General features: G+C 48.7%; 1 protein-coding gene across 1 annotated transcript; it reads left to right on the plus strand.

The window, feature by feature from the left end:
• The first annotated feature begins 12,842 nt into the window (after nt 1-12,842).
• Nucleotides 12,843-55,813, plus strand: CD82 (CD82 molecule). Its single transcript, XM_074149504.1, has 9 exons — nt 12,843-12,878; nt 33,596-33,677; nt 37,610-37,682; nt 41,145-41,269; nt 42,989-43,063; nt 50,112-50,219; nt 52,585-52,776; nt 53,046-53,129; nt 53,641-55,813. The coding sequence occupies exons 2-9, from the start codon at nt 33,615-33,617 to the stop codon at nt 53,716-53,718; spliced, it is 798 nt and encodes a 265-aa protein (XP_074005605.1). The 5' UTR covers nt 12,843-12,878; nt 33,596-33,614; the 3' UTR covers nt 53,719-55,813.
• The last annotated feature ends 14,633 nt before the right edge of the window (nt 55,814-70,446 follow it).

Raw genomic sequence — 70,446 nt, forward strand, 5'->3', positions numbered from 1 at the left:
AAAGAGAACAGAATTTGGCTCATTGCTCTCAGAGCACTCAGTGGGTCCACGTGCTGCTGTGCATTCAAAGAACAGATGCATCTAAATACTGGGACAGGTAAATTTTATTCAGCAATGAACCTGATTGCAGAAATCTCTGACTTACAATTTCATCACCCATCTTTGAGCACTCAATTGGCATCTTTCATTCTCTTTCCTCTTCCTGGCAGTTTCTGTCTTGAGATCTCAAGTTGGAAAAGTCTAGCTATCAGCAGACCCGATTGTCCTTTCTTCACCAGCTCCTCCAGACAGCTGCACATCCTTCCCCCTTTGTTCTGTATTTCCTGTTACATCTTTGGAATCTGCCTTTTCCCGGCTCTTCATGATGTTGGGCTCCTTGATTTCTGGTGCATTTGAGCACCTTGAAACCCTTCCAGTATATTCCCTTCCCTTCCAGTATATTCCCTTCCTTGGGTCTCTCTGAAACCTGTTCGATTGACTAACTGTATGTCCCGTTATTGACAGTAATGGCCAAACTTTGATTTCATTCATTTTAATGTTTTCTGTGTTACATTATCCAGGACACAGCAACACAAACCAGCTCTGTACCTTCAGTGGTCCCTGGATGGTTGATGCATGGCCAAAGTGTCTTACTATGGTTTGTGGTAACAATGAAACATAGAACCATAGAATGGTTCGGGTTGGAAGGGACCTTAAAGATCATCGAGTTCCAACCCCCTGCCCTGGGCAGGGACACCTCCCACCAGACCAGGTTGCTCAAAGCTGGCCTTGAACACCTCCAGGGATGGGGCAGCCACAGCTTCTCTGGGAAATCTGGGCCAGTGTCTCACCACCTTCAGGGTAAAGAATTTCTTCCTAGTATCTCACCTAAATCCCCCCTCTTTCAGTTTAAAACCATAAACCTATGTCCTATGGCTGCACTCCCTATAAAGAGTCCCTCCCCAACATGTAAAGGCACATCTTGCAAGGGACCAAAACTCCGCACTTCATTTCCAGAGATTTTCTGAATCTCTGCTGGCTCTTTTGGGCTTTCCAGTCTCTGGCTTCCTCTTGACTGACAACAGAACCTAAAACCATAAAGGTTATCAATTTCTAAGTCCCTCTCTAGCCTGGCAGATCCATAAGCTCTCTGAAGGAAAACAAACAAGCCAGCAGAGCAGCCTTCATTTTCATTCCTCCAAGGAGGACCAGGAAAACCAACAGCCTTTGGTCCTCTGAAGCTTTCTAGAGCACCTCAGAGAAGCAAAAGAGATTTACCTACCACAGAGTACTCTCCCTTTTGCTTTGTATCTCTAATCCGACCCAGCGGCTGGGTCAGGCGTGTGGGATGGGTGAATCCCTACCTTATGGTATCTGTGGTAGAGTGCCAAAACTGCCTCGGTGCCCAAGACCAGCACACTGACCCCCAAAGAAATGCAGAGATTTCTAGCAATGTGACACAAGTGTTCAAAATCAGGCCTCGAGCATCATCCATCCAGTCTCCAGCACAGACCAAACTATGTGAGAGACTTCGTGACACAGTGGCAGCTGAGCTGGACTTACCAGGGCTCTTTTGGCTGCCACCAGAAATCCAGCTCTTGGCCAACAGTCTGCGACAGATGGCTGGGTGCTATGGGATCGTTCTCCGAGCTCTCAGACAATGAAAGGACTGTTTTTTTCCCAGGCCTCCTCACTGACTGCCACATTTAATGAAGATACATACTGGGACAGTCAGCACCTTAGGTGGTGAGACCATCAGTTGTCTTCTGCAATGAAAGGGGCTCTTTTTTCACCCTTCTAGTTACTGAAGCTTATTGAGCGAGACTGCAAGAGATGAATTATCCCAGCTGAAAAGTCTGGGCCTGTTAAATCTCGTAGGGTGGCTAGCTGGGCAGCCCTATTGCAACATGAAGATGACTCAACCACATAGCATCTTTGTTGGCATCCCATTAGCTGCTGCGGAGACGATTATTTCTTTATTGCTAAACAGAGTCTGTCAGTGGCTTGGGGCACTTCTGTGAAAAATGTAACAGAGGCGGAATAATAATTCAAAACATGCCAGACCAGAAAGCCATGGCTCATCATATCAGACTACTTCTGCCTGCAAATCAACCAGTCCAAACCGTTCAGGGTGAGGGAACCGATGCCACAGATGCTTGTGACTTCACCAGAAGCAGTGCATCCTTCCAGGAAAGCAGGATCCCCTTCTCATACAAATGGCCTTACAAATACAGAAGCAGAAGGGAGCGAATAATTCTCCAAATGGAAGCTACATTTCTCAGAAGAGAAATTTGCTTTCAAAGTTTTCTATGAGGCATCAGCTGCTCTTGGGTGAAGCGCTGCTAGCAGGCAGCATCCCAGTTACTTTCCCACTGTGGGAACTGAACCCTTTTGAAACTGTTTTGACTGTAACCAAGGAATTAGAGAGATGGATGAAGCCAGCCGAAAGTGTGACAATCTCCTAAAGGCGCACAGATGGTGAGCAGACCCTGGAAACTGATTCACTTTGAGCGATCACTTTCCTGAAGCACATTTTGGACAGTTTTCAGCCTCTCAGAGGACCTGAGGAAACCTGTAACTTCTCCAAGGCAAAATGAGGGGCAGCAGGGAAGAAGGAGAAAAAGTATGTTTTTTTCCTTGAAACGTGAATTCACACAAAGTTATTTATTTATTTGCCCTTTGACATCGAGAGAAGCTCATCTCTCAGAGAACGATCACCCGTGGCTCAGCCCAGATGGAGGTGGGATACAAATTTCATTGCCAGTGCTAACCATGAAAAGATTTCCCCATTTCACCAGAAACCACAATCTCCCAGAGTTCCCAGACTGCTCAAGTGATGTATAGCTTCGTAATTGTCCTGAAAGATAAGGGAAAGCCTCCTCTGCGGTTGCATTTGATATTGGCCTGATGTATGGGATGGCTCAGTGCCGGCTCGGTGGAGGGTGTCTAGAGACAGCGTGGAGTATGCCTCTCTGCCTTCTTCTCACTGGAGAAACTCTGCTGGTGGCAAGCAGGATCCTGAGGGCTGCAAATTGCTTTCCCACATCTAACATCCTTTTCATAGCAGCCTTAGTCAGTTTTTGGCATGAGGAGGAGAGTTAAAGAGTTGTTTATAGCTGCTCCGGAGCCTCCTCTGCCGTGCTGCCACCCCTGCACCAGGGACTGAAAGGAGCCGCTGAGGGCATCCCAAAGGGGTAGGAGTGGGGCATGGGGGGAAAGTCTCACAAGTAGGAGAGGGAGAAAAGCTTGGGGAAAGGGAAGCCTTCATCCATGGCAAGCAGCAGAAGCCACTTTTCTTGGGCCAGTGCAAGTGACACTGGACAAACCCCCAATCGATTGATCGAAACACCGGTTTGTGGCAAATCCTGCTATAGAGACATTCTAGCTTGGTGCCATATAGAACAGATGGACAACTTAAGATTTTCAGATATGACTCCACGTTGCTTTATTTTCCACTTTCCAGAGAGAAATGAGGACCCTGTTAAGAATCTGGGATAAGATTGTCCAAGCAATCGGGATGAGCGGCCGCTAGATGGCACATCCATCCCTCATCCAAACCCGCTATCCCACAGCCACGAAAGTCCAGGATGTCCCGCTCATCCTTGAGCAAAAAAGGATGAAATGTTATCTCAGCATCTGCTCAAAGAAAACGCTGGCGCACTTTGCAGTTGTTTTGCGGCGGGGATCTGCAATCTGATGAACATTCCTCTGCGATTTTGAAAGGGTTTAAAAATAAGCCGCACGCAGATTTTGCTAAACTTGCTCTCCCTGGTTTCAGTGGAGATGCACGAGGACTGCAAAGAGCATTTATGTGCAAAACAGCTCGTAAAAGGAAATATACAATGCTTTGTTCTCCCACAGGAGGGCTAGTGAATTATTTGGGTAGAACCCACATGAAGTAAGAAGTTATTGGTAGATACTATTTTCCAGATTCTCGGCTGCTGTTATGTGGTATACTTCCCTCATTTATACTAGCTGAGAGTCTAGTCTCTAGGTCTCCGGATCAGAATTAAGCAAGACACCAAGAGGTCTTTGGAGAAAGGAGCTTTTATTTGAGGGGACTGCCAAACACATTCGATTTGGACCACTTTCTCTCAGAGATTTAATCTCTGAGGAACTGGCAAAACAGAAAAGGCCCAGAAACAGGAGTGAATCAAGCAATTAAGGCGTTTGTGCTGTAAAGCCACAGTGTTTTCCATGTGTAGCAGCAAATGTCTGAATTTGTTCGAAGCAGAGAGTTTCAGTGTAGCTTTTGTCACTGAAAAACTGGCCTGCACTACGCAGAAATCAAAAAGGAAGCCAAGCTTGTGGATTTCCCTATCAAGTCAGTCTTATGTACCAAAAAGAAGTTGGGTTCTGGTGCAAAAAGGCTTAAATCACCTCTCCCCCCCCCTCCAAAAAAAAAAAAAAAAAAAAAATTGCACTACAATATGAAGAAGGTAAAGAATTATTGTACAAGGCTTTTAAAATTCTCCCTCGTCTTCTCTGTTTGTGCACCAGGGTAAAGACTGTTCTTTTATTTGCTGTTGTTTTGAAATTATCCTTTTAAAAAATGTTAATTTGTAAAGTCAGTAAAGTAACACTTTATGTTTCGCTTGTGTGCCTGTAAACTTCTCCACCGCTTGTTAGAGGGTGACTCAAACCAGCCATAGCTCTTTGTAACACGAATTGGATCAAGTTTGGCAACAAATATGTTACTTTCATTAAAAAAAAAAACAAAAAACCAAACAAACAAAAAAAACAAAACAAAAAAAAAGCAACCAAAATTAAATATTTGAATTTAAATGAACATATTTAAAACTGAAGCAAAGCTGTACAGCTGGGAAGGGGGGGAAAGGAATCCCACAGTTCTCTACGTTGTTGATCTCTGGGGAGTTGTGGTGCCCCACTGAAGCTTTGGGGTACTTCTATGATGCAAATAACAAATAATCATCCTTACGAGACCACTACTGGAGCTCCAGCCCCAGATTTGAGACTAAAGAGAGACACCAAGTGGAAGAAAGGCACATGACCAGTTGCAAGTCAGCGGACCTCAAGGATTTAATTCCTACATGTGGTTCACTGCAGCTTTACCTGCATAGATAGGTGATGTGGAGGCGCATTTGGGCACCTTCACTGCCCATGTGGGCATCAAAACATGCATCTGGGTGAGAAAGAGCAGGGACGCAAAGGTGGAAAAGAGACTTCTTTCAACACAAGGTTTAAAATCGGCTCTACGTAGCAAGGAGGCACTTGGATGCCTTCATAAATAAAATTGAAGGGGATTAAGTCTCTAAACGCTTTTGTGGATCTGAGCTTATGTAAGAAGCATTAGTGTCATAGGACTGTTTGTTCCACTCGCCTTGCTCCTTCACGTAAATCGTACCAGTGTTGCACACTTTTCCCCAAGAAAATATCCTGCCTGCCAGTGCCAGCTCCCGAGCACTTTTGTTTACTTTGGCAGACCTTGGACTGGGCTCTCCTGAAGTTTGGAGAGGAGTTTTCTATAGCTTTTCTAGAGTGTTTATATTAACTGGACTAAAAGGGGTGACTTCGCACCGGTCTCCGGGGCTGTGGGTTGTGGAATTAATACTGCTTAAGCAACAGCATCTGCCCCGGAACACCCGTAACGCAGATCGACAGAGAAGCGTCCCCCATTGCTGGGTAAATGTTCATTCCTCTCAATCCAAGGTAACAGAGAGTTAAAAGAACTTTCAAGAAACACATGAGTGTTTAAACACACTTATTCAGTCTTGTGTCGCAGACAGAGCTGGTCCAGGACAACAGGGATGCCAGGAGTGAATCACGTATGAGATCTGCCCAGATGTGCCCGTGTTTCTCTGCAGCCAATTCTGTTCTTCCTTTTTGAAAGACAAGGGCAGATCCATGCCACTTTGCATTCAAGTTATGATCTTAGCAGGAAAAAAGTCTTATTATCTGCGCTCTGGCTCCTTCTTCCTGCTACGCAGAAAAATGCATATACTCCTCCAGGCAGCCTAACCTCAGAAATGCTGTTATGGAAAGATTATGCAAAATAGCTCAAATCTTGTGGAAGGGGAGGGATCTCATGATGCTTTGGCATTTAATAACTTGCCAGTGCAAAGCTGGACAAAAATCCAGAAGATCACTTCAATCTCTAAGTACTAGATCAAAAGAAGGTTGTAAATGGAACCTATTGTAGGCTGCCTTTAGAAACAAGCCCCTACTTGGCTCCTGGAGAAATGGTGGATATTCTTGTTGTCCTCTGAACGGGAGGTTGTGATTCAGGGTAAGGCCTCTCCCGCAAAAGGCACAAACAAGATGGCTTGTATCTCCACAGAGAGAGAGCACACTGGAAGAAGCAGAATGCTTCTGTGTAAGAAGAAGAAAGATTTTGGGGTCTAGTATGGAAGCTTCATGAGTAAGGTCAAGTTCTTTAGGTGTTCATCCATATCTACACATGTTTAAAAGGACTGAGCCTCTTTGGAATTAGTTTCTGGTTGCCAAAGGTGACTGCAAAAGGCCCAAAGAGGATTGTAAAACTGAGTTAAGTCCTATCTCCACCAAGTTCCACAAAGTGACACTATGGATGTTGATAGCCCAGGCATGCCCAGGTACTGAACAGAGCTCAGCAGCACAAGCAAGAGCTCCTTAGTGACTGGGATGCTTCTTTGAAAGTCATTTGGCATTTTCTGCCTTATCTGCCTCAAATGAGGAAGCCCATGGCAACAGTCATGGTCTCCTCTCAATCCAGAGATGTCTGTGACCTGCTTGCACTCTGTGGAAGACCTTTGGAGATTCGTTTCTATGAAGATTTTTAAAAAGGGAGAAATTCTGGAAAACACAGGGTGATAAATCTTGATGATTTGTTCCAGCAAATTTCCCATCCCGAAGGTCAGATAGGCATCTAGCTCATGAGGACACACGCTCCCACAGCAGCTAATGCCCAACAGATCACAAAAGCTTGGAGTTCAGAAGTGCCAAAGTTGATGCCTAGGAAGACACGCCCCTGTGTGCCGCATTTTCCAGCACCCATTGAGGGTGGGAGCAATCTTTTCTTGCAAAATACCGAGTTTGGGAGTGCAGTCACCTCTGTAATAGTCAGCTGAGAGGGACTCCTACCAGGCGCAAAACAACCAAGCTACAGAGGAATCGCTTCCCAGTTACGTGGTGCCTCTGGCAGAACAGTTTCCCTTTGGCTTGTCCAAGTCTAACTTCTGCTGGAAAATTTCAATTGCCTGCATTTCTAACTTCAACCAGGGGAGGGCAACGGGTCATCAAGTCACTAAAGCGGACTTACTTCGAAGTTGTAACACTCAGAATTCGTAAAAATAATTAGTCCTGAAAAAAAACAGACTACTTTAAAAACATGCCTTTTAATAAACACTTTTTTTCCCCTAATGTAAGTTAAAACAGTCTCCTCTTGCCCCACAAGCCCCAGCAACCACTGCACTTTCATTGCTGTTCACTTTAACCATTAGGCTTTGGATATGATTAATCTGCTTTTGGCAAATAAAAGAGGACTCCACTTACAGTGCTATGAAAGCACTTCTGTCAAATTAGACTTGAAAATATCTGCAATTTTAAATAATGCTTTGTGTTCTATCTATTTTATACTGTGTTATTAAACAGACACTAACTGTGAGTTGTAAGTTGTTTGATCATGTGTTTTGGGGGTTTTTTGTTTTGGTTTGGTTTTTTTTTTTTCTTTTTAGCTGGGAATTTAAACAGCAAAAAAATACAGCTATTCTTTGCTCTACTTTTGAAGTCTTTCCTCCTTATCAAAGCAATTTTGAAAGAATATTTTCTTCAAAGTTAGGCATTTCATATTGATAACTCCAGCACTCATCACTGTATCACTTGAACCTCTCAATGTTTTGGCCCTGTCGGCACATAAAACCTTCCCCTCTTAGAGTCACAGTAATGGCTAATTCAAAGACATTTTAAGGGAAAGAAATATGCAAACATTATAAATCCACGTGTCTTCCTCTTTCTCTGTTCTTCCTAATGCCAAGGACTAATTTCCTGTTTCTGAGGTAGCAAGCTGTGCCAGCTGAACCTTGGACCCCTTCTTCTCAGAGATCCTCTGAGACTAGAGAAAAGCAGTTTGGTCCTTTCCACTCTGCAACTTGCTGCGGAACAACCCGGAGACCTTCTGTCCCTGCTTCACAGAGAGAAGCAAAGCACTGCCTGAACACAAAATGGTGGGAACTTGCTTGCTTGCATCCCACTGGGCATGGTTTTACCAACAGAGAATGAGGGGGTATCCTGGTTTGAGGTAAAATGGAACCAACTTTCTGTTTGGTAATTTTGCTTCTCAGCTAAGCCTCTTCCAACTCTCTGAAATTAACTGCATATTGGGCAGAAAACTGTTTGTTCTCATTCTAAACTCATAAATCTCTTTATCTCTCCTCCTCCTCTCCTTGGAGTGAGAGGTGGGGGGAGAGCATCTGTTGCCAGTCATTGGCCAGGGTGGCCTAAACCATGACAGGGGGCAGTAGTTGGCTCCATCATTAGCAGCCACCCATAATCAGTAGCCACACGTGCAGTACCTGTGTTTTTCATTGCAAAGCGGGGCAGAGGGGGCTGCTCTGAGGACTGTGCACCTTCTGGCAACCCAGAGCCAGGCTGCAGGCGGCCGTAGGAGGCTGCATCCCAGGGGCTGGGGGTCCTGCGCAGGGTTCCCGTGTTTATCCACAGGATAGGCTGTGACTTGATTGGGTAAAAAGATTAATTCCATCTAAAAGGAAAGTATTCATTTGACGGGGAATGGTTGTTGTGTTTGAAACGAAGATGGCCCGAGGCAAAAATTGCTTGGCTGAATGACTTGTTGGCTGGTCTCTGGCTGCCTTTGGAATGGTATTCGCTCTTCGGCCTCACACGCCACATAATGGTGGGTTTCTCCAGCCTGCATGTTTTCTTACAAGGACTTTTGTCTAATCACTAGCTGAGAATCCAGCCTACTGTGTACGTTGTAAAAGAAGCTGTTTATACTTGGGCTTTTAGTTCACCATCTGTGCACAGCTCGGCTGCAACATCTCTGCAGATCTGTTTCCCCTCTGTTGCCAAGTCCCTGTTGCAAGCCCTCAGAAAAACATGATTCACGTCGGACTTTCTAACAAAATTCAGGCTCTTTGCAAGCTCTCTTTAAAAAAAAAAACCTATCCCCCGTTCTCAGGAAATGCGGTGGTATAGGCTTTATGCTTTTCTACAGACTCACTGATTCATACCCAAGTGGCACTGAAGCATAACCAGTTATACATGCAATCACTGATGCATATATACCTCCACGCTGCCCTTGCTAACGTGTATCCCGTTCTCCGAGCCTTTGACACAAATTCATTCAGGCACCAGAGCTGCTGCCAAACACACAACCCATTTGCACCGCACCTTGTAATCACTTTTTATTTTAAAACCCATTTTCTTTAAGGAACAGCCGTTGCAGTAATCCTCAGGGGGAACATTTTGAGCCCAGGCTTCTTTCCTCAAAGTAGGACACTTTTTGTGAGAATCAGAAACAAGCTACACGCTCGGTAACCTGTAGGTTTGGGTCCTCTGACGGTGCACAGATGAGGAAGACTGAAGATAAGAAGAGACAGTCACTACTTCTCCTGCCCCACAGAGCCTCGCATCTTTACAGGTAAGCGTTCTGGCATGCAGAGTATGGGCATAAGCCCGACCAGGTGTTCAAATTAAAGACGAAGCCTATTTCAGAGAGAGAAAGGGCAAAGAAAAAAGTACTTTCAATTTTCTCTTTGAGAACAGGAGTGTTTTTACTGAAGGTTAATTCTGCTTGAAAAGAGATGCTGGAGTGCTACTGAGAGACACATAGTCCCCACGACTGGATGTAAATGAGTTTTCAGATGCTGCCCCAAATAATTCTGATGCAAAATTTGTCCTCATCTTAGACACTAACAATTGACCTTACCTCTCTTTTGGTAAGAGAGAGGAATCTGAGCAAAGTTAGGTTTATTAGGCAGTTTGCAGGCCACGAACAGCCTGGTATTACTGTGGGGAGCTGCAGAAATAGGGGTGGCCGAGACCACACCTACAAAAGCCCCTGCGCAGAGCGAGTCATTCCACTTCCACCTCATCGTCCCCGTTCTGCTTCAGCACCTGCGTTTCAACCACCTCTCCCCAGCTGAGCCCAGCGGCCAGCTGCAGCTGAGGAGCCTGCAGTCAGCTTGCCCGGTGGCACGGAGGAGGACACACAGCCCAGGACGTGTGGTACCCAGTGAGCGGCACCCCCTCTCCCACCGCCCCTCCTATCTCACGTTATCCAAGACCCATGAAGGAGGACTTGCCGCGGGGACGGTGCTCGCCCATGACACGACCACACGCCCGTCCTGCCAACACTTTGAGATGCCTTCAGGACAACAGACAGGCTGGTGGGGAGGCTGCTGAGCACCTCTGCTGCCAAAGGGGAGAAGGACGTGCACCTGGGCACCGCAGGAAGAGAATGGGAGCCTCCGGGAAAGGTTTGAACTGGGTGGGGCTCTGAATGCAAGAATTAAAACCCAGTGCATGCAACAAATAAAGCACGGCGTAGGAGAGGACCTCTAGAAATCCTTTCTTCAAAGTCTGGTGGCATAGTGAGGAATCACCCTGCAGGCACAGAAAGAGGACTGAGAGGAATCGTGCAGGGACAGAATAAGGTGGCCATTGTAGACCTGTACCAGTACAAAGGCCAAGCTGGTTTTTGCTGCCCCCAGGAACGAGGACTGGGAACTTGAGCCGCATGAACTTGCTGTTCCTCTTCCTGCCAGGACAGCGGAAACCATGAAAGCGAGGCATGCTGCTCCCCAGAAGGGTGAGGGACCACCTGACCGTCCCTCACTTTAGGATTGGCTTGCCTGATTTGGTTTTGGCAACTTTGAAATGAGGATTTAAAAAGGATCACGTTATTGTTACTATTAGATTGCCTTATCACGGAATCACGGAATTGTTGGAGTTGGAAGGGACCTTCTAGAGATCATCTAGTCCAACTCCCCTGCTAAAGAAGGATTTCCTATAGCACATTACTCAGGACTGCATCCAGGCGGGTCTTGAAGATCTCCAGAGAAGGGGACTCCACGACCTCCCTGGGCAGCCTGTTCCAGTGCTCTGTCACCCTCACCGGAAAGAAGTTTCTCCTCATATTTGACTGGAACTTCCCACGTACCAGCTTGGACCCGTTGCCCCTCGTCCTGTCACTGGGAACCACTGAAAAGAGTCCGGCTCCTTCCTCCTTCAACCCACCCTTTAGATACTTATAAGCATTCATAAGGTCTCCCCTCAGCCTTCTCTTCTCCAGGCTAAAGAGTCCCAGCTCTCTCAGCCTTTCGGGTTATCACTATTATTTTTATTGCTGTTCTGCTGGGAGAGAGGAGGCAGGATCCCATGGGGCTGGTTACACCACGCTCCAAGAACAAAAAGGCATCACGAAACGGGGAAGCCCCAGGAAACAATGCAACGGCACCAGTCAGCAGAGCAAACGGCAGCCACAGCACCTCACCATCCCCGCGGTGCTGTAATCACCGGGAGAAACGGAGAGCTTCACGGGTTTGGATGGGGAAACAATGGCGGTCCCGCTGATGTTTACAGAGCTCACAAGGGCAGCAAAATTGCCCATTGGAAAAAAAATAAATGTTTGAGCGGGTCATCAGGCTTGCTTTCACCGGGCAGGGGGACAGAGCACACCTCGCAGGAGCAGACAAGCTGCCAGCAGCCTTAAATATTAAGGTGTGTACGTACCTATTTGATAGGCCACAGAGGGAGACCTTCACGTGGGGTGGGTGACACAGCAGATACAATACACCCTAGAGCAGTACCTGGGGCTACCTGTGTGACCAGAGTAAGATGAACTGATCACTGCTGGAGACGATGAGGAAGCGGCCATGGCCTAACACATGAGAGGGGCCAAGAGGAGCTTAGCTCCAACGGGGAGTGGAAAATCATAGAATCATAGTTTGGGTTGGAAGGGACCTTAAAGATCATCCAGTTCCAACACCCTGCCATGGGCAGGGACACCTCACACCAGACCAGGTTGCTTCAAGCCCCATCCAGCCTGGCCTTGAACCCCTCCAGGGATGGGGCAGCCACAGCTTCTCTGGGCAACCTGGGCCAGGGTCTCACCACCCTTACAGCAAAGAATTGCTTCCTGAGATCTAAATCTCCCCTCTTACAGTTTAAAACCGTTCCCCCTCGTCCTATGGCTCCCCTCCCTGATCAAATGTCCCTCCCCATCTCTCCTGGAGCCCCTTTAGGAACTGGAAAGGGCTCTAAGGTCTCCTCGGAGCCTTCTCTTCTCCAGGCTGAACACCCCCAACTCTCTCAGCCTGTCCTCACAGCAGAGGTGCTCCAGCCCTCGGAGCATCTTTGTGGCCTCCTCTGGCCCTGCTCCAACAGGTCCATGTCCTTCTCATGTTGGTGGCCCCAGAGCTGGACACAGTGCTCCAGGTGGGGTCTCACCAGAGCGGAGCAGAGGGGCAGAATCCCCCCCTCATCCTGCTGGCCACGCTGCTGGGGATACAGCCCAGGACGCGGTTGGCTTTCTGGGCTGCCAGGGCACGTTGCCGGCTCACGTTGAGCTTCTCGTCCACCAACACCCCCAAGTCCTTCTCCTCAGGGCTGCTCTCCAGCCATTCTCCGCCCAACCTGTGTTTGTGCCTGGGATTGCCCCGGTGTGTTACTCGTTTTGAGGAGTGGGTACAAAGGGGATGTGGCAGCCGCGCGACAGCCTGGTCCCCTAGCCGGGCAGCAGGCGCTGAGCGGGGCTCCCGGGGGCAGGCCCCGGCCAGGCCCCGGCTCTCGGCGGCCTCCCCCCTGAGAGGGGCCGGGCGGGGGCGGCCCGCCCCGGGGCTGGCTCAGCGCAGCCGCCGGCTCCGCCCCGCGGGGCCAGGGGCAGAGCCAGGGCCACATCGGCGGAGGCAGCGGAGCGACGAGCCGAGCACGACCAGCAGGTAGGCGCCGTGGGGCCGGGGAGCGGGGTCGACCCGGCCCGGGGGAGAGGGCCAGGGCCGGGAGTCCCTCCGGCGGCCCCGTTCCCCTCGGCCGGGGGGTCTCGGCGGGGCGGGGGGGCCGGGGCCGGTCCCGGTGGGGATCTCAGCGGCGGGGATTTCCCGGGGGGGGGGTTTCCGCGGGGCGCTGGCGGCTGGCAGCGCCTCCCCGCCGCGGTTAGCGCAGCCCTTTTCGGAGTAGGGGGGCTCGGCGGGCTTTCCCTTACCACCCCCCACCCCCCCCCGCGCCCCGGGTAGCCCCCGGGCGGGTGGTCGCTGCGAGGGCCGGGGGGCGAGTCCCCCTTGCTCCCACGCCTGTGCCCCTTCAAACTTAAATGGGGGGGGGGAGGGTCCTCTCGCGTCGCCGGTGTGCGGTGCCCTGAATGAAACAAGTCATCCTCAGGTGGGGGGGGAACGAGCCCCCGGGGGGGGGTCCGTGGCTACTGCAGAGCCGTTTCGGCGAGGCGGGATGTGGCTCCGCCGGGTACCGGTGGGAGCGGGCGATGCCGCGGGGTTCGATTCCTAAGGTGTGGATTTGGTGCCTCTGTTAGCAATCCAGCCCCTATAACGACTGCAGAAATCTGGTGCTGGCCCAGCCTGCTGTGCCCCCCCCCCCCCCCCCTTCCCTTTTAAGATCCAAGAGAAGAGTTCAGAGTGGTGCTTGCATTTCAACAGCTGGGGAGATGTTGGTTGTGAGCCCTCTTGCAGCGTGACTGACTCCTAACAAATCTGTTGATATGGGGATAAGGGTTTCTTACAGCCCAGGTAATGCTGTTTCTGCCCCAGAGCATAAAAGCCCTGCTGTGGATGCTTTAACATAAAATGGAGCACTCACTACAAAAAAAAAAAAAAAAAAAGAAAAAAAAAAAAGGGGGGGGGAGGAATCCTTCAAACATCCTGGAATCTAAATGTTGGCTTCATTAAACTGTACAGTTAGCTCAGGATGAAGTGTTCCTATGTCTTGGACCAGCTCTAGCGTTTCCATCGTGTGCATGAGCTGAGAGCTTGAAACTTTACTAGCGGTGCGAGGGAGGGACGGAGTGTCCTGCTGCAGTCCTGGAGGAGGTGGTGGCTGGCGAGAAGAGCAGCTCTTGGAGATGTTTCCGCTGCTGCTGACAGTAGAGCTTCGCCCATCCCGGCACTCGTGAGGCCTCTGAATGTGTAGCTTCTGAAAAGCACCATGTGCTTCTCTGCAGGCGAGGGTGTGCAGCTGGAGAGTGCTGTCTCGAAATCTGACATCAGTGGTAATTCCCATCCATGGAAGGCTTCTTTATCTTTCTCAGGCACCTTGGGCTTGAGAAAAATCCTCTTCAAAGCCCGAGGGGTGAGTCTGCTGCTGTGAAGCTTGCTTGCTGCATGAGAACCGGCGAGCAGAAGCGTGTGGCTAAGGTCCTTCTGGTGGACCACAGGGTAGAAACACTGCTCTGAAAATCTAGGGGGGAGAGGTCTGAGTGATAGGAGCTGCTCTATGCTGGTATCAAGATAAGCGTATGACAAACAAGCTGTAAAATGACAAATTACTCACATCTTACGCAATACTTGACGAGCACTAAGGGGGAAGAAAGTGCTAACGGGAGAGAAGGGCACTGGTGGAGCAGTCAGTGACCTGCCCTGCAGTGTCACTGCAGGGGCAGTGGCAGTCCTGCCGGCGTCCCATCACAGGACGCCTTTGTGGTTGCTACAGTGGGGTGGTCTTTAACGTGCACGCTTGTTTCTGGGCCCTTGGATGGAGCAAGAACTCCCACACCTACAGGTGTGCTTCTTTAAAAAAAAAATTGTATCCATGGTGCTTCCTCATGTTGGGCTGCCACATGGGTGGTGAAAAGGACCTTTGCCAACTGCTCCGCAAGCCAGTGTGTGGATTTGGAGTGTCTCAGGGAAGTGAGTAGCCTCTCCTCATGTCCTTTCATTTAACACCTCTCTCCTAGAAGGATCTTGCTTCCAAAACAGCTTCTCTCCATGGAGCCTCTCTGGGCCTGAACCCTTCTTGGCCTGGGCTTCTCCATACTTTGCTGAGGGCTCTGGGGACAGCTGGGACAGCATCCTTGTCCCTGTGCTGTGTGGCAGAGGTGGCTGGGTGAAGCCTTGCAGCGTTTGCTCAGCTTCTTACCTGCGTGTGACAGAAATAGAGCAAGACACGAGCTGGGTGCCTGGAGAAAGCTCTCCCTGCGGGCAATCTCTGTCCTGCTGCGTGGAAGCTCCTCCCTTAAGAGGATTTAGCAGCTTTAATAATGCGGCTCATCTGGACTCTCTTCATTCCTGTTATTGTCTCTTCTTTTAGTTTTCTGGGGACAGGCAGGTGTAGTGTGACCTACAACTGTAAGCTGGTGTGGGAGATGCTGTAACATGGAGCTTCAGACAGCTCCAGGGAGGTTTCCTGCCCCAAGCCGCTCTCTGCTTCAGGCTCCCTGAAATGCAGGGAGGGGTTTTTGTGAAATTCCTCATCTGACTGGAGCCGAGAAAAGGTTTTATCCCTCTCCTGTGATGCTGGGTCTTTGTGTCACAGCTGTAAGGCGGCAGGGGACCATCCAGGACTGCGGGCATTCAGCCAGTAGGTGTTTAAACCAGAGAGGTGCAGGTGGGAGTTTTGCAGACCTCTGGAAAGCCCCTTGGGGCATGCAGTTACCAACTCAAATGATGGCGGTGGTTCTTGGTGCCCGCTGGCACTGTTACAGCGGGAAGCACGCAGCAGAGGCAAAAGGTGCTGCCGCAAGGACCTTGGGCACAGGACCTGTTACAAGAAAACCAGGCTGATGCTGGGAGATGGACCATGTCCCCTGCTATCTGAAGTGGTAAATATTGCTCCAGTGTAATGACGCCCGTGGCACGGCAGCCACTTTCTTCCTGGTCTCCTTTCAGTTTCTGCTGGTTGGTGAGCGGGAGATGCTGGTGTGGGTCTAGCAGGGCTCGGGCTACAGTTGTGTGGCTTGGAAGGCTGGAAGAGGTACCCATGCTTCCAGTCGGTCTGTGCAACAAGGGATGATCAGAGCCTCAGTTCTTGCGCTTCTTCCTGAGTTTCCTCTTTAGAAAAACCTGTGTGCATCAAAATTAGCTTCTCACTACCAGGAGCTCTGGCCTTCACCCTAGAGTGCCTTAGCTTCACCCCTGTAAAATAGGAGGACCAGGTCCGCATCCCGTCCTTCTCTTTCCCTGCCTTCATCTCTGAACATGGAGCATGACATCCTGGGATCTGGAGTCCACAGGCACAGCAAGGGCGAGTTGGGCCCAGTAGCCTTGCGAGCCACAGTTGTCAGCTTTGATGGGCTAAGAAATAAACCACGCTTTTGCACTAACGCTGTGGGATTGGAGCTTTCCATGGGCAAATGATTAACGACACGTGCGTGAAGGGATGGCTGTGTGAGCCACCTTCTCTTTAGGAGCTGTGTAATGAGCTGCAACTGTTACTTAACCACCTCCGTCTCTTCCTGGCTCAACCGTGTTCTTGAAGAGGGAATGAGGGAATGAAATGGAGGAAAAGCTAAAAAGCACAGACTTTCTCTTGGCGTGGTAAAAGGAATAATACGGGAGGCGCAGCCAGCACCAGCAGTTCCTTGATGACTGTGGCAGAGCCTGTTTGCTGCCAGCTCTCTGGGCTACCAGGGCTCAGAGACGCTGGAGCAGTTAATGGCTGACTTGAACCTAGACGGGGCAATAAATGAAGCACAAGGAACTGCCTGCTGGAGATGGCTTAAATCACCGCTTGTGTGCGCTGACAGATTCAGAACGAGCTAATTTTCTGGAAGAAAGATGAGGCGTTACAGCGGGTGGCTCTGTGAAAGGGACTGCCTAGTAGGTGACAGCAGAAAAAGGGAATAAACCAGTAGCCTGTTGGGATGGGGAGGGAATTGGGGACTGCCGGCAGGGAAGCTGGGTGGTTCAGGGCTCATCCGAAGTAAATACAGGGGAGAAAGGGCAGGAGCCTGCCTTCAGCTTAGTCTTTCTCCTGTGGGAAGAGGCACACGCACGGGCTGTCTGGATGACTGCTCTAGTTCTTTTATCTCCTTGATGGAGCTTCGGAACTGGGACACCACCATTTAAAAGGAAGACAAATCAAGGTGCGGTGTTTGTACTTAATTTCTGAAACTTGCTGCTGAGGTAAGTGGCCTGTTTGTCTTTAAGGAGCTCAGGGGCTGGAAAGGGCCAGCTCTCCTGTGCCACCTTTCACGTGGACAAAGGACTGGTGGCATTTGTTAAGGAAGCTGCTGGTGCAGTTTCTCTGCAGCGTGGCCTGGAGCAAACAGGTTGCACCATGAAAGCACTTTACCCTTTACTGCGAAACTGCTGCTGGGCTGTAAGCAGATCGCTGATCTCTTCCAGTGTGATGATAATCCCATGGCCATGTGTACTAGAGAAATGCTGATCGGGGACGAGCTATATACACGTTGGGATATCTAGCAGCCTGGAGATTTGGGCTTTAGATAATGGAGAGTTCCCCTTGTAGGCAAAAATAATTCTGCTTCAGTCAGAGGGAGGTCTCTTGTACATGCAAGCAAAGGGTGCACCTTGAGCTGACCTCCCCCAGCTGGAATGACTTTGGTCCCTTCTGCTGGGGCTCTCCATCCATGGCCATCGAGGCAGTTTGGGAGAGGACATAGCTCACAGGGATTTGCATAGCGGGGCCTGAACTCACTGTAAAGTAGTTTTACCTGTTGGGAACGAAGGAGGCTGTTTCCCAGAGTTGCCCTGGAAAGGGGTTATGGTCACTGGATATGGCTGTGTCCTCCTCCGGCACCTTCTTTTGGCGACTGCCTCTGCCATCTGGGAGATTTCTGTGCCCTCACCAGGATGGGGTTGAGGGACCATATGGGAGCTTGATGCCCTCAACTCCTGCCTCTACAGGAGAAGCTTCATGCAGCAAATTGTCTGTCTAGTTTCAAAAGCAACGCCCTCCAGGACCCTAAATTTTCCTTGGGCTGACGTACCAGACTGGCACAGGTTCCAGTGAGTTGCCTTTAGGTGTCTTCATAGAATCATATGAATCATAGAATGGTTCGGGTTGGAAGGGACCTTAAAGATCATCCAGTTCCAACCCCCTGCCCTGGGCAGGGACACCTCCCACCAGACCAGGTTGCTCAAAGCCCCATCCAGCCTGGCCTTGAACCCCTCCAGGGATGGGGCAGCCACAGCTTCTCTGGGCAACCTGGGCCAGGGTCTCACCATCCTCACAGCAAAGAATTGCCTCCTGAGATCTCATCTAAATCTTCCCTCTTTCAGTTTAAAACTGTTCCCCTAATCCCATTGCTCCCCTCCCTAATCAAGAGTCCCTCCCCATCTCTCCTGGAGCCCCTTTAGGGACTGGAAGGGGCTCTAAGGTCTCCTCGGAGCCTTCTTTTCTCCAGGCTGAACAACCCCAACTCTCTCAGCCTGTCCTCACAGCAGAGGGGCTCCAGAGCTGCACAGTGTTCCAGGTGGGGTCTCCCCAGAGCAGAGCAGAGAGGCAGAATCCCCCCCCCGGACCTGCTGGGGCACTCTGGGATCTCAACCTGTGGTGTATTGGGCTGCGTGGGGCTTCAGGAGTGGCACATAAGGGACATCTTAGCACTTGGCTAGGACTGCAAGGGTTGCTGCCATCATCCCCTAGTATAAGAATATGGAAATCCTAAATGCCCAGAGCCAGCATATCTCCTGTGACAGATGATGAGCAGTTTTGTTGGGAATCATTTGTGAAGCCTGAATTAACTAGAGGAGCTTTATTATTGCACAAAATGGCTCAGTACTGTAGTTACACCCTTCCAGGGAAGTTTTTGTACCTTTCCTGGCATTTCGGTTTCTAGGTGCTCTAGTCTTAGAGGCAAAAATATCTGTGTTGGGAGTGTCTCTCTTTTTTTTTTTTTTTCTGATTTTGCCTCGGTCCTGCAAATGGCTTACTTAATTTTATGTGGAATACATGTGGACAAATTGAAGAGAGGTTCTGTATTCAGTGGTGTCAGTATTGAGTGTTTTTTTGGACTTTGATCCCCAGAGCTAATATACCTGCTTTCAAAGGGCACCACGCAGACTGCTCTGCTCCTCTCCTTTCTGCTTGTAATCATATCATTTCACAGAATGATACAGGGTTGGAAGAGACCTTTGGAGATCATCTAGTCCAACGCCCCTGCCAGAGCAGGTCCACCCAGAGCAGGTTGCACAGGAACATGTCCAGGTGGGTTTGAATATCTCCAGAGACGGAGACTTCACCACCTCCCTGGGCAGCCTGTTCCAGGGCTCTGCCACCCTCACAGGAAAGAAGTTCCTCCTCATGTTTAGATGGAACTTCCTGTGTTCAAGTTTGTGCCCATTTCCTCTTGTCCTGTCCCTGGGCACCACTGAAAAAAGACTGGACCCTTCCTCCTGACACCCACCCCTTTAAGTATTTATCAGTGTTGATCAGATTCTCCCTCAGTCTTCTCTTCTCCAGACTAAAAAGACCCAAGTCCCTCAGCCTTTCCTTGTAAGAGAGATGTTCAAGGCCCCTCATCATCTTTGTAGCCCTCTGCTGTACCCTCTCCAGCAGTTCCCTGTCCTTGAACTGGGGAGCCCAGAACTGGGCACAGTGCTCCAGATGGGGCCTCACCAGGACAGCAGAGTGGGAGGATGACCTCTCTTGACCTGCTGGTCACACTCTTCCTGATGCACCCCAGATGGTATTGGCCTTCTTGGCCACAAGGGCACATTGCTGGCTCATGATCATCCTGTTGTCCACCAGGACTCCCAGGTCTTTCTCTTCAGAGCTGCTCTCCAGCAGGTCTGTCCCCATCCTCTACTGGTCCATGGGTTTATTCCTTCCCAGGTGCAGCACCCTACACTTGCCCTTGTTGAATTTCATCAGGTTCCTCTCTGCCCAACTCTCCAGCCTGTCCAGGTCTCACTGGATGGCGGCACAGCCTTCTGGTGTGTCAGCCACCCCTCCCAGCTTTGTATCATCAGCAAACTTGCTGAGGGTACATTCCATCCCTTCATCCAGGTCATTGATGAATATATTGAAGAGGACTGGACCCAGTGCTGATCCCTGGGGAATACCACTAGTAGAGTACTTTGTAGAGTACTCTTTGCATAAAAGGGTGCCATTCTGGCTGGTATGGTGGTAGGACACCGTCTGCAGTCATAATTGTGCATTGGATCTGGGGCTTGTCTCATGCTGGTGGTGTGGCACAATCTGAGTATCTTCCTGAGTCATGTGTCTCGCGCGTGTGTCATCAGGGATTGAACCTGTTGGTGATGAGTCAGTCCTGAGTGGCTTCGCTGGAAGGTCCTCAACTTCCCAGTGTGTAGAGCAGACTCAGCCTCCTGTCCCCTTCCTCCCCGTCTTCTGTGTCTTGTGATCGTGGAGGCTCCTTGTTCATGCAGAAGGGTGGATCCAGAATGCTGTGCTGGGCTTGGATTGAGGAGAGGAAGGACCTGCAGGTTAGCAACGCTCTTTCGCCGCTGCTGCTGATGCCTTGAATTTTGCACTGACCAAGCAGAGATGGACACTGTTTTGCAGCATCTGTGCTGGATGCTTGAAGAAGGTGAGACTTAAAAGGCAAGCAGCGGTTCTAATTATGCTAATCTCTGAAGTTTCTTCTGGGGGGAAAAAAAAAACCCAGAGAAAACCCCCAACCAGACAAACCCCAGCTGCCTGGATGTACCTTCCCAACAGTCTAAAAAGCTGCTGGGTTCTCCTTTGCATTCAGGTCCCTTTCTAATGCAGGTTTGCAGAGACACTGCACATGGAATAGCTAAAGAGCCCTCTGAGTTGTGCAGTAAATCTGCCTGTTCCCAGAGGAAGCTCTTTTAATTAGAGAAGGCTTGTGCTCAGCAGCTGCTGAGCAGGACGGTGCTGGACCACAGCAGTGTGGAGAAGCCCTGGCCAGCCATGTCAAACAAGGTAAAGGCACAGCCCTTCTCTTTCTGCCTCCAAGGGGTTTGCTGCAGTTCCCTGGACGCTGCACAGGAGTGGGGGGCAGGCTGTGGGTACAGTAGAGGTCCCCAGAGGCTGGTGGTGTGGGGGAGCAGAGCCCTGTGGGTGCTCAGGGCTCAGCAGTCCCTCCCATCACATCCTCCAAGGGTTGATAACACCTTGTCTGAGTGCCGCTGCAATGGGGGTGGTTTTGCCCGCTCCCAAAGGGTGGGAGGTGATGCCCACCGCCACTGGAGCCTCTCCTGCATGACAGCAGGGGACCCGGCAGGTCAGAGTTTCTTCTCACCCCTGCTCCCTGGGGGAGGGTGATGTGACTTGCTGCTTTCTGGAACGGAACCGAGGTGACCAAAATGCTGATGCTGAAACCACGTGGGAATTTCTTAATGTCAAAAGTGGCATCAAACTGGCTGCTACCTCGGCAGAAGAGGCTGTTTCAAGGGAAGGCTATTTCAAGGAACAGCAAGCTGCTTTAATGCCTGAGTCTGAGACCTCAAAGGCTCCTTTGATTCGATGCTGCAGTCCTGCTGGTGGTCTCAGGGCCTGGGTGCTTCTGCATTCGTTTCCAATCCATCGTGTTGCAGCTCCGGAGGCTGCTGTGGCGGTTGGTTTAGGCTTGATCCTGTAGTAAAAGAGTAAGCTCCTGCTTTGTGTAGCTTCAGGCAGATGGGAGTCCTCTTCCTAGCTCAGCTGTCAGCTACAAGCCGGACCTACCAGTGTGTATACGAGTAGGTGGCCATGCACCCGGTCTTGTCCCGTGGGAATCTAAACAGTTGCTCCTTGTTTGCCCGGAAAGGAGACAGCCTTCGCCAGCGGGTGTTTGCTGTCAAACAGCCTGTGCAGCGATCCATGAGTGTGTCATTATAGTTACCTTGATTTTAAAAGTTGGAGAACTGATGTGAAGTAGAAATGGTCTCTGGGGAGTGGGCTTTGGGGGGAAAGAGCACAATGTGGTGGGACAAGTAAGGAAAAAAAAATGGGTCTGCAGCTCTATTAAAAACTAATCTTAGCTTTAATGATGATTTACTGAATAAAGATGAAACAACTCCCCCTTTTTCTCCCCCCCACCCCCCCGAAATGGGAGCTTTTATCTCTGCATTGAGGCTTATCTGATATTTGTAAATGAGTTAGTTATTATGGATAGAAGTTCTTTCTTTTTAAAAGAAGTATCTCTGAACTACTCTTTTTTTCCATCTCATTCTTTTAGCATTGCTCCGTCAAATAGTCTCCGGGGATATTTGTGCTCTAAATTTAGAAAAGGAGACCCTTTCAAGAAAGTGGAAGAGCCCACCCAGCCTTCCTTGGTTCGGGTTCAGCTGAACCCGTTTTCCAGACCGCTGTGTGTAGATCTGCAGACTCCAAGGAGGCCCCTCCTTTTCCCCAAAACAGACCCAGCTTTTCGAAGTCTTGCTGTCTATTTTAACTGCCAAATTCCTGGGGAACTTATCCCATATGTCTGTTCCTCTTGGCTTGAAGCAGCCCTGTCCATAACCTACACATGTGGGGCTTGGAAAGCTGGATCGATTATTTTCCTTTTATTTTTTTTGAATGGTGTTTGGTGGAGAGGTGAACTTAACTGCAGGTGGCAGGTCTATAATTGAGTCATGTTCTCACATTGCTCCAATTAAGTCGCTCTAATGAAATTCGCTGGGATTACCTGCCTGGTAATGCAGCAGTCGGCAGGGCAGCAGCACACCTGTGTGTACCGCACTCTGCCTCAGCCTCCAGGGCCGTCTTCATAGAAGGGAAACCAAAACCTTTTGAGCATCTCTTCCAGCTGGCTCGGTGTTTCCTAGAGGCCCCCTTTGTTTTCCAGCTTTGTCTGCTGAGATGTCTTATTGTGGCACTTCACTTCCTAAAACACTCGGGCTGGGAGTGAAGCGGCTTCACTGCAGCTTCTGCAGCAGCTCGTTCTTACTCTTGCCCTTGGCCGTATGATGCAGCTTTCTTTTCCCGCGTTCTTCCTCCCGTCGGAAGGGCTTGGGGTGAGGAGACTGCTCTGCGAAGGTGGAAGGAAAAAAGGATGGATGATGCTGCTGTTACATCTCGGAGACTGTACCGTAGCCCCTGCTGGGACTGACTCTTCCTGAGTGATCAGCCCAGCGAAGGGTTTGGCTGTTGTGGCCCGGTGCTGCCAGTTACAAATGTGAAACCATCTGCGTGATTCACATTGGTATTGGAGGGGGAAAATGTGGTTGCAGGTGGATATTTTTCAGTAGAAGGGAATGACTCAAAACATCTGTCCTCTAAACTCTTGTACTTCAGGGCTTTTCTTGCCCCCTTGCCCTCTCTGAATCATCATTTTGGAAAGAGAGGCTGCTTGAGACAGAGTCTCTTCCTCTGAAGCTTTTTATAGTTCTGCCTTTCTCTTTTCATTCATGCCCGCTGGTAGCGCCAAGCGGTATCTGTGGCGTGAAACTCAGAATGTTGTGAAATGGTTTGTCCTCAGACTTGTCTGTGGCAGTGCTTATCTCGCCAGCGGGCAGACCAGGCTCTGGTGAGGCACGAGGTCTCTTGTGACCACCCTTGGATGGTCCGATGGGAAATAAAGCTGCTGGGTCTGGCAGTGACCTTTTGTGACACTGGCACCGCTGTTGTGTGAATGGCTCCTTACCATGGAGTCCATTGAGTTTGGAGACCCCTGGCCCAGCTGTCCCTGTCTGCCGGCAGCAAATGGGTTTGCTGAGTTGCTTTTCTTGTCCCCCCTGATGTGCGTGTCTGGGAGAGACCATGAGATAACTTTGAATGAGAATCTCTCAGGAGTCATCGTCGCCGTCTTCTGACCCCGGGTACTACAGCCCTGCAATGGAGTCCTTCTGGCTGTAGAGTGGAGAGGCTGCAATTATGGTAGGGCAGACCTGGTTGAAGAGGGACAGTTATTACAGCTGCCGATCTGTCATCTTCTGCTCTAGAATCACGTGTCGCGGTGCCACCATACTAAGAGGGGAACGGGAGTGATTCCGTAGCCACAGGGATACGGGCAGCTGGTGAATTGTGAGGCTGCTGCAATTAGCAAATGGCAAAACCCAAGATTCCTAAGATCACAAACGATAAAGGGACTGTTTCTGCGAATAGGGCAAAAAATGCATCCCGTTGTGGGCTGAGGCACTTTTCTGGGCCAGTAGGACTTCGGTGACTTGCTGGTCATGCTGGGTCTGCAGTGGTCTTCCTGCTCTGCTTCATCTCTGGGGCTGAAGGGTTAAAACCACCGCTTCTTGAGTACCTTGCTATCGGCAAAGGATCTGATACAAAGCACGTGATGTGATTAAAGCAGACTAATAGCCTGTCTCTTCTGTTGCTGGAGAAAGCTGACTTAATTCTAAAGCTCCGTAATCATTCAGAATAACAAGCCAGTGGTCTCTTCTCTGTTTGCTTTGCGGTGGATTTTTTTTTTTTTGGTTGTTTTTCTTCCTTTTCTGCCACTTAACATCATGTGGATGGATCCCAGGGGAAGAGATCTTGGGGAAAATCCTGGTACCAGAAGACACTTCTGGAAGATTCTTCAGTGGGCTGGTGGCCCAGCAGTGTGAGACTTTGGTGCTCTGGAGAGCACTCAGCCGGCATGGTGGGGTTTCCCATCTCCTCCAGAGCCTTAGCCTGAGAAGCACGAGGTTGTGCTTGTCCTCCCATGCTCTTCTGGGTAGGCTATCTCTAGCGCTTGGCTTCTAGCAGCGTCTGGCTTCAGCTGTGGAGTGAGTTACTGGGGAGCCTGCTATTGCTGGGAATGGCAATGGATAAGCCCAGTTGGGCTCAGCTCCCTTCCCGTGCTGGATGCTCTGCTCGGCCCCATCCACCTGCCTGTGGAGAAGAGGATCTCAAGGCTCGACAGGCGGAGGGGAGGTGGAGAGAGAGGGGGTTTGTTTAATTGCTGTTTGAGTTGCTAAGCTGGGGAAAAACTTCCTGCCCTTGAAGTAAAACTACTCCCTCTGCACCTTTACTACATCCTTGCTAATTCCTGGAAAGAAACAAAAAGACTAGGAGACCTCGTTTCCCAGTTCAGGCAGATGCTGTGACTTCTCAGAAGCAGGTTTGGCATGGGTGTGCTGAATCTAAACACCCACTAGTTATCTGACCTAGCATCTGAGAAAATGGAAGTAACTGATAAGCAGTTTGTTTTGAAAGGGAACTTTACAGTAGAAAGTCCTCGATCTTGACCTCTCGCATCTTATGGGAGGAGGAAAAGATAAAAATCAGGTTATACTGCCAGGCTCCTACCTCAGCCTGGCAATCTCTGGTGCTCTCTCATGAGATACGGGGGGGAAAAAAAGCTTGCATTAAGGCTTTCTCCCTGCCTGGACTGTGATAACCTTTGGGTGCTTTGGCAGGGAGGGAAGGCTGCTGGGTTTCAGGAGAGTATCTCCAAGCCAAGTGGCACTGGGAGGGATGTTGTGCAATTCCTCGGAGGAGATTTGTTGACTTCCACGGCATTGCTTGCCTGAGAAGGGAGGCTGGGGAGCCCATCCTGTGCATGTAGTTGCACTGGGGATTTCCAGGCTGATGAGTCTTGATGGCAGCAGCAAACGCTTGATAGCATCATCTGCACTGGGGAGAAGCCTCCCTACCACCACAAGCAGGGGGGTTGGTCCTCCGTGCCCACCACCCTGCCGCAATCTGGGGTGCAGGTCCTTCTTGGGGGGCTCTTCCGTGGGGTGGTGTTGGGCAAGCCAAGTGTGGGGGACTGCCTTTGACACACAGGCACCGCTCGAGAGTGGTTTCAGAGGTTAAGTTTACAGCGTGACAGCTCCAAGTGCAGGAAACAAAGCTGGGCTGGTCTTGTTTTTGGAGCCATTAAAGAGCCAATGTAGTCAAGTGACAGAGTTGCCCAACCAGTTCTGTGAAGACTGTGCGTTTTTACTGCACCTTGTGCTGGTTTTAGTCGGTGTGGAGACCTCTTTCTGGACCCTACCTGCAGCGTTTGTTGCACAAATAATATTCTTGTATGTGGTAATCAAAAAGAGGAAAAAAACCACTAAACTGTACTTTTGGCTTTTTCTTCTGTCTGCTATTTCTGGTAAGTTGTTTCTGTTTTTTTTTTAGGTGGGGAGGAGAACCAAATGACTTCTGGGACAGGTTATGAGGTTTTTGGGTTGTTTTTTTCTTTTTTCCCCCTACTTTTCTTGGCAGACTTGTGTCTCTGGTCTTGCTGAATGGAAAGATTTGCTTAAACCGGAGAAATACTGTCCTGCAAATACTGTCACACTGTGCAAGCATGAGCGTATAGACCGAAAATAGCAAAGAACTTTCTCAATTTGCCAGTTGTAGGGACTGAAGACCTACTTCAATGTTGGCTCTCAGACTGAAGTGGGAAGTCCAGATGTTCTTAAAATCTGATTGTACCCCTTGCAAATATAGAGAGATGATAATGGGCGCTTCTAAAACCTGCGCTGCTCTTTGATACCGAACTGTGAGTTGGCTTCTTTTTCAGAGAATGATAGTGGTTTATAACTATCTCATCGCTTCCCCTTGGGCATCAGAAGTACATTTCTAAAATGCGCATTTCCTTTTTACAAAATGCATAACACGTGCTTGCTGCAGTTGAATACGCCGAAAAACCTCTGCCATCCCAGATAGTCCTACCAGTGCTTTCTAATCTAGGGTCTCACTGGATGGCACTGTCGCTTGTCAGATGGTTCCCACGACGGTATGCTAACTACAGAAGTCACACGGAAAAGCTGAATGTCTTATCAGGTGCATCAGGCACAAACCTACCTTTCAGTATGAGCTGATGAGTTTTCTCAGAAACTCACCCAGTTTCCTGAGAAATCCAGCCTTTCTGCAGTGCTTGCAGCCAACTGTTGCCTTGTTTTAGCCTGCTCCCCTTGCTCCAGGGAGAGGGAATGTGCAGGGACCGCACGCAGACTTGAGCCTCTGGCTCGCAAATGTCTTGCGGCTGCTCATCTTAGGGTGTCGCTGCACATATCTGTACTCCTAAGTGGTGAGATCAAAGCTTGTTGACAATCAGGTATCGTGCTGCAGTTTAGAGGCTGATGTAGCTGTGCTGCTGTCTCTTTGTGCTTAGCCCTCAAACCACCTCCTCTAGCTTGAAGGCAATTGCTTCTACTTAAGATAAGAAGAAACTGTCTCTAGAGTAGATGGAATAAGATACAGACCGTTCCACGTACAAACTTTGGTAACAGAAGGGAAAAAAAGAAGGTATTAGGCAGAAATGCAGTTTTCTGCCTTGCCCTGACACTTTCCTTCAGAAGGAAACTGTACCTGAATCAGCGGTGCATGCGCACACACATAAATAAATAAAAATAATCTCTGCATCCGCAAGTGTGGCCTGTTTGAGAGGGTATCCCTAATTAGCAGCCTTAATTTTGAGGTTCCAGCTTCTTCCTCAAATCCCTTCATTGTAATTTTTGAAGAGATGCTGTTTGGAAAGTCTCCATGACAAACACGATCTTGTTTGTGTTTTCAAGGTCATTACACAGCTGGTATTATCTTGGTGGAGCTTAAAGAAAAGTTTAGTGGATTCAGACCCCAGCCTTTCCTTGGCTCCGTGGTTATTTGCTTGCCAGAGACAAGATGTACTTCCCAGGTGCACTGAAAGTCCAAGGCCTTTGAATATTAACATCAGCAAGATGAACTCCTTGGGATATTCTTTGTATGTTGATACTGAGGGCAGTGCTGTCCCTGGTTAACAGGAGACTTAGTAACTCTGCTGTTGTTCATTAACTGGGACTGTTGTCTGAAGCTGTCCTGTCTCATCACTGACCATCAGGAGACCTTCTGATTGCCAAATGCTCCTTCTTCATGTGCCTGGATGGAGAAGCATCCCTGGCAGCTGGGCCTTGAGTACAAGGCCTCCAAATCCTGCAAAAGATGAGCTGTTTCCTCCCCTGTGTCTTAAAGGTGGTGGCTTCTGGGCTGCCTGTTCCCCAACCCCTCCTGCATGCAGGTGTCTGGCTTGGAGCTGGAAGGGGAAGTGACCATTTAGTGAGCAACTTCTGATCCCCAGCTGGCTTCTGAGGGTCTCTAGCCTGGTTCTGGTTTCTGGACTGGGACAATACTGCAAAAAGGAACTGCACTACCCTTCAAAATGGCCTTAACCTCCTGCAAATTAGCATGCAGATAAACACCTGTGTGGAACCAGTGGCTTGCTGATCTCCTCCTAGGGACAGGTGGTAGTTGCTATCATCAGAGAGGCCAGATCTGAGACGTGAATAGGTCAGTGGGAGCTCCTCCTTCTCCAAGACCTCTGGGCCCACCTGCCCACCAATGAACCCAGCTAACCTCGGTCACTGTCGTGGCATGGAAAGAAGGCAGGGAGGTGAGACCAGATCAGGGAGAGCTTTAGAGGTTTTCCAAGCCCAGCCTGGGAATAGTATCTTGATGGGAAACAACCTGTTGCCGTATGTATAGGGAGGGTGGTGCTCGCCTACGGTGCTTGTGATGGGCTGAGGTTGCTTCATTGGAGTAGCTGAGTTTTCTTCTGGAGATCCCACCTGCCACATCAGATGCGAAATGGGAAGGATCAGGAGCCTCAGGGTATGCTGCAGAACCTTGGTTCACGGTGCTGGCTGCTGCATCTCTGCATCTGTCAAGCTGGAAGTTTCTCCTTGGGCAGGCAGGAGGGACAGCAGAAACCAGCCAGCCAGGGCATCCGAGGTGTTTGTGGGGGCAAGGGGAATAGCGACTGGAAAACCAGTTCTGGTGCTGGTTTTGCTCATCCTAGCCTGGTAAAAGCTAGTAGCAGTGCATCCTGAGCAACCTGGTCTAGCGGGAGGTGTCCCAGCCCATGGCAGGGGGTTGGAACTGGATGATCTTTAGGTCCCTTCCAACCTGAACTGTTCTATGATCCTATAGGGTCTGCCTTGGTTTTACGTTCCCTGGTGTTAGAGCCTGAGGGGTGGTAGTGGGGAGCAACTGGCCAAAGTAGGTAGGAAAAACCTGCAGCTTCTTTGATCGTTTCCTTTCCTTAAGGAAGAGGGTCTGGGGGAAAGGGGACAGCATCTTCCAGTCGATGTAGATGGATTCAAAGGTGAGCTCTCTTCTGCTTGTCTTGGACTACTGGGGTTCACTTTCAGAGCTCGTTGTTTTCCTCGAGGGTTTTGCAGGAACTTTGCCCTTGCCTGTAAATGTACCAAGACGGTGATTTCTACAAGAGATCTGCTCTGCTTTGCCTTGAGGTTGTTCCTGCTTGTCTCCTCCTCTCTCACCACGCTTGTCAACGAGCCCCTTATTTGCACGGTACAGTAACTTGGCAGCTGAGGTGCTTCGTCGGGAAGAAACCTGGGGTGCAGGAGCATGGGGGGTGCTGTGGAGGAAGGCCGAGCTCCCACCGGCACAGCCGCCCAGCACGGTCACGTATGGTGCCAGCCTGAGCCAAATACCATAAACTTCACCGAAGGTGGGTGGAGGCAGTCCGGGATCTCATTCAAGAGAGCAGAATGGCAATTAAAAATTAACTTAACCTCTCTGCCCCTTGGCTGATGTGGTTATAACGTGTTCCCTCTCCCGATGGTGGGGCCGGGGGGCAGAGGCCTTCAGCCTTTAGCCTGTCCTTCGCCGCCATCACCTTCTGCGAGAGGGGGCTGGGACAGCAGGCTTCTGCAACGAAAACAAGTTCATCTCCGCGCCGTGATGGGCCTCCTTTGCTGTGGCTAACAAAGCAGGCTTCTGTCTGCCTCTCCTCAGACACACGTGTCCTGCATTTTGTGTTCCACATAGCGGTCTTGCTGCCATGGCCGATGCTGGGAGAACCATAGGCCTGACAGCTGGAGGTGCTGGAGAGGCCAGGAAACCATCCTGTGATGACGGTTTAGCCCGTGTGGAGTCTTACTGTTCCTCTCCCATGGGGAACCCAGGGGTCCTGGATCAACTGGTGCCTTCTTGGAGTTAGTTCTCCCTTTGGGTCCTGGGGCTGAAGCTAAGGAAGACCCAGGATCAACTGCACAGAAGCTGACCAGGCCATGTTGGCAAACAAGTTTTTATGGCAGTAGTACCTCAATGCAGCAAACTGATAGATGTGCATAAATCATAGAATCATAGAATGGTTCGGATTGGAAGGGACCTTAAAGATCATCCACTTCCAACTCCCTGCCCTGGGCAGACCAGACCAGGTTGCTCAAAGCCCCATCCAGCCTGGCCTTGAACCCCTCCAGGGATGGGGCAGCCACAGCTTCTCTGGGCAACCTGGGCTAGTGTCTTACCAGCCTCACAGGAAAGAATTTCTTCCCAATATCTTGTCTAAATCTCCCCTCTTTCAGTTTAAAACCGTTCCCCCTCATCGTATGGCTCCCCTCCCTGATCAAGAGTCCCTCCCCATCTCTCCTGTAGCCCCTTTAGGGACTGGAAGGGGCTCTAAGGTCTGGGAAATGAGAGGCTGGGAGAAACACCACTCTGCAAGTTGACAGTACGGTCTCTTAGGAAATTCTCTGCAGAGCTGGCATCAAACTGGAGAACAACAGGGGAAGTTTGGAGGCACATGGGCAGGACTGTTGAAAAGGCTGGGTGTGACTGCCTGGGGAGGAAAATCCAAATGGTCCAAGCAGTTAGGGTGGAGAGGAAAAGGAGGAAACAAACAATTGTGGACAATCAGTGGAATTTAAAAGTTGCAAACCTCATGTATTAAACCTTTGCATGTGCTGCTGCAGAATGGCAAGGCTCAGAAGTTGACCAGCCTCAGAAGGCAAATGGCCAGCACTGGCTGGCAAGTTTCGGAGTGTAAACCAGGCCTTCGCTGCCGAGTGGCCCGTCAATACGCCCGGTTATGATAACTCCGAGTTCCTCTGCTTCCAAACCTGACCCATCTCAAATTTTGTTGAGCTGCTGCTTCTGCTGTGCAGTGGTGTTGCTAACTTTGTGACCGTTCTGTGCAATTTCAGAAGGTAGGGTTTTGAGGAGTTTCATTAATGTAGTGAACATAAGTAATTTAATTCCTTAAGGATAGTGGAGGAATTGGAAAATCTCTAAAGTTCTAGTATGCGAAGCCCTAAAGTATCTTAAAGGCTCAAAGCAAAACCCTAAAAACCTGGTTCTCTTTTGGCTTGAAAACTGTGCTTTGAATTACTTTATGGCTAAGAGCTACGAAAGAGGTAAATCTCCCTGTGGCTAGAGGAGAACAGTGCATAATACTGTAATGCACAGTTGGTTTTTTGGTTTTTTTTTTTTTTTGTTTTGTTTTTTTTTTAGTAAGCATGGAAGAATGTATGCCTTTAACAAATAGCTAGGAGTGAAAGAGCCCTGAAAGCAATCTTTTACTCTTGTCACCTCAGGCATGTCTTCTTCCACACCAGCTCTTCTCAACTTGTTTGACTACTCTAATTATCTTAGATAACTATTGTAAATATCCTAACGGCTCTGCAAATCTCTGCTTTCCTGACTAATCAAGGTAACTTGGACAGAATTGGAAATGGGCAGCACATGGCTACTTAGTGTTAGGAAGCAAATCAGCAAGTACTGGGAGTTGTCCCTCCAGCTTGAAAATAAGGACGATTGCACCTGGGACCGGACATCCTAAGGTAAGAAGTCCAATGCCTTGTGCAGGAGGTTATTATCTAGCTTAGGTCTTGGCTAGGTTGAAGAATAGAAAAACACTCGTATCCCCCACAACGGACGTTCATCATCATCATCTAGGGACCTGGCTGCCTCCATGTTCTGGTGAGACTGCCAGGCTCCAGTTTATGATGCTATTAAGAGGAGCTGTGTTCGTGTTGAAGCCAGTAAGCAAGCCAGCTGGATGGGAAAACTTATGTCTTAGTTATCCTGTCCAAGTGCAGTCTGAAGTGTCGGTGCCTGCCAGGATTAACGGCCCAAGAGAATGTAGGGAAAGGAAGGAAAAGAGGAAAGGAGGGGAGCGCACAGTTTGGAGGAAGCGATATTTGTGCTGTCCCTGGTCAAATACTCACCTCTTTTTTTGAGATACCGTTACAGGCCACGGAAGCCTTTAGGTTATGGCTGTTTTGTGACAGCAAGCTGCCATTTGTGGTAGAAGAGCTGCTCTAACGTGAGCAAGGCTTGTTGAATAAACTTGCTGTCATTAACCAAGGGTAAAAATCCGCTCACAGAGAGCCTTCACTTACTTTCCACAGGTTGGTAGCGATGCGGCTGTTGTACAGAGCATCCGTGCTGGAACAGAACCAGCTCACAGCCCATGGCTGCAACTGGGGGCACTGGAAATGGGAGTGTGCTGTGTGTGTGATATGTGCTGTAAGTATGGGACCAGAAACTATTGCAGGAGCTTTCCCTGGCTAATCTGCAGGAGCTGCTTTTGGGTGCTGTTGGCTTTATGGAGTCTGACCTGAAAAGAGAACTGAAATAAGAAGTGACTGAGATGATGCTGACCTGGCTGTGCAGTCAGAGCACCTTAGGTGTGATGACTGCCATATAGATGGGATTTTTAAGATCAACCTGTAGCACAGCTGGCCGAGATTGTATTTCTGTGCTGCTTTCCCATCTCTATAGCATCTTGCAGCGATGGGCCTAGCACAGCCTCTAGCTATGACATCCCTCGAAGTTAGAGCAGTAGTGTTGTCTTCAGCCGTTGAGTTCATACTCGTGCTCTCTCCTGGAGAGTTGGATGGTGACCATTGCTGGGTGGGAAGACTAGCCAGTTATAACAAGGCCCATGTACCAGTTTAGCTCCAGAGTTAACCTAAATATTTAATAGGATTAAGCAAAAGCCTTTGATTGAAACAAAAGAACGTACTGGGCTCCAGTGACCCTCAGTACACCCGGGCTGGCAGCAGAGAACCCTCCTGACCTCGCTCTCTGTTGGGGCTGGCTCTTCCCACACCAGACTGGTGACGCCAGCCTGGCATTGCTCTTCCTCTGTCTGGTGCTTCTTAAAGCAGCGTGGCCTGTTTTGAGCAAGGAGCTTGCTAGACCAAATTTTAAGGAACTTAAAACTCCTCTGTTGCCTATGCAGGAAACATAACTGAGCATGGGGGAGGAAGGAGAAGGAAAGCTGACCCGAGACGTTCTCCTACCCATCCTCATGTGTTACTCAGCTGTGCTGTTTCCACCCGGAGGAGGCTTACTCTAGTAGCAGGGATGGTTTGTAGTTCTTTTTTCTGACTTCCGAGGTCTTTGCTGTCAGACAAGTGAGAATTGGAGCAGCTTGCAGTAATACAGATCTGTTTACTCCCCGGGTCCTGTAGCTAAAGGATCCATTGTTGATAAGCTGCCTAATTTGCAGTGTTAAGAGTAACCTTGTCACCTCCTTTCTCCTGTGGGTTTACATAGGCTTCAGCCATGATAATTGAGCAGCGTTAGCTTCAGGTACAGTATAGAACCTTTTCTCTGCGGTGAAGACCTGCCCCAGACTTCATCTCTTGCCCTCTGTGTATTGTTTGCCAGCCACTCCATGGATGTGTGTAGTTTGTGTGGCTGGTACTGACAAACTAAAACCAGCATCGTGTCTTGCCAGTGCTCCCAGACTGCCTCGGACTTGTGAGGTTGGCCTTGTGAGCTCCTTCTTCAGATAAGTGCATCCCTTTTCTCTGCTGGGAGTGGTAGCCAGAGTTGGTGTTTTGGTTGATGCTATTAATGCAAAGTCCGTATAAACAGTGATGGAATTAGCAGTGTCTTTGTGATTAAATCCCTTCTGTAACTGCTGATAGCCTTCTGTCACTCTCCAGGAGATCTTGGCAGTAGTGGCTGTTTGTACTTGAAGTGGTTGTGGGATCCTGTTTTGCTGCCCTGAAAAGGAAACTTGGGTAACCTATGGAGCACGTGCTTTCTGTGTGTCTGGTCTGAGACCCTATGATCCAGAGCTCTGCCCAGGGTAAGGGTTTTGCTCTGAAACTGCCTGGAGGACCTGTCACTAACATAACTGATTGTCTGTCTGCTTTCCCCTTAGGTCCCGTAAGTGAAAGAAGATGGGGTCTGGCTGCCTAAAAGTCACCAAGTACTTCCTCTTCCTCTTCAATCTCCTGTTCCTTGTAAGTATTGTGGGCATCTGCAAAGTAGATAGGAAGAACTGGACTAAAATTAGCTGGAAAGGGTTTTTTTCCTGGATGTTTGCCCAGTATGTTCATTAAATAAAATGGCCAGAGTTTTGGAAGGAGGGAGGGAATCCCTGAAGCTGAAGGTTGTCAGAGCTGCTGTGCAGCTCCCAGGTGTGTCGAGCAGCTCTGCTCCCAGCACCCACCTGCTGTCTCCAATGCACACAGTTCCCTTCCTGCAATGGGAAGGGAAAAGAGGAGTCACAAGTCCTTTCTGGGAGGAGAATAGTTATAACTACTTTCCCTGCCACATCTGAAGCAGCAGCTGAGCTGCCCCTGAGCAGCAAAGCTACAAAACCTGCCAAGTAATAGCAGTGCCCTCCTAAATAGGCCAGGCAAGCTTCAAAGAACAAATCTTAATTTTGCTCGAGTCCCAAAGGCTGGTTTTGATTTTTAACAAGACGAATTAGTCCAAGTCCCCTATTTGAAATGGAGTTGGGAGGTTGGGGGGCGGAGACTGGGGCAGACTGGCCTGGAGAAATGAGGCAGCCCACTGGATGCAGTTTATATTTTTTTGATATCCTTTATCCTGTTCCAAACCAGCTCCTCTGGTGTAGCTTCCAGCCCCTCTCCCTCTTGGGGAAAGCTGGTCTGATGCACTGAGCTGGGCCTGGAGACTGAGTTTTAAGGTGGGATAAGGAGGTCTGTGCTGACCGAAGCCTGTTCTGGTGGGGACCTTGATCCTTGTCTGGAGTGAAGATTTTGAGCGTGCTTCTGTCTTGACCGATGGCAGGCTTTTTGCACGTGCCAGCTGTTGAGGAAGGTGGTATCCATTACTTTCTCACTGTCATAGGAAGTCGTTGAGATGAGAAGCTTTTTCCGTTAAGGTTGTTCAGGGTTTAAATGGGGGAGGTCTTCTTGATCTCATACAATGTGGTAGGTCAGCATTAATCTAGCAGAGAAACTTCTGCTGTTGAGTTGCTGTGGGCTCCCAGCACGGACAGGTTTTGCATCCCTCACGGTGCTTTACCAGAGCTGCTGAGTTTTGGTGAGAAGAGTGCTTGCACGAGTGTGACCATTAATGCTGGTGATGGAGCTCTGTGTTTGCTCAGGACCTTGAGCTGAGCCTCTGTGTTTGCCCCTTGTGCAGGTCAGCCCTTGCTGTCCAGAGTGTGACTTCCAGCCTTGCATGGAGCAGATGAATTAAGCTGTTAGAACCACGTTAGTGACTCATTTAGAAGTTAGTCAGTCATTGAAATAGCACTTCTCTACTGCTTGAGGTCTGTTAGAAGGTCCTTTGCTATAGCAGAAGTGGTCTGGGGACTTGGTGGTATTTTGCAGTTTCGGAGCCTTATTTCAGGGAAGGGCTTGACCTGCTTTGGTTAAAGGGAAGAAGGTTACTTGGACTGCTTGCCTGCTTGCCAAAAAAGATAAAAAGACCATAAGCTTAGAGTATAAGCTCAGTCTCTTTAATAAAAACTCAACACATCTTTGCCTTCTGGGATAGAAGACATGGGCCACAGCAGAGGCTTCTCCTTAAAGGGAAAACAGTTCCGTGAGACAAGTCCAACAGTCTCTGGAGACTATTTGTTTAGAAGTAGGGCAGAGAGTTATATATTCTAACCCTTCTGTAAATGGAGCAGAAGGCTACTACCTTCTCTGGAGGGTCTGAAGCCAAGGCAGTGGCAGAAGCAGCCTCGCTGTGCAATGCAAACTCCTGAAGATGCCAAGCAGATACACTATCCTGCTAGGAGGTAAATAAACTGTTGATAATACGACAGCGTTTTCTCCCTGTGGCTAACTGTCTTCCTGCCTTCCCCTTTTAGTGTTTTCCACAGCAGCTCCTGGCAAACACGCGAGCTGTGGACTAGAGCACAGATCAGCGTGAAAACAGACCTTGGGTAGCCTGAGCACCTCCTGACAAATAACTTCCCAGGAACTCAGCTCAGCAGCCGTTCTGCGTTTTGTCAGCAACAGCAAAACTTAGGTGACATTTCAGGGTCAGTGAGCCAAGAGAGATGTCACATACAGCCCGGTTTGCATCTTTGTTAAGACAAATATTTTATTAAGACAATAGTTTAAATGTGAGACCGCCTCAAACTGTAAATTCAGCAGTTCTCGGCAATACCAAGTCTGAGAGGAATTTTTTAGGCGCCACAGCTGTTGCATGTTCAAGGGGGCCTTTCTAGTTTGATCAGGAGATTGGGTGCTGCTGTGCAGCATGTTGGGACATAAGGCAATGGGGGGGTTCTTGTTACTGCCATCTTGTCTTTGTAGCTTTGGGGTTTTTTTCTTTCTTTTTCTGGGATACAGCAGCTACGTGCTTTCTGCGGCTGAGTCAGTCTTCATCCATCTTCATAGATAGGAACTTGCTTGGTGACTTTCTAATCCTATCCCCAGAGCATGTTGTGCCCTCAGCCAGGCCAGGAAAGCTTGCAAGCAGCTTATTTTAGACTGTTGCTTTGTCTTTGCTCAGAAAAGCTTCTTTGTATGAGGAGCTGAAGTGCAGTGTAAACTTTCAAAATGTGGAGCCAATGCCTGTCCATACAACCCTCTCTGCCAGCTTGCTTCAGGTGGTGGTTTGGCCTTTCCCTTGTCTCCCAAATATCAGAACATTGTCTAATGAAGCACAGAATTGCAGCGTCTCTTCACCCCGTTGGTTTATTTAGTATTTCACTTCATCCGATCTTCAAATCCTGCTGGTGTAAGAACTGCTGCTTCCAGTTCATGTCCTCTGGAAGCATCTCACTTGCGCTCCTTCTTCCCTTGTTTCTTCAAAGTCTGTTTTAGATCTTTGCACAGCAAGTGGCTTCCAGCCTTTGCCACTTCTAGTTTGCTGAAGGGCACAAGTTTGAGCTTGTAATCAAATCTGCAGACTTACAGGCTTCTGAGCCTAGTCACTTTATTATGGATATAATGGTGCTGTCGTTCTGATGTGGGAGCTGGGGTCATCTACGTGCAAACACCTCACAGTGTAGTATAAAACATGGTGACACCTGGAAGCTAAACCAGCATATATTCATAGAATTGTCTAGGTTGGAAGGGACCTTTAAATTCTTTTATTTTCTTCCCCTCCTTCAAAATGAGATGGGAAAACTGTATCTCTTGCCTTCTCCATTCAATGTCCGGATTCAGCTGAACCCTCACAGGGATGTATTGCTCTACTAATCCTTGCCCTAGATAAGGCCATGTGGTGAACGAGGCAGAGACCATGTCTCATAAGGCTTGGCTTTCTGTTGGTGTTAAGATGCGTTGGCTTGAGGGGCTGGGGTGTTCTGTCACAGAGCAGTGGCCAAGCCAAATGGCCTGAGCTTGGCTTTGGAAGGGGCAAAGCACTTCACCCAAGGGAACTCACATGCAGAGTGAATGCTGCTGGGTTGGTTTTTTTTTTTTTTCTTTTGCATTTGTGGGTTGAAGCCATAACGTTGTAACAGAGCCTGACAAGCTGAAGATTTCCTTCCTGGGAAGGTTCCAGCTGCCAGATATCTAATCCTTTGGCAGCTGCCTCCCAGCCTGGTCCCATAGGGTCAGGGATTTCTCTATTCAAAAATATCTTCAAAATCACGTGCTGGATGTGTTTGTCCTTCCGTGGTTCTTCACAGAAGCACTGCACTTACCTTTTGCTTCTGACAACAAGGTTCTAGCAGCAGGGTGTCTCTTCCTCAGGCTGTTTTGAACGGTCCTCCTATACAACATCATATAATACCCTGTGAAGGGCTGCCAAGCAGAACCTGGGGCTCCTGTGCTGTTGACCGAGGCGTTCTTCCTGGAGTCTTGCTAATCCTGTTTACTTTGGGAGGAGTGCCATGGGGGAGATGGGTGGGAACAGCAAAAGAATGGTTGTTTTTTCACCCTGCAAGTGTGGAGAATGGTGGCTGCCTCTTCTTAATTGTCTAAACTAACAGGCCTTTGTGTGTTTACTCTTTCAGATCCTGGGCGCTGTGATCCTGGGTTTTGGAATATGGATTCTGGCCGACAAAACCAGTTTCATTGCGGTTCTACGTAAGATCCTGTTTCTTCGTCTTCTTTCTCCTTCTGAATTGACTCTAGCCCAGGGCTGTGCTTGACCATGGTGTAGTCCAGGGATGGCAATTCTTTTATGCGCAGTGAGTGACCTGAGCAGTAACATGGTGTACAGCAAGACGGGGCTCTGGCAGGAACAGGGTGAAAGGGAGCAACCCTGGAGACAACAGCATTCCTCCTTATCTTGTGGATTGCAACACCAGGGTCAGACTGAGAGAGACCATTGCCAACAATCCAAATATTTCATCTTAAATGTAGGGACTAGCGTTTAATTCTGTTTTCACTGCATGGTTTGTGTTTCCACAACAGCTTCCCTATTACCATTGTGTCCCAAGGCCCCCAGTGCCTCAATGTAGCTTTGCTATGCAAGTCCCCTATGCTCCCACTGCTTTCTGTAATGATCTATTTCAATTTGACTGTTTTAAATGCCAAAGAAAGAAAGAAAGAAAGTACCTGGTTTTATCAATGCTTCATGTACATTGGAAGTAGCCGGTATGTTTGTTCCTAAGCAGCACAGGATATAGATCTGAGGGGAAACGGAAGGTGTGGGTCTGTGAAGTCCTTAGTGCTCTGACTTCTAAAACATGCTCGAGTATATACACTTCACAAGGCTTAGCCTGGCTGTCAGAGGTGGTTTGTGTCGCTACGTGTGCAAGGAGCTAGCTTTCTTCCCCTTTAGGTCAGCCAAGAGCATCGAGCTGACTCTTAACAGAGGGCCTGCTTTCTGCAACAGCCAAAAAACTCAGCCTCCTTAGCAGAGCCCGGGCTTTTGCAGGGCTGTAAGTGTACCCTCACCAAATGAGGAGCTCAGCTCCCATCTTTTACAAGCTCTGCTTCCTTTGTGCTTTTTCCTACAGGGGGCTTCAAACAACTTTTCTGCTTGGTGGGTCTGATTCCCCATCGTTGCTAACCTCCAGAATTGCTGACTCTGGCACCAGTGTCAAACGCTGCAGGAGGGCTGCCTGCACTCTGCTTGCTTGCATCCCCAGGGAATGAACAGAATGGCATTCAGAGCCCTGTTCCCAGCTGTGCTGATCCTGCGAAGGGTTTTCTTTATCTTCCAAGTCCTGCTGAACACGCTGGCCTGGCTTTGGAAGGCGCTGGGAGGAGGCGACACCCCCGCTAATGCCATAGACGTAGATACCACTGCTTGCTCTGTCTGTTGTGCTGTGGCATTTGGCTTGCTTCTGCAGTACTAGAAGGGCAGGGAACACCACAAGGGGTGTTGGTTAATTAAGTGGGGGCATGAGCAGAAACACACTTCTAATGCAGGCAGCCAAAAAGGCGCTTATCAGGCAGGGCCTGGCTATTTGCCATACGATGCCTCACGGTCTGAGGTGTGTTTGGTACCAGCAGCCGTTCCCCCAGCCTGATGGGTGCTACTGCCACTTCTCGCGGTACGGAGTCCCTGAGCTTGGCTCTGCTTCTTCCCATTTTACCCAGAATCTCTGCTAACAGAGCAGCAGTTTAAGGATTTAGCTTCCTTCCTGGAGATTTCCAGCATCAGCTCTTTCTCCCTGCCCCCTCGCTTCCTTTCCCAGGCCTTGCCTCTTTTTTTTTTTTTTTTTTTTTCTCCCCTCTGCTTTAGTAACCCGGGCATGGGGAGGGAGCCCAGCACAGCAGGGCACTCTGGCCGCTGCCAAAGGAGCCTCTTGTCCTCGCTTGGCCCCCTGCCCAGCACGGGGGAAAACACGGCGTGACAGCAAACAGAGCAGGACTCGTCCTGCCAGTGGAACCTTCTCCTGCAAGACAAGGTGTATTGCAGAGGAGAAGCGCAAGCACAGCTCCTGTCCCCCTGTCGCTGTCGCCTCTCCAAAGGGCTTTTGAGTTGGAGATACCTTTTTCTTTCCTCTGGTGAGAAGTCGACTAAAGCAAGCGCTTTCTAGCGCTGTGGAGGTGCTGCAGCCCAGGCACTTGAACACTCGTATGACGGCTGAGCAGATTTTGGGGGAGGGAATGGCGTAGTCTGGTGAAGACCACCCCTGTAAGGCTACTACTTCAGTAAATGCTTTGCAATATCAACACCTAAAACACACAGCAAGAGTCCCGGGACTGGTGAGGAAGGAGGAGCAGCACCCTGGTGTCTGTGGCCCATGTACAGCCAGGGAGAGTCTGGCCTGGGAATGAATCGAGGCTGAAGGCAAACGGCTCTGGTTCATTTTTTGGATAACTGATGTTTTTCCTGAGTTCGGCACGTTCTAGGGAAAAAGTTTGGAAGCTGGTGACTTGCAGCGGGGGAAGGTATGTGTTAGTGGGGAGAGCATTAGTCTGGATTCAGTTACTGTCTCTTAACCTATTTCAGGAGGAGCTCGGGGGAAGTTTGCCTCCTGGGACTTCTGCCCAGGAAACTAAATGTTCAGCTCTAGTAACATTATTTTCATTAATCAGTGGACATTGGGAATTCCCCTACACTGTGCAGCTCCCAGGTTTAAGAGTGTTGTTTAATGATAAATGAGGTTTCTGGTTACTATTTCATGACAGAATCTCTTCAGCTTTCATGCTGTAATGCTGCTCCCTCTGATCGTATTCTGCAAGAAATACATTTGAGTTGGTCACAGGACTAAGAGCTTGTTTCTTCTGTTGCTCACAGTACTGAGTGTCGAAGGGAGAGGACTGACAGCACCAGCATGTCTGAAATAACAATACTACCTCGACCGGGTTGAAAACCTGTTGAGCATTCATGAGCAGAGTCATTCCAGACACAATAGCCGAGGATAGCTGGAAGGATATGTAAAAGTAGCTAATTTGGGCATGATAATCTGTTTTGATCCTGGAATAGCATCTGTTTGCAGGGGGTCATACATGGGTGCTGCAGCAAGAGTCTGGCCACAAGCCATTCGACACTCGCTTGTCATTTAACCTGTCACATCGTCTGTGCCTGACACTAGCCGTAGCTCTTGTGTTGTGTTTCGTTCCACGGAGTTTATGCATCCCACTGCTGACTGCAAGTGGACGAGTGAAAACAGAATGGCTGGAACAAGGAATAGGGCGTTAGTGTGAAAAGCCAAACCAAAAAGGGTTTTTAGGACTTGGGAGAAAAAGCTTCCCTGAGGAGAGCGAAGGGAATTGAAGCAAAGAGGCAGTAGTTGCGGAGTAGAACATTCCTCATCTTACTCTCACTCGGAGTGCATTCATGAGGGAGTTAAAAATCCAGTAAGCAGCTAGCTAACTTTCTCCAAACAAAGATCATTTGTCTGGAGTGACCATGAGTCTTCCAGGCTCTGAGATAATGGAGACCTGCAGGTTGGCTTTGGAAGTCTTCCTTCTTCAGAAGACACCCAGAAGCAGCCTTCTGTCCCCACGTTCCACATGCCTCTGTGCAGTCCCTTTGTAGAAGACAACAGATTGTTATAAGCAGATACGGAGGTGGTTCTCTAAATGGTGATGGCATATGTCATTTTTGTCAGTAGCTAATTCTGTTCTCTCTCCTGGCCCCTACAGAGATGTCATCTCCATCCCTGAAGACTGGTGCATACATCCTTATTGGTATTGGGGCTCTCACCATGCTGATGGGGTTCCTGGGCTGTCTTGGAGCAGTCAATGAAATCCGATGTCTCTTGGGTCTGGTGAGACAATTCATGCTATGTATTAGATCCACCCTTTCATACCTCTCCTGCAAAATACCTGTTGGATTGTAGCTGGGGCTCCAGTCTCCTGGGGATGATACTTCTGCTACATCAACTTACGTCCAGTTCTTGATTTGCACACATAAAATTCTCCAGCAGTCAGCAGCAGTGGTTCCTCAGACGTTAGTGACGATGAGCTAATAACTCTGCGAAATGAGAGAGGATGTCACTGCTGCTTCCTGCAAACAGTGGGTTGAGGACTGCCAGCTGAGGAGACGTGTCCCAGCCGACCCTCTACCTCACCCCAACATCCCAGTTAACGTTGTGCTCTCAGTGGTGCAAGGGCAAGTATCAGGGGCAGCGAGGGAGAAGAGAAAGAGTGACAGCGTCCCTGCTATGCTGCAAAGATAGGCCCCATCTGGAGCACTGTGTCCAGTTCTGGGCTCCCCAGTTCAAGAAGGGCAGGGAACTGCTGGAGAGGGTACAGCAGAGGACCACAAAGATGATGAGGGGCCTGGAGCATCCCTCTGATGAGGAGAGGCTGAGCGACTTGGGTCTTTTTAGTCTGGAGAAGAGAAGACTGAGGGGGGATCTCATCCATGCCTATAAATACTTAAAGGGTGGGTGTGAGGAGGATGGGGCCAGTCTTTTTTCAGTGGTGCCCAGTGACAGGACAAGAGGAAATGGGCACAAACTTGAACATAAGAATTTCCATTTAAACATGAGGAGGAACTTCTTTCCTTTGAGGGTGGCAGAGCCCTGGAAGAGGCTGCCCAGGGAGGTGGTGGAGTCTCCTTCTCTGGAGACATTCAAACCCCACCTGGACACGTTCCTGTGCATCCTGCTCTGGGTGGACCTGCTTTGGCAGGGGGTTGGACTGGATGATCTCCAGAGGTCCCTTCCAACCCCATATCATTCTGTGATTCTGTGAAAGTTCAGCTTCTGTGGAAAGTGCAAGACTTGAGAGAGACTCGACTAGGAATGTCCTGAATGTCAGGACCTCTTCTCAAACTTGAGGAAAAATTTCTGGCTGCTATGGATGAGGTGACACTGGCTTCATGCACCTCAGCCTGCTGCTTGACTCCTTATCCAGAGCACATGTGTACATGAAACCATGTACGGCTCGTTGTGTGTCCTGGCATGAGGAACATCTCCTAATGTAATGGTAGCACCATTTAAAAGTAATCCTAGATGTCAAACTGTCCTTAAAAGCAGATTGCTGATGAATCTTAAATTTAGATCCTCAAAAAAATTAAATAGCTGTTTGTTTTTTTTTTTTTTAAAAAAAAGGTAATTGACTTCAAATATAATTGAAAAAAAAATTAGGTTTGTAAAATTGACTTTTCTTGCTGTAGAGGCTTGGGGTATGCACAGTCCAACTGACTGAGGTCAGAATGGACTGGGGATGGAGCTGGAGGTGGTAGAGGGAGTCCCAGCTGGAATGACACGTGCAGAGGGTGCTTGTAAACCCTCTCCCTCCTGAAGTCTTCCCCTTGACCTGATGGGAGAAGTACCAAAGTGCACTGGTCTGATGTAGATGCTCGTACTTAAACCTCTTACTGGGGAGACTGCTGTTGATAGCAGAGCTTGCCTGCAGGCAAAGGTGTTGGTTCAATATTGTAATTTCTCCTGTGTATGAAATCTTAGTAAAACTTGTGCTATTATGTTACACACCTTTCTAAAGGCTGACAGTGGTCATCTGTTCTCTTTTGTTTCCAGTACTTCACCTGCCTGATGGTGATCCTCTTAACTCAGGTAGCTGCTGGACTGCTCATCTACTTCCAGAAAGAAAACGTAAGTGTTTCTTGCTGGGCACGTTTTCCTTGGTCTTGGTTTGGGGAAACAGGAGACACTTGGAAATTCTTTCTTCCGAACTGGGCTATACCATTAGCAGGCATAACTGCATTCCCCTTTTCTCTACCCCAGTTCAGCAGCTTTGCTCTACAGTTTGCTGCTTCTGTATCTGCCAGCCTCTGTAGTGCTGCTTTATCAAGGATGATCTCCAGAGGTCCCTTCCAGCCCCATATCATTCTGTGATTATGAAGCTCTGCTCAGTGTACAGGTTTTATTTTTGGGTTGTGGGGACAGTAAAAAGAAATTCCTGAAAGGCTTTTGACCACACCTGCTCTTGATCCTGCTGCAGACTATTTATTTGGGCATGTAGTGGTACCATCTTGCCACCAGTGGCACCTTGAGGCGTTACCAGCCTGAGTGATCGCTTTTCAGACTGGCCTCCCTCGTTGTGTCATCTCCCTCTGTCCTTTCAGCCCTTCTGCATCCGTATGTAAAACTCCTTGGAAGAGCTATCCTCTTTCCCCAAGAGCAAACCCAACTATGTGACAGTTCCTGTACTACAGTCTGAGCTTAAAGCCAAGTGGTTTAACATTTTGAAGTGGCTCTCTTTGTCAGGAATGCAGTTTTACGGTGTGTGCTTCCAGAGCTCCAGTAGGCTTGGGAATAACTTTTGAGCTACTTAAGTGCATTGCAACAACCTGTCCAGGCTATAGGTTCACTGGTCAGGCCTCTGGCTCTTTGACAGCTGGACTGGGAGCAGCATTCATGTGGTGGGAGCAAGTTTTAACTGTGGGGTCCCTGCTGCCTTTGCCCAGGTGGCCAAGAAGGCCAACAGTGCACTGGCCTGTATCAGGAACAGTGTGGCCGCAGGACTAGGGAAGTGACCGTCCCCCTCTACTGGGCACTGTGAGGTGCACCTTGAGTGCTGTGTCCAGTTTGGGGCCCCTCATGGCAGGAGGACATTGAGGTGCTGGAGAGTGTCCAGAGAAGGGCAACAGAGCTGGTGAGGGGTCTGGAGAACAAGTCTTGTGAGAAGCAGCTGAGGGAGCTGGGGGTGTTCAGCCTGGAGAAAAGGAGGCTGAGGGGAGACCTTCTCGCTCTCTACAACTCCCTGAAAGGAGGGTGTAGCCAGGGGGGGGTCGGTCTCTTCTCCCAAGTCACAGGTGACAGGACAAGAGGAAATGGCCTCAAGTGTCACCAGGGGAGGTTCAGATTGGATATTAGGAAAAATGTTTACACTGAAAGGGTTATTAAGCCTTGGAATGGGCTGCCCAGGGAAGTGGTGGAGTCACTGCCCCTGGAGGTATTTAAAAGCCAGGCAAACGTGGTGCTGAGGGACATGGTTTAGTGATGGGTTTTGTCAGTGTTGGGTTGATGGTTGGACTCGATGATCTGAAAGGTCTCTTCCAACCCAGGCAATTCTATGATTCAAAGTCTGGGGACAAGGGAACCGTGCCCGCTCCCGGCATGGCTGATCTGAGCTTTGTAGAAGTGCCTGTGGTGACTGGGACCAGCTGTTGACTGGGTTCCTTGCCAAATGCAGGAATGTGGCTTGCTTGCTTTCTGGGCTGGCTGGAGCTGAAGGAGAAACTGAAACATCGGCCAGCTGCTGCGTGAAGCTGGGGCTTTGAACAAGCTGCTGATTCGCAACTTAACAGCTCTGACTAATGCAGAGGAGGTGGTGTGGGGATGGGCATTCCCCTTCAGTGGGGAAATGCAGCTTTTCGGACCACAAAATTCCGGTCCCTCATTGGTATTTCTCCTCCAGCTGTCACTCTGCTCTAGAAAACTCCAGCTTTTGAGCTGTAGCTCTTCATTTACAACCTCAGTCAGACCAGGGAAAGAATAAAAGAGGGATCCAGCAGAGTGGTGGGGGAAGCTGGGCTCTGAAAAATTGCTCCTGTTCAGTCCTGAGTGAACAAAACGTAGGGAAAAGTCACTTCTAGGGCCCTTCTATTTCAGGCACCCTCTGAAGGACCTGCCTTAGAGCACTAAGGGAAAAAAAACCAAAAATCCCGTTTCAGGAAGGCCTTGGCTGAAACCTCCCACGCTCTGGTTTGTGGCTGCGCTTCAGCGATGCTGCGCGTGTCGCTCCGCTTCGCTTGGTGCACATCATCCCAGGGCAGCTCGGAGCACATCGAAGCAAACTGCAAATGGCCCCGAGATCCAGTCCCTGGACCCTCTATTGTGCTCCTCGTGTTTATTTCTTTCTGGCTTCAGGAACTGGGTTGGATCTAAAACGAGGAATAACAAGAGCGGGGGAAAGGATCTTGGATCCAGGAGGTAGCACGGTGACCCTCGCTCCTCCGCTTCTTGTAACTGAATTATTTATTTCTGCGCTGCAGGAAAGTAGACAGAATTATTACTGTACTCCTCTCTACCTGCCCTTTTCTTGAGTAGTGGCTACCAAACAGATTCACTTGGTAGTTTGGTTTTTTTGGTTGGAATATCTGTTCCTTTTTAGTGTCAAAAATCTTTCCCCACCCCTGACATATGAAATTATTCTGAAATAGAGTTAGTGTAACCACGAAAGGCCGAGCCTCTGATAGGAAGGCTGTTGCTTTGCCTCCCCCATGGCCACTGCTAGAGGAATGCCCCTTCAGACTGGAATTGCCCAGTACTACTGGGAGGATGTTGATGCGACGCCCGTTTCCCTACATCTGGTGGCGACTGAAACTGTGGGGTGGGCTGGGGTTTTTTTTAAGGGGCAACAAAATGCCACAAGTGTCACAAATGCCGTTTTTCTTTGTGAGCTGAATGTTAACTCCTCGCCTACGTCTAGTGGTTCACAAGCCCCTCAACTTGCTAGAGCCCCGGCAAGGTCTCTGCTGGCCTAGTTCACACAGTTCTTGGCTCTAAATGCCTTGAGTGAAGGAGAGCAGTGGTCTTTTGGGAATTGCCCTACTTGCCAGCTATTGTTTGTGGCAAACAGGCCTGTGTGATCGCTGCAGCAACTGGCCTGGGGCTACGGACTATGCATTAGTTTCAGAATCTGAAGGGACTAAGGGGAGAGAGTGAGAGCCCCCTCCTGGGTTTTATTTTTTTGAGCCTATTTTTGTGTGCTAATAAATGCTGGGGGAAGGATCTAGCTTTAGCCTCAGACAGAGGGACAGGATGAATGACCAGCGGTGTCTGACAGTGGAAGAAGCCTGGGTGATTCGTTCTGTGATGGAGACTGAAATCCAAAGCCTATGGCTCTTCTTTGTGGTATTCCCTTTTCCCCAGCTCCCTCTTTGGCTTCCTCTTCTTCCCTCCCTCTCCCTGTGTGAAGGGAGACTGATGGCCCTGCTGCTTTATGGCAGCGGTCTGCGGTGTTGGTGCCAAGGCTTTGGATGCCCTGCCTGTGGGGTGGTGGGGTTGTCCCTCCTGACACGGGGCTGGCCAGAGCTGGGGAGCAGCAGGAGCCCAGAGAGCAAGGGTAGCCATTTCTTGGAGCCATCGCGCTCCACACAGCACCGAGTCCTGACAGACCTTAAGTGGGTGAAGATGGCGAGGATGTTGAAAGCCTGCCAGAGTGTTTGATATGCCTTTTTTAGCTTGTTGCTCTTTCAGTTTTCCTCTGCCAAGTGCAGAAGGGTGATCAGCTGCAGGTGCCTGTGTCCCCCCTTGGGGCTGCTCTGCCGGTTAAACCTGTGACCGAGCTGCCTGGGCGTGCGCTTTCCAGAGCTCTCCTATTGTGTGTAGAATATTCCCCCTTTCTCCAATTACTTTCTGAAACACCTAAGAAACACCTGAGTTTTTCTTCAACTCAAACATTTCAGTTTTTGAAACTGGAGCTGTCTGTAAAACTTCTTGCCTGTTCTTGTGTAAGAGTAGAGATCCAGCTTCCCTGCCCAGCTGTGATTGGGGACATCTGGTTCAGGCCCCATCTCTGCTTGTAGGGGTGTCCTGGGGTGGAGAACAGAGGTACTACCTGGGATTCTTCTAGGGTTTCAGGCTGAACAATCTTGGGTTGCTCATCCTGGAGAAGAGAAGGTGCCGGGGAGACCTTAGAGCCCCTTCCATACCCTAAAGGGGCTCCAGGAGAGATGGGGAAGGACTCTTGATCAGGGAGGGGAGCCATAGGACGAGGGGGAATGGTTTTACACTGAAAGAGGGGAGATTTAGATTAGATACTAGAAAGAAATTCTTTCCTGTGAGGGTGGTGAGGCACTGGAACAGGTTGCCCAGAGAAGCTGTGGCTGCCCCATCCCTGGAGGTGTTCAAGGCCAGGCTGGACAGGGCTTTGAGCAACCTGATGTGGTGGGAGGTGTCCCTGCCCATGGCAGGGTGTTGGAACTGATGATCTTTAAGGTCCCTTCCAACCCAAACCATTCTATGGTTCTTGCAGAAGTGACACTAGGCTCCATCTGGCCTAATATCTAAGGGGCTAGATGGGCCCAGGGCAGGTAGGACAACAAACCCGGCTCTTCTTGCCTCCCTCTGCATGTGGAGCAGCAGCGTGTGGGAGGGGTGAGGGTGGGAACTCAGAGTTTTAGTAACTGATAAGGCTTATGGCAGCAGCCAAGGCCAATCTCATTAGTGAGAACCAGGTCAGGTTGCCTTGATTTGAAGGGAAGGAAAAGGGGAAGCGAAGTAATTAAAAGGGGAAGAGCTAGACATGATGAGAAGGAAGATCATGCAGCTGCCATCTGTCTGGCCTGACATCGCTGATCCCAGTGAGCTGAGCTGCAGTTTTCCTGGGAAGAAGAGTTGCTTGATGTAGAGAAGCTTCTCTCTGACGGTAAGCGCTGCTTCCACTTGCTGCGTGTCCCTGGGTTTGCCACGGTCATTTGCAGTGCTTAACAGTAGAATGAAATGAAAGGGAAAAAAACATTTCCACTGGTCTGAAATATCCTGTAGCGCCACAGACAAAAAGGTAATACACGGGATGGGAGCATCCTAGTGCTCAGGCTGATGTAACTCTATCCCATCCCTCAAGCAGTCTAATGACACCTCTCTCCAACCTCTTGGGATCTGGGTCTATCAGCAATAACAGCTGTCCTCACGTACAAGCTTCACGAAGAGCTCAGAAGAGCTTCAGAAGGAGGTGGGAGGAAGAAGGTGAAGGAGTCTGCCAGGTGGCAGCTTGCACATCTCATCAGAGTTAAAGATCTGAATGTCTCTGGATAAGGAATGGGCGTGAAGGGATGATTTGATACGCCCGAGCTTTGTGATAAGACTGTTAATGAGGAGTTTAGATAGTTGTAGTACTTCCTGTCTTAATATGGAAGGAGCAGTTTTAGGAGCCTGGGGAGAGGCAGATCACCGCCTTGTGAAAAAGGGAAGTTTCCCCCAGCTGTATATCAGAAAACCCCAGCTGTGTACAGGAGCGGAGTGACTCACACCTTCCCTGAGCAGCGGGGATGGACTGCAGCGACCGAGATCCTGAACCAGAGTCTCCCTTTCAGCGCAAGGTTAGAAATGCGTTACCTGTGAGTACTTAAGGCAATGCTCTCCTTCAGCTTGCAGTTATCATTCGCTCCTCCGGGGCAGGCAGCAGTGTTCGGCCTGTGTCTTACCAGGATAACCATACCCAGTTCTGTTTCCTTATTGCTCATCTTGTCTGTAGCTCTTCTCTGTACCTGGGCAAGGACTTGGTGGAAAGTACCGCTGCTTTGGCTGTTGCATTGCGTAGCAAAGCTGCTGTCTTGCCTCCCCTTCACGACTGAGGCTGTAGATATCACCTTGTCTGTGCTCGTTGCTTTTTGCAGTTAGCTTTTTTTTGAGTGACCAAAGCTGCACATATAACATTTCTGAAGAGAGGTGGTTTGTGCTTTGAACAACTGTTTTGCTGTTTTCCCGTCTCTCCTGGAAGGATTCTCCTGATGCATAACTAAGACTGTTTCTGTTCTCTGACTCTGGGTGGGTGGGTTGGTTGGTTGTTTTGTGGCCACCAAGCATCCTGTTTTCCTGTGGCAGATCTCTACTTGTCCTCCGTACTTTATAACACTTACTTGCTCAGGACTTCACAACTTTGCTTTCTTGGGAGTTAAAGTTTGCTTTCTATTCTGGCCTTAAGGGGATGCACGATTGTTTGGTCTGATGTCTGAACTTCTCTGTGCATCAAGTGTACTTCCCATCAACACTGTAACAAGCACGATGCTGTACTCAGTAAGCAAAGGAATTTATTCCAAGCCTTGACTTCTGAGGAACCGGAGCAGAAGTCTCCTGTCTGCTTAATAAGCTTGAGAAGAAACTGATTGGTGGAGGAAATGAGGACCTAGAGTTAACTCATTTTCTCTACAATAACTTTCCTTTTACGTAGCAGCAGGCCATGGAATATTGAAATCCAGGGTTGATTTGTAGTGTTTACTTCTGCCGGGAAAAAAGTTTTGGGAGCAAGAAATGCCACCTGGTCATCACAGTGGGATTTTATCTTGGTAAACCCATTCCACATTTCATCCTGTTGATCATATTTGTTGCCTCTTTGCAAAACCGTAGACAAGACTGCAGAGTAAGGCATTTCGAGGTCAGTTTGGGGGGATTTGTCACTACTTGGTTGCTTTTCCCCTTTAAGCATTGCTTTATGTGCCAATTAAATACTTATTTTTCCAATGACTTTAATACTGGTTCTATCTGTCTCTTTGCTGCAACGTAAAAATACCTGTATTGTGGGAGTGTGATAGCCTGAGCTCCTATTACTGTTTACTTCAGATCCTTTGGAAAAGGGCTAACCAGAAGCTACTACCCATTCTGCTTTTTTTTTTTTTTTTTTTGTCTTTGCTCATTCACTGGAGCTAGAGCAAAGCAAACTGTTTTCACACCCATAACAATGATGAGACCATGGTCGTCTCCTCTGGAGACATTCAAAGCCACCTGGACACGTTCCTGTGCAACCTGCTCTGGGTGGACCTGCTCTGGCAGGGGGGGTTGGACTAGATGATCTCCAGAGGTCCCTTCCAACCCCTTATCATTCTGTGATTCTGTGTTTCTTCCACAGGGCGGGGGAAGGTGGGTCCACAGCAGGACTAACACAGGTGATAGGGAGGGGTGTTATGTACCCTAAGCCCCAAAGAGAAGACTACAAGGAATTGACTAACTCTCCTGCCTTTTCTTTCTTTCCCAGCTGAAAAAAGAATTGTCCAACGTAGTTGAAAGTCTGATTAAAAATTATGACCCTTCGAATGATGACGAGAGGAACTTACAAGATGCGTGGGACTATGTGCAAAGACAGGTATGTCATGGGGGGGCAGCAAGAGGCGGATGATGCTATTTTTTTGCAGGGCCTCCAGAACACTAGCCTGTGTGAAAGCCACAGCACGTACTATTTTTATAGCAAGTCGAGTCCCTGGCTTATTGCTAGGCAAGTCAGCAGCTCTGCCTGCCTTACTCCATAGCACGTGTTTCTTGCTTATTGTGGTGGCTCTTCTGCAAGTGTCAGCGTTCTTGGGAGCCATCCAACCGCCCAGGGTTTCTGTTTTAGTGTCGGGGTCAGCGCTTGAGCAACTAGGTCAGTGTTCAGGCGTGCTGGAGACATGTTTACTGCCAAACCACAAGCTTGAAAGATGGCTGCCTGTTGTGGTTAAATACATGCCCAGCGTGGGACTGATGTGTAGTAAGTACAAGTAATAGCGTTTTTCTTCCGTCTCCTCTTCGGTCTGCAAAACACTGACCTGCATTATTTCCCCTCCTTGCAGGGAGAATGATTTATTTCTGGTTTTATGACTGTAGTTGTATCTCCTTGCTAGTGGACTCAAGAGAAGGCTGAGTGTGCTGTGGAGAGAGGATCCTGCTTGAGCCCTTCTTTTATGTAGGAACAGAAGAAGAAGGCTTTGTAGACGTGGGGAAGTTGAGTGTTAGGAACCTAATTACTCTCCTTCGTTAAAGTTAGCATTTGAAAGGGGGTGGCTGTTCTGTAGGCCAGTCTTGAAGTCCAAACCTCTGTGGGACAGAGGTAGTTCCTTCTGGAGACTAGCTCTTCAACACTTATTTGGAAACCAAATGCTCGTCCTGGTGCAGGTATTCAGCAGTTTGTACCTCCCCTCTCAGGTCTGTTACATCAGACTGAAACACTGCTTTTCCTTTCTGAGCAGAGGGGGATTTTCCCTAAACTTCCACCTCAAGTTTGATAGCCTTTCTGCTCTGTGCCACCATGCAACCACTGGGATCATTGCTTAAGATAAGATCTTGGTCTTTGCTGGACTCGCTGATGTGCTTTCCCCTCCAGCAACTACATTTTTATCACGTGGCCGTAGAGGAATGTAAATGTTTCTTCGGATGGAAATTTTTTCCTCATCCCATCTTCCAGCCAGTCCCAATTGCAGCCAGGCGGGTGCAGACTCATCAGGACATGATCGCTGGGGCTTGGCGGCATGTTGACGCCATCATGTGGTGGCTACTGGCCTCCCCCCGGGGGCCACAGCTAAGATCAGTGGTACCTTGCCACTGGGAACCAGAAAATGAAAAGTTCCTGCTTTAGGTCCGCTCAAGAAACGTGCTACTCAAAGAAAAATACTGTCTTAGCGTTTAAACCTATGGAAATGGCATTGCCAGTGGAAGACTAGATGGTAATTCTTTTGAGATGTCTTCGAATACCCATGATGTCTTGTCAGCCCGTTAATCTCTTGCCTGCCTTGCTTCTCCCTCACCAAATCAATCTGCTGACGATGAGCTGGAGGGACTGAAAAATAAATCTCTCCCAAATGTGTCACACAGGACAACAGCCCTCCTCCGGTTGACCCACCAGCAACATCTGTTCTGTGCTTTTACTTCTGTTTAGCGTTGTCACCTGGAGATAAGATGAGGTTTGCTAGTATTTAGCCTGCAAAAACTAATAAAAATTATGCTCTATAGAACTGATGCCGAGCTGCGTGGCCTGCTGAAGTCTGAGCATCTGGGCCTCAGGCAGTAAGGCTTGTGCAGGATTCATATTCTAGCACGGCTGGTGTGCTAGAACTTTATGGATGGCCTGTGCCTATTATAGTCTGCTATGCTCAAAGGCTGCTGGAAGTGGCCCTTTAACTCTTGTTTTGCTAGCAGAGTGATTCTTTGGTAGGAAATAATCACAGAATGATATGGGGTTGGAAGGGATCTCTGGAGATCATCTAGTCCAACCCCCTGCCAAAGCAGGAACGTGTCCAGGTGGGTTTTGAATGTCTCCAGAGAAGGAGACTCCACCACCTCTCTGGGCAGCCTCTTCCAGGGCTCTGCCACCCTCAAAATGAAGAAGTTCCTCCTCATGTTTAGGTGGAACTTCTTATGTTCAAGTTTGTGCCTGTTTCCTCTTGTCCTGTCACTGGGCACCACTGAAAACAGACTGGCCCCATCCTCCTGACACTCACCCTTTAAGTATTTATAGGTGTATAGGCATATAGTATTTAATACCTCGTCTTCTGCATGGCCCTTGGCACAAGTGTCATCAGCTGATAACCAGAGTGATGTTCTAACGTAACTAATGCACACAAACTGTATGGCCTGACCGTTGCTGTTACGTGGAGAACTTCTGTGTGCTTCTACCTCCGCTGCCTGTCTGTTTTCCTGTCTGCAGTATGTTATCAGGGAAAAGTATAAGACCGTGATGATCTCTCTCTGCTTATTAGATTGCCTGCTGTGGCTGGACTGGAGCAATGGACTGGGAAAATAATGAGATTCTTATCAACAGAAGTATGACCGAGTATCCCTGCTCCTGCTCCAATAGCTCCAAGGTCTTCGAGGCAGATAGTGGTTTCTGTAGTCTGGATGACCCTGTCAACGGCACAGCAACGTATGCCGACTGGCCTGTTCATGAGCAGGTGAGTGGGTATGTCTAGGTCCCGTGAAGCTTACACTGAAGTCACCTTGTCTTTATTCCTCTGGGAATTATTTAGAATTGAAGTACCTGTGGAAACTGGGGCAAAGGGGAACAGGGATCCTGCCCTTTTCTGCTAAAGCTGCTGTGAAACCTGGTATAGCACGTAACTGGGATAATCTTCTGCCTGCACAAGGAGATGTGCTATGGATTTTCAGTCTTGAGATACTTAGATTTGTGCTTCTTTCCCTTGTGAACCTGTTTTTTCCACAGGGATGCATGGATGGTGTAGAGAAGTGGTTGAAGGACAACCTTGGTATCATTCTTGGGGTCTGCACCGGTGTTGCTGTTATAGAGGTAAGTCACTCCCTGACGTGACCCTCTACTGTCTTACTGTGCAGGCTCTTTTAAAGGCAAAGCTATTTTTGCAGGTAATAGACACCTGGTTAAATGGCAGTGCAGTTCCAGCTCTTGATTGTGTCTACCTGGAGCTTTGAACTGCTGCTTTCATTGGTTGGATTAAAAATTGAACAAAGCCCTGTCTACTCGTGGTTCCTGCTGCTGTGTCTGACGTGTAACCAGGAAGAACGAGACGAGCAACATCCCCACTAGTGAGATCCCACTTGTTTCCTTAAAAAGCCTAACATAGGTAACATAGATTCCAGACCAAGGCACATCTTTTTGCAGCAAAATATTTTTCTCATCCTGGTGATTGCGTTTTCCTTGCACTGGGGACCAACTCTGCTCACCCGTGTGGTGTCATTTAAAGGAGACTGCTGTATTCTGCTCCCCTGTACCACACTCTCTTCCCACCTTATTACCTGTCTGGTTGCTGATTTTTCTTCCCATTCTTCGTTGCTCATTCCAGCTGCTGGGGATGATACTGTCCATTTCGCTCTGCAAGAACATACACAGTGAAGACTACACCAAAGTGCCCAAGTCTTGAGTTGGCTAACTCCAGAGCTACGGCACCACAGAGAAAGAAGCAAAAAGAACATTCCTGCCTCATACCCAGACTGTCCAACCATTGACCATTATTCCTGTGACATCCCATTTCTGATACCGCTCTGCTAAGAACTCTTAGAGCTGCAATACAGCCTGATCTTCCGGCAATAGGGCCCTTGGGCCACCTGCATCCTGCCTCTGGATTATTTCTACTTCAAGAAGCAGAACTTAACTGTCTCGTATCACACGAGACACCGATTTACCTGCGGGGACAATGCTTTTGCTGCCTGCTCCTTGTTAAACAATACTATTCATATCTCCATTCTACAACCCGCTGGGCCTAATATACAGTAACTCCTCTCCCACCTTGTTCTCCCACCCATCTTTCTCCCTACCCCCAGAAGTCCCATCTCTTTGTCCCACAGCATCCCCCTGATGTTGAGATTCCAGTGCTTTGGTAGCTTCACCTACTTCACTGACTTGTGGTGGTAACTAGTTGTGCTTTATAGGGCTTCTCCTCCCTTGCAGTTACCCTGATGCGGCTCCTGCTATGCACCATCCAGCCTAGGCTCTCATCTGAAATACCTTCACACTCGCTTCTCCTGCTCCTGGAGTCGGCTGTGGCTTGCCTTCAGCGGAGCTCTTCCCTTCAAGCATGATGAAAAGCCACCGGGAGGGAGCCAAACCTACCCATTCATAGTGGGGCCTGGCAGGTCGTGGTGGTGCTCAGCTGCTTCTGGAATGGCTCCCTCAGGTTCTGGATTTGACACTTAGATGTTTCTCCCACTTGCCTCTTTACCTTTTCTTCTCCCCCCAGCACTGCTTTGCTGGGTCCTGTCAGTTTGGAGGCACTTCAGAGATGGCTGCATAGTGTGGACTCAGCCCCAGCCTGGCTCTGCTGGTTGCGTTCTTGGGTTGCCAACTTTTATAGAGGTTACGATTAACTTGATTCTTCCCCTGCCCCCTTTACGAACAGAAAACTTGTCAGCTGTGGTTTTTAATTATGAATCTGGAGGGATCTGACTGGATTGCTGATGGTATATTGGAGGTATCCCAGCTACCAGTGCCCGGTTTAGGTTCTGTGGTTTGGATGCAAGGATAAGTTGCTTTTATTTCAGTTGTCCAGTCTTCTGACTCCACTGCGGTCCGGAGCCATGGCTGCATCCTGAGCTCTGTCTCGAGTGAAAGCACCACAGTAGCTGGTTCTGCAGTTGTGCAGGCTGGTGGGTTTCCATAATTAATGTCTGGGCTGTTTGCTCTATTCAGCCAGTGGCCGGCAGCGAGGAGTGGTGTTGAGCAGAAGAAAGGAGGAAACGTATGGAACAAACTGCCCCAGCTCCTTAGATAAGGGAGCTGGGTGCAAATCCTCAGTCTTGGAGGTGGCTTGGGGACAACAGCTTTCCGACAGTCGCATGGGTGTGCCATCACCCTGTCAGCAGGAGGCTGTTGGAGAGAGAAGTGGGTGGTCCTTGCCTGAGACCTGATAGAGAAGGTACATGGTGGGAGAGCCTTTGCCTTACAGAGGTGGTCCCAGGACTGTCTCTTGTCAGGGGTGGGGTTGGTAGGAATAACCCCAGTAGCAGTTCAAAGGGATGGCTTCACCACCTACTCAAGTTTTCCTTCTGGGAAGAAAGGCTCGTGCAGGGGGGTCAGAGCCCCAGCGGCAGCTCTGTCCTCTCTGGACACAGCGGTGGCTGGGGAGAGCAGGTGGGGCTGGGTAACTGGTTTGTATGGGGGCTGTAAGGCTTCGCTATTTCGAGACACCCGGCCCCTCCTGCACAGATCCTTCAAGCTGACCTTTGCTATAGCAGAAGGCACCCTTCTTGGCAGTACAGCTTGCTCGCTTTTGTAGAACAAAGTCTATTCTTTAACGTGTTCTCATTTGTAAGGTTCTTGTGGAGTTACAGATGCCAATGCCGAGCAGCAAGTGAAAAGGAGCCCATGCTGGGTTTCTTTTTTGGGTTTTTTTTTTGGTCTGTTTTTAGCAACATCTTCCTACTGGAAGAAATGCATGTACAGATATAAAAGTCTAGAGGGTGAATATTTCTGTAATAAAGACTTTGCTAAAAAAAAAAAAATATATATCTCTGCCTGTGACTTGTGCGTTGCAGTGATTTCTCTCCTTGCTTCTTCTCTCCCCCCTTCTCCTCACACGCAAATCACAGACACCTGGTTTGTTCAAGGTAGCAAAGGGCCTGTCAGAAGCTGTTCTGAGGCCCATGTGTGAGATCAATGTGGACTGTGAAGATACTTCCCAGCAGAGGGAGGTGACAATTTCCCTAAGCTATATTCTAGGGTGAACTTTGCCTTCTTTTATGAAATATGTCTGTCCTAGGGTGAGCTGACTGAGCAGTAGTTCCTTCGAATTACCCGCCATCTCCTAAGCGAAGCGATCTCGGTCTTTGAAGATGTCACTTCAAATCTGCGCAGCCTGCACTGTATGAAGTCTAAGCTTGCTGCTGTGCCCACAGTGCACACAGCTCTGGCTGGCTTAGCTTCATCATTTTTTCTTCTTCCTACTCACCTTCGGCAGGCTCCTGCCTCCAAACTGCTATTTAAATAAAAACAGATTTCTCAGCCCTTACCCTGCCACTGTGAGGAGGAAGAAAACCGAGGTAGCCATTTTTTTTTGTAGGTTAAGCCACCACACACTGGGCTTGACTGTTTGAAAAGCTCTGGAGAAGTAGATAGAGCAACTGTAGGCATCTTCTTCCTTCCCTTAGCTAAGCAGCTGAGAAGTGGGATATGAGCTGGATCTCAAAATTCCATCAGATCCTGGCCATTTGAAATGGCTGTCCTTAGAAGGACCTGTGTTAGTGCTCTAATGAAGTCCGGAGCTGTTGCTTGAGGAAGTAATAAGCATGGCCAAAATACTCATACATGTTTGAAGAGTGAAGTTTGCAGAGAAGGTGGTGCTGGGGTGCTACCAGGAAACATCGGTGGCAACTGGTCTAAAGTCAAGACTTTGGTTGCCCTGGCCAGCCAAGCACGGAGCAAGAGATGCTTAAATGGATCCTGGACCCGCAGTAGGGTGCAACGGGCCTGATCTGTGAGTACAAGTTGTTCCTTTAGCCTGTCCTGGGCTCTGCTTGAGGAGAGCTTGGTTCTTGGCCATATGGGATCTCCCCTCTTTCTGGTGGGTCTCCCAGAGCACCCTGCTTTAATTGGGTGGCAATGCTTTTCCAGGGCCTCCCAATTTAGAGGGCTACACGTCATGGCAAAGCTGCCAAACCTGACCAGATGGTTGCTTGGTGGGGAAGGTTGCTGCCGGTTCCCCTTCAGCCTGATGTGGAGCTGGAAGGAGAAAGGAGGGAAGATGAGGACCGCTGCCTGTCCCCAACTATTCAAGCTCTGTGGCAATCACTTGCCTTTGGCCACTGGAGGGAGGTGTTCCACCAAGAAAATCCAGCCCGGGTGCTGCGGTATCAGCAGCATCGCCTGGTCCCTGGGGGACCAGATGATGACACTGATCACTTCCTTCTGCTCCTAGTTACTGCTGGCAGCAGGGTAGCTAAAGTAACTTGTAATTACAAATGTATTCTCCTCATAAACGATTTGTGCTGCATGCCTGGCATTTTTAGGGATTATTTTCCCTTCCATTTCTCGGAGCAGCACGCAGTTGGGTATTATGTTGCGTGTCTTCCACTGCTGTATATGGGTTGTGCTTGCTTCTCACATTTCTGCCCTAAGTAGCTCTGGAAGTTGACGATAGCATGAGGAGCTTCTCCTGCTGCTTCTTTCCTTGTCCCCATCTTTTCCCTCTTTTCCTCCATCCTTAGTTCCTTTCTGTGGTAGGTCCGGGGGGAGGAAAGGGGCATTTGATACTTATAAGCCTGATCCAAAAAAAAGGATTTCTGGAGGAAAGTCCTCAGACCTTCAGGGAGCAAGAAGCCTGCTGCTGCTCCACGGGCCGGGCTCCCAGCTCATCTCCAGGGGTTAAAGGTTTGCTGCTGGAACTACAACTCAGAATAGCACTCGGACTTGTTGGGAGCTGCAGTGTTTGTCTGGCAAAACCCACAGCACCAGCCCCTGCAGTAGCTCAGCACATGGAAGCGTTTTGTGTGGAACCAATAAGCTGCTATATAGCTGTCCCAGGCCAATAATTAATATTGCAGGAGTATAGTCGTGACCTCCCCATGGCCTTCAACAAGGCCCCCAGTAATGAACGGGGGGCATTCCTCAGCCTGTGTGATCATGAGGAACTCGGAAGCTGCTCTAATCCTTCCCATAAGGTGTTTTTTCCTTCTGGAAAGGGAAGAGGAATTGGATTTGTTAAGAGTGGGTATGGGTAAGCCTATAGGTCGTAATGCATGTTGTTGTCTGTGATGGTGTCTGCATGGCATGTACATAAATGGAACACGTGGCAGCTGTTCTTTTCTCTGCAACTCTCCCAGGCGTGGTGGTGTGCCTGGTCCCTGCTGGATCGCCTTAGGAATTGAGGCTGAAATTGGTAGACTTCGGGGAAAGGTCTGATTTCTAGCTGCTGAAGACCGCAAGTGGTGGTGTCGGACTCCGTGGCTCGGTCGGGGAAGGTGAGGAACAGCAGGCACAGGGGCTCATTGCTGAAAAGCCTGAGGACCCTGGGATTCCCACAAATGCATTTTCACAGCCAGTTGCTGCCACTCAATGCCATAAATGGAGAACATACCCTCAATTATTCATGGTCTGGCTCTAACCCATTAGCCTCTGAGACTCTTGGCTCTAGCCCTGGCCTTTTATTGCAAAGAATAAACCTCAATTAGCAGCCAGGAGTTCTGAATGACATCTTAAGCCAGGTTGACGCTGAAAACTTGTCAACACAAAATCTACTAACGGGGAAGTCTTCAGAAGTGTGTAAGCTGGCGGAAGGTCCCTAGCAAAACCTGTGCTATTAGTGAACTGAAGCTATTAGCAAAACCTTGCTACTGAGTGCGCTTCAGCCATTATGAACAGTTTCTAGCAGGGGTGCGCTGGTTAGAGTGCATGCCGTTTCTTGCCTTGTGGCAAGAATCTCTTCTGCCAGACGTGGGGAATTACCTTCTCCGAAGCAGACTGTATAACCCCAGCCATGCCGCCTTCTCACAGGTAGGAGTTTTCTGGTTTCTCCCTTCTGAGCTCCTGATAATACAGTTGGCTGAGGGGTGTGAGTGCGCTGTTTGGCTGTTGTTGGGAGGGATTAGGGGATTATTGGATGCTCTGTATCTGGAGAAAAGGTTATTCTCAGTTCTCCAGGCAAAAATATTACCCCCGTTTAAAATGGGGGTTTTAGAGAAGGATAAGATTCCAAGTAGTATGTGGATGCTCTAAGAGGCGTGGAATCTGAGAGGGAAAATCCTGCTTTAGCCCTCGAGGATGGTATTTGCACACACTTGAATAATCAATTTCTCTCTGGTGTTGTCTTTCCTATACCTCATTCACTAAGGAACAGCATCGTGAGGTGATGCGTCTGTCCACAACAATCTAGACTTAAGCAGAAAATATGGAGACCTACTTCTGTAACCACAACAGGCCCCATCTCTAGGAAACTAGAGAGCATTTCCCTTCCCTCCTATGGGCTCCAGGTGTTAATAACTCCCGTTCCTTCACGATGTTGCTTTGGGCTATGGCAGCATCTCAGGCGTTACCTTGGTGTTGCTCTTTGTTCTGCGAGTGTTCACTAGGTCAGGAACTATTGGTTTACACCTACGTGAGACCATCATGCTGATGCTCCAGACCTGGATTGGATCTAGACCTCCCCCTGGACCTGAGATCCTCAGGATGTGACCGTAGTGGCAGACCTTGTCCATCGTGTGACTCTCACCAGCGTCACCTGCTGTTCATAACCTTAAGCCTTCTCCGTGTTTTCTTGTCCAACCTGTTTCCCGCAAAGTTCTCCATCTGGAGTTCTTTCTGGATGTGGCTGCTCTGGCACAAGGTAACTAGCTCCAAAACACCAGTTGCAGCAGTGCTGCAGATCAGAGGGATGTGCGTCAGACTCACTTTTTTTCTCCTTTTTGCCCTGCTTAAGAATTACAGACCGGACATATGGAAGTTCTTCAGAGACAGCGAGAATCCCAGAGCATGGGATCATCTGAATTGCTTACCCGGCATGCTTCCTGGGTATTTTCTACATAGCGCTTCTGGAAACTATTTAGAATTTACTAGGGTGGAAATGTGAGGTCCTGTCAAGCCCATGTTATAGCACAGGCATGTGCTTTGGGCACTGAACTTGCAAAATGATGTCAGAGTAGCATAACTCATGCCGTGATGTCTGCAGACAGCCTGGAACAATAACCCAGCGGAGAGCAGGCCTTTAACTTTGGCAGAGGTTGTTTCATGACGCTTTTAAGTATTTGAAAAGAAGTTATCCTTTTAATACCATGTTGTAATTAACTCTGGTTATCGCTGGTTGGGAATTCTTTCGGCAAAACGGTTTTTCCCTAGAGGGTGTGAGTTCCTATAAAACAAAGTGTGTTTTGTTTATGGGTCTTTTTTCTTCTGCTTGAACAGGACTGTGAATAGTTGGATAACTTCTGATGGGTTTTGGGTTTTTTTTTTTCTGTTTTCTTAGTTGTTGCCTCATGGCAAACGTTATGTAAAAGACCTGAAATTGGACAAAATAGAATAATAAAACCATATTCTAAATATGTGACCTAACAGCAGGGTGTATTGGTATATAAGAGGGATAGACTGGGGAGGTGGGAATGTTTTTTCCCATGTGAATAGTTAAGAGTGTTGGCTGCATCTGAGAGAAGGAAGTAATTTTTTTTTGCCTTTAAATCTGCATTTCTTAAGATCTAGGGGTTGAAGGAAAAATAAAAGGGGGGGACAACCCCCAGCCGACCCAAAAGAACAAACTATCCAAGATGCTACTGTTGCCCCTAGGCTGGGTGGAATTAGACTGGGGGGTGACTTCTTCTTCCCCTTCAAGCAAAAGTGTCTGTATGTGCAAACCACATCTGCTTTGACACACCACTTAGGATGACGGTATCATTTAGGTTGGAAAAGACCTTTAAGATCATCGAGTCCAACCATAAACCTAGCACCATCAAGTCCGCCGCTAAACTACGTCCCTAAATGCCACATCTAATGTCTTTTAAATGCCTCCAGGGATGGTGACTCAACCCCTTCCCTGGGCAGCTGCTTCAATGCTTGACAACTTTTTCAGTGAAGAAATTTTTCTTGATATCTGATCTAAACCTCCCCTGGCGCAACCTGAGGCTGTTTCCACTTGTTCTATCGCTTGTTACTTGGGAAAAGAGACCGACATCTGAGTGCTTTATATTTTGGAGTGGCTCCTCTAGACTCCGGTGGGCAATTCTTCCAAGCTGCGGAACTCAGCTAGGCTTAGGCAGGGCAGAGCAGCCATGAGATGGGCTCTGGATGGTGTATGAGAGAACCTGCCTGGAGCAATCAGTGGATGCCCTTTCCTCAAGACTGAGACGCTCTATGGGGTCACCTGGGGACAGAGTAGAGCTTTGTAGGACCTTCGGCTTCAGTGCCTACATGGCAGCAGATGTGTCAGTGATTTCATGTTGCTGACCGCTGGAAAGCTCGTGTGCTGTGAGGCCAGGGAGAGACTGGTGGAGAGGCTGGGAAACGTCGTCACTGCTGACGTTATGTATGTTCAAAGAGGGATGGGACAAGATCATGGTGGGGGAAAAAGTCACAGAATCACATGGGGTTGGAAGGGACCTCTGGAGATCATCGAGTCCAACCCCCTGCCAACGCAGGTCCACCTAGAGCAAGGTTGCACAGGAACTTGTCCAGACGGGTTTTGAACGTCTCCAGAGAAGGAGACTCCACCACCTCTCTGGGCAGCCTCTTCCAGGGCTCTGCCACCCTCAAAGCAAAGAATTTCCTCCTCCTCATGTTTAGGTGGAACTTCCATGTTCAAGTTTGTGCCTGTTACCTCTTGTCCTGTCACTGGGCACCACTGAAAAAAGACTGGCCCCGTCCTCTTGACACCCATCCTTTAAGTATTTATAAGCATTGATCAGTCCGTGGAGGGCTATTAACTAAACAGGCAGATGCAACTTCTAATTGGGATGTTGTTTTTAAAACTGTACGCTGTTTAGCTGGTGCATGGACTTTGGAAGAAAGCAGTGATAAGGTTTTTAAATCATGGAAATAGCTGGGAAATCCCAGCCTGAAGGGAAATCCCACCCAGGATAATCTCTGCAGCCCCTGGCACCGTTTATCCCAGTGCCACCCCTCGTTCCCACTGCAAACATGTATTGGATGTTCGCTCGGCTGGGGAGGGGGAGAGGAAAGGGAACTCCGGGATGAAATCCAACAGAAAATAGGTGATACTGCCATGTCATGGTGGGAATTTAAATGCACGAAAATAATGGCTGCCTGCTGCTGCTGTTTTGCTGGGGTTTTGTTTCTTTTAATGCCCCTAGAAGTAATTTACAGAATCATAGAATGGTTTGGGTTGGAAGGGACCTGAAAGATCATTGAAGTCCAACCTGGGCAGGGACACCTCCCACCAGACCAGGTTGCTCAAAGCCCCGTCCAGCCTCGAACCCCTCCAGGGATGGGGCATCCACGGCTTCTCCAAGCACTGTGTAAAACAAGTACTAAACTGATACGACTGTTTTATAATCCAACAACCCGGCTGTCCTTCGGTCACTCTGAAAAGCAACATCCCCGCAGCTCGTATGTCTGACGTCCTGACGGCAGTGTCTCATCAATACGGGTACGCGGCATCGGGGTTGGGTTTGTTTGGGGGTTTTTTGGGTGGTTTTTTTTTCCAGGGGGTGTGTCTCGTTTTGTTTTTAAGCGGAACTGCCCCAGGTCTGTAGGAACCTGTGGAAGTGGGGTGGGGTGGAAGCCATGCCGGGGCAGTACGGAAGCCTCTGGAAGCCCGGGGAAGGTGGTGGGCAGCAGTGTGAGAGGAAGGCCTGGAGCTGAGGGGGGAGCCCTCCATGGCCTGGAGGTGAGGGAGGAGTCTGGGCGTTTGCCCTCCCAAGAGGGAGGCGGAGCAGAGGACAGGCCCTTCGCCATGAGGAGGGCAGGGAGGTGGTGGGGATTCATTTCCAGGCGTTGAGCCGCAGACCTGGCCGGTGTGAGTGATTGTTTAGAAAAAGGGCTTAGCTGTCATTTGTGTTCTTGCTGAAAAGCTGCTTTATGCCCCAGTGCGGTGTGTAAGGCGGTGGCGAGGCCACCACCTTGGGGCCGTCGCGGGAGTCGTCGGGCGGCCATGTCGGTGTGCCCCGGAGCCGCTTGCCTCCTGGAGCCGGCGAAGGACGAGCCGAGGCCTCACCTCCCTGTCCCCTGAGGTGGGAATGGGGTGCAGGGGCAGGAGGCATTGCCCGGAGGAGCCCCAGGACCAGAACCCCGCAGAGCAGCACCCAGGAATCAGGCATGTCCATGAGGAGGCAGCCGGCAGGGCCAGGTAGGTTGGTTTGCTGAGGGAACGCCATGTTGCGGCCTGGCCATGAAGAGGGGCGGGAGGAGCCGCCGTCAGCCCTGGAGGGGACATGGGGGGCAGTTTCTGTGGAGGAGCTGCTCTCAGGCGGCTGGGACCGTGGGGCGGGCAGGGTGGCAGGGGGCTGTGTTTCGGCTGTCAAGGTCTGCCGTGTGTGTCTTCACTGTGAGAGGGACGGACACAGCCCCCATGCTGAGCGGTAGCGCTCTGGTGCATGGCTGCTCTCGGGCAAGTAGTCAGTGGGGAATACAGAAACCACAGCACCTTTGTCCTTAAGTGACTGCTGCCTTTCCCATTAACTTCAGGATCAGTTTGAAACCAATTGTTAATAAAACAATCTAGTAGGTTGCCAGAGTTGCCGTTTGAGTACTTCCAAGCATTGGCAGTCTGTCCGGTGCTTTCTACTGTCTCACCACAGATGTTAGGAAAACAGTCTTCTGCCTCCTGTAACACCCTGGGTTGTGTGTTCTTTCTCACGCATGCTGGCTCTTCCTGGAGTCCCCAGCAGCTCCTGCTTTGGCTTGTAAAATACCAAAACTTGGTGAGAAGGTTTGGATGCAGAGTGCTGTGGGTTGCAGGCTCTTGGTTGCAAGGAATTCCCTCGCACTGGTGAGCTGTGAGCAGAAGTGGGAAGATGTCCTAACAGGGACCACCAGGGCTTCAGAGCAGAGGTGTGTCTGGGATTTGGGAACCCGTTCATGTTTCCTCTTAGATTTCCGTCAATATCCCAGTGGTCGTTAGTGAGGAGCTTGCATTTTGTTAGAGCAGGGAAAAAGGTGGTTACACCAGCTTTTATGTGATGAGGAGATGCAGAGAGCACATTGTTGATCAGATGGCTATCATAAAGCTGGCAATTTCATGCCTGGCTATAGTGGAAGCTAATCAGCTCAAGGCCGTCTCATCTGAGCAAGGCAACAGCAGGATTACATTGTCTTCCTATTAGGCAATAGTCTTGGCTGACATAAAATGAGATGTCTGGCGATTCTCATAATTGCATACAGCTATTTATTTTTTACTACAGCTAGATTGTCTCACTCTTGATTAGGCAGCGAAATGGTAATGAGATCTTCTCTTCTTCTCCCCTCTTGAATTCATCACAAGCCATGCCGAGGACTCCTGTGCTCCAATAGCAAAGAGGAGAGTAAAGCAGAAGTAGAGGAGGAAGCAGTCTCTTTGTCCCTGCCCTTAAATCAGCTTGGTAGGTAAGGGTAGGCTGCTAGATCCTGTCTTAATGGTGAAATCTCTATGATAACTGCTTCCCACTCAACCCTTTATTCTCCCCGGCTAAAAGAGGTTTTATCACGTGCTCCTGTTAGTGCCATCAGGACCTTGTAAGGACTTTGCAGTACCACCAGGAAATAACCACTAGTTATTTCCTATTTGTAATCCTAACGTTAATAAAAGGCTGCTGAGGCACTGTCCCCCTGAAAGTAATCATGGCTTGGAGGAGCTTTCTGGCATGCAGTCACAGCTTACTTTTGGAAACCTACATGCAGGAGACAGACTGAAACTCTTTGATGCTTGTATTTTGGAAAAGCATAAATTCAGTCTGAACCCTGGAGTTCACTTAGCACTGAAATAGGCCTCCCTGCCAGCTCGGCAGGAGTCACTGGGACAGCCACAACAGCCTCGTTACGACTGCAAGCCTTCTGCTATTGCACTAAAAGCTGTTTATTACTACGTCCTAACGCTGGTCTAAACTGTGGTCTGCTAAAGCCTAATGATCTCAAAGTGGTGGCAGTTCCTAGGATGTTGCTGATGTCTACCAGAGGGGCCAATGGATGTTTAAATCCCAGTCAGGAGGGCTTAAAGTGAGGGTAGGGTTGGGCAGCATTCAGGAGAGCTGGAGTTTTGGTGATCTATTCAGGGTTTGTAGTTTTAAGAGAAAGTTTTAAGAGAAAGTGAAGGCCTTGGCAAATGCATGAGGCTTAACGTGGGAAATGCTCACTGGACTAGTTTTAAAACTAAAATGGGGAAAAAATGGTCATTAGGTATGGACTTATCAGAGAGCTCTGTAGGATATGCAGTGTTCGGATGAAGACTTGGACCAGTATCACTACCCTTAAGTGAAGAGATGGCAGGCAATCTAGAGTCCTCATGAGACCTTCAGTATACTCTTTGTGTTGACGTGAGCCTTAATGTCTGAATAATTCTTTTTGAATAAACTTCATGGTATTCATTTCCAGAAGGATGAAGATCTCAACTGAGCGCAGCGCTCTTAGCACCTCATCCTAGAATTTCCAGACATTTCTATCTTCTGTTTAAACATTAAAAGAGTCCTTATTGCCTGCTCCTACATGATTCCCATGAAATACTCACCAGAGCAAAGCCTTGTTGTGATCTAAGGTTTCACCTCAGCCACAAGTTGATCTGATCTTTGTGTGGAAATTGCACCAAAACAACTTAGCTGGGGTGCTGCGGAGTCATCCACTGCCGATCTTGCTGTGTCACCGTTGTCCTACAGTTGGGACCTGAAACTGTTCTTTTATGAGTCACACAGCGTATCAAAGCACTGATTCTACTCCTTGGAAGTCAAGTCATGCTAGGAAATAACTAGGTAATAGATGCATTTGACCTTGCCTCATTTCACAGATACAAAGATATTTCAGGTTAAATCAGTTTTGTGTTTTTTAAAATGTCATTGTATTGTCTTCTATCAGGTTTTTCTCCTTTCAGAGATTATTTTCCCTTCCTCACCTCCCCCTGCCCTCAACCCTTCTCAAACTAGGGACTCAAAGAAGAAGGCGACAGTGTTGTTAGATGGGATAAAATGGGACGTTTGATCCCGTATTTAGTTGCAGAACTAGCAGCTTGAAATGTTCTGATCTCTCAAAAATCCAGGGAGTGGGGCGCTTTGGCAGGAATCTGTCTTTTCCCTTCCCTTGGAGGTCTCTGACTTCATCAAGCCTTGGAACGGAGAATGAATTTTGAAGGCCTTTGAGGAAGTTGCTTTGATACGAAAGGGGCTCGAGTTCCTGTGATCTGTGTGTTCTAGGATTTTTTCCTTGGAACCCGTTCCTCAGACCCATGTGGCAGACCGCCTTTTTGTCTTAGCACAGTAATACTCCTTTCCAAAATGCTCCAAGGGGGGTTGTTTTGGTTTTTTAAGGGAAAGAGGAGGAGGAGGAAGAGGAGGAGGAGGGAGTTTCCCTCGTGCTTGCCAAGGTAAGAGGCAATCCTCTTCTGAAGCTACTGCCAGCCCCTGTTACCCTCGAGTGCTTCTTGTCGTCACCTGCTCTTACCAGAGAGTTTATGAATTCCTCAATGGCTCATTTCAAACAAAAGTATCCATGTTCCTTCCCGAGCCTGCTGCTTACCAGCTCTATCCCAAATGCAACGGCACAGGAGAGATTCTCAGAGCTTCAAACTTTAGCCGTAAACTCTCTGTGTATTACGTTAAATGCTGCCACTAGCTTTAATTAGGGAATGCAGGGTGCCTCTCAGCAAGAGGAGATGACAAGCTGCTTTAATTGGGACATTCAAAGATGTGGACTTAATTAGGTAATTTTGTTCCTCTCATCTGGGGATAGGAGGAATGACTGAGAGTAGCCAATGGAAAGTTTTATGGGAATCGTTAAATATCTACTGCCACTTCTTGCGCTTTCCCACGCAGGTTGGAGCTCTTCAGACTACTTTAAACTGATGCCAGGCTTTTTTTATCATTTACAAGTGCTGCTCCCATCACTCCTTCAGCAGCTTTGGGCCACATCCTGTTCTACTTGGCTGTTCCCCCACGGGGACTATGCATTTCCCACGTGTGATCCGTAGTGGAGAGTGGCAAACCCCTGTTTGGGTCAGATGCCTCGTGTAAAGGTGAGGTGATTCCCAAATTCTTCTCATCCCAGAAAAACTCCAAGGTTATACCATCTTCCAAAGAGATAAACGGGCTTGCTTTCTTTTGTAATTTCTTCTCTTTCTGGCAATAATCTACAATCGCTTTTTCATTTCAAAGATACAATGTTTTTGCTTCTTGTTGAAAAGCCTACAACTTTTTTTGTGAAAATTAATAAAATCTGGAATGAGAAGAATGAAGGGGATGTGTGCTGCAGACTTTTCTCTATTTTTCAGTAACTGAAAATCTTCAAAAGAAATCTGTCACACGTTGCCCTTCATCTCTAAAAAACCTAATTTCTTGTCTAGCCCCTGTGTTTAAGTAAAACACCTTACCCTTTCCCCTCTCTAATGTTAAGATTTATAGGCTTCCTTCCTGGCTGCTGACCTTTCCTCCATTGAAGAAAAATAAAACCAGGAATAAATAGATTCACAGTACTAAGGCTATAAATTTCTAAGTTTGGATGCCAAAACAAATTCATCATTTGAACATAGGCGCAAACTCCGATAAGAGTTCAGCCCATTCCACAAATTTTTATTTAGTTACTGCACTTACTCCATTGGGGGGAAAAAAAAAAAAAATTCTACTTAAGCCAAAAATTGGTGGGGCATTTCCCAACTAACACTTCCATAGTCGTATCAGAGGTGTTACCTGCCAGGCCCCCATCTGACAGAGCGGAGACTGTTTGGGAACGTTGTTCTGTTGCTCTGTATTTGGTTCAAGTCTCAGTACTGGGTATATAAATTTGAAGTGTGTTTGTCCTGCCTTTATTCTCCCTCTTGATTTACAGCACTATAAAAATCCGCCCTCTCCCCCCAGTCCCAGTAAATATTTAGCTGTCTTTTAAATCTAGTACACAAACATTTGTGATAAATAAAACAACGTATTTATATAAACTATCTCATTCTCCTAATGGGTGCTCCTTAAATTAACTTATATTACTGGAGCAATGTATTAGTAGATTTATTTGTATTCCTGCTTTTCTGTAATACCTTTCCAGGATTTTTAAAGAAACTTTAAGCCTCTTATCAAATTTCCAAAATTATTTTTCAAAAATCTTTCCATTAAACATATACATGTAAGTTGAATTTTTAGAAGAACTGTATGAAATACAGTATGAACACTCTGTGGCCCACAATAAGCCTCTTTCTGTATTTAATTTCTTTTTTGCTAGTAATTTTTAGCTTCCTTACTTCTGATCTGATCTGACCTGACCTGATGTGGTATTCACTCTTCAGCGACCATTTATCCTGGCATATTTAGGATTTAGCTAAATGAGGAGGCATTTTCTTCTATGCTCAGGGGGTTTCTGTGAAAATTGGTAAACCAAATGGTCTTCCTTGGGGTCTGACTTCAGCGGTAGTGGGAAAAGAGGCAGAGGTAGGGCCAGGAAGGAGCCACAAAATTCAAAGAACCATTTAAGAACTTTGATTTAAAAGCAAAGAGTTCCCCAAAGTAAGCTTCATCTCTCAAACTTTGGGAATGTACCTGAGGTGTCTAAATTGATAGCCTAATCACAGTCGGAAACCTAATCTAAACCGGGAGCTGAGCCCTTCGGGAGCTGATGAAGAGACTCCGATGATAGAATTACAGGCATTGCTCAGGGCCATTCCCGTCCCTCTATTCATTGCCTGTGGAATCTGAACATGGGCAACTCTGTGACACATCTCAAACTTAGCATATTCTTTCAGGTTTCAACTCTTGAGTAAGAACTGGGATGTCTCTTGGGCTACACTCGCTGCAAACATTTGTTGGGGTGTAGACCACATCTGTGGTGGTAATGGGGGAGAAAAAAATCGGTATGTGGAAACTTCTTTCTCCGCTCCACCCTCATTGTCACCAATCCATCTCCATGGCTTAACATTTGTGATGTGAAGAATCTGTTCCCCAGGCCCTATTTCTGGCTCACTCTGCAAGTTATTCCATTTAACAGGCCTTGCCAAAAGTGGTTGAGGGAAAAGTCTAATGGCTTTCAGCTCCAGTATTCATGTTGAACCCCCGCTATAGAGCTGACATTAAGTGAAATGACTGCTGAACTGGAATGTTCTCATCTTGTTCAGTAGAACCTGCTCTTACTGAGGCGTCGCATCCTTCCCACAGCGGCAGTGCATGCCATGGAACTGTTGAAGATCTGCAGATCTTCTCTATTTACAGGATTATCTGGCAAATGTTTTGTTTTGCTTTGCTGACTATACTAGAGATGTGCTGTTTCCACTTCACTGAAATTAACAGATCCCAGGCTACTAGGGGTTTTTTTTGTTTGTTTGTTTTATTTTCCACTATAGTTGGTTTGGATCTAGGAACCTCAGGTAAAATATCAATCACGTCTGCGATGCCTGACACCAGGCAGGAAAGGCTGTTTCAAGCACTATTGAGTAACGATGGTGAGGAGACTCCAGAATTCCTTGCTGAAAGCAGGCTGTTGTCCGTGTTGTTTAAAACTGGAGAAATCCCTCAGAAAGGCATGAGAATTCATTGTTGGGAATCAGAAAGATAGAGGTGGGGACGAGGTCACATAAGCACAGCTAACGTCTCAGGTCCCTACCTCTTGAAAGCTTTGGCCATTCCTAGAGGAAATCCAAGGGGCGGTTTCCATGATAATCCATATGGTGGGAGTGGTGGGTGGCTCTGCCACCGCTCTCCACACCGCTGAGGTGAGCACAGAGTCAGCGTGGGATGGGGAAAGAGGGGTGAATGTTACAGCTTTTGTAAGGTCTATATATTTAACTAGTTTATGAGTACTCTATAAACATGTGGTTAGTTCCCACCTAAATCAACAAGGAATCGAATTTGCTCAGCTCCTTCCCCACTATGCGCTGAAGTAGCTTTCTGAGCATCCAAGTTCTGGAAACCACACTTTTCCTGGCAACCCCATGACCAAGGAGAACAATTGTGCTGCTCTGGTAGGGTCTAGATCTATTCTCCTAGCTGCTGGTCCATGAAAGGGCAGAAAAATCAAGCTTTCCTTCTGAAAACCTTAGCAGACCACAATTCTGATTGGTTGTGGCTGGACAAGAACACCAGACTTCATTAGAAATTTCATTCCTTCCCCAGGAACCAAACAAGGATAAAAAGAGTATCTACCAAATAGGGACAATAATCAACATGTAGGCTGCTGGCAACAACATGCAGAATGAGGTACATCCTGGTGCTGCTCCCTAATATTCTCCATTAACAGCCCACAGGCATCCTGGGGAAGGAAATACAGCAGACCAAAGGCCAGGGAACAGACAAAACAGGAAAGGGACGAGCGCTCAAGACCCCTTGCAAACCAATCTGATTTATTAAAATGCATCCCACCTTCAGTCAGAAGCTTTATCAAGTGCCCCCCTGACCCTTTGTCCCTCTGCCTCTGCGCTCGAAACCTGTTTGCCCCGTATGTTGCCTAGCGAGAGTGTTGCCTCAGCATTTGTACCCATCCCATTTTATCAATATTTCTTGTTCTTTGACCAAATATTTTTCTTATGGCCCTTCAGTTGAGCCGGCTGAATTTTGCTTGGTCTCCT

The sequence above is a fragment of the Numenius arquata genome, chromosome 6 (genome assembly GCF_964106895.1).
Source record: "Numenius arquata chromosome 6, bNumArq3.hap1.1, whole genome shotgun sequence".
Lineage (NCBI taxonomy): Eukaryota > Metazoa > Chordata > Aves > Charadriiformes > Scolopacidae > Numenius > Numenius arquata.

Coding starts and splice junctions, on each gene's coding strand:
- CD82 (XM_074149504.1), top strand. CDS start 33,615: ATGGGGTCTGGCTGCCTAAAAGTCACCAAGTACTTCCTCTTCCTCTTC. Junction 33,678..37,609: donor TCTTCAATCTCCTGTTCCTT/GTAAGTATTGTG, acceptor TTACTCTTTCAG/ATCCTGGGCGCTGTGATCCT. Junction 43,064..50,111: donor TCTACTTCCAGAAAGAAAAC/GTAAGTGTTTCT, acceptor TTTCTTTCCCAG/CTGAAAAAAGAATTGTCCAA.